This window comes from Lampetra fluviatilis, chromosome 10 (assembly GCF_964198595.1).
Source record: "Lampetra fluviatilis chromosome 10, kcLamFluv1.1, whole genome shotgun sequence".
Taxonomy (NCBI): Eukaryota; Metazoa; Chordata; class Hyperoartia; order Petromyzontiformes; family Petromyzontidae; genus Lampetra; species Lampetra fluviatilis.
The window spans coordinates 10177049-10248055 of NC_136284.1; the positions used below are offsets into that span (position 1 = coordinate 10177049).

General features: G+C 48.1%; 4 protein-coding genes across 5 annotated transcripts in view; 1 reads left to right on the forward strand and 3 right to left on the reverse strand.

Annotated features, from left to right (window-relative positions):
• Positions 1-6980, reverse strand: part of LOC144934557 (cyclin-dependent kinase 5 activator 1-like) — a 7768-nt gene extending 788 nt beyond the window's left edge. The window contains exons 1-2 of the mRNA XM_078860480.1: positions 6139-6980; positions 1-306 (exon numbers count right to left, since the gene is read on the reverse strand). The exon at positions 1-306 is cut by the window's left edge and continues 788 nt beyond it. Coding sequence (XP_078716606.1) covers positions 1-306; positions 6139-6441 — 609 coding nt within the window. The 5' untranslated portion in view covers positions 6442-6980. The remainder of the gene's footprint in view (positions 307-6138) is intronic.
• A 5341-nt stretch (positions 6981-12321) lies between these two features.
• PSMD11 (proteasome 26S subunit, non-ATPase 11) lies at positions 12322-23612 on the reverse strand. The gene is made up of 14 exons (XM_078860481.1): positions 23501-23612; positions 21395-21496; positions 20512-20636; positions 19861-19932; positions 19495-19552; positions 18892-19086; positions 17947-18091; positions 17461-17521; positions 17279-17341; positions 16231-16356; positions 15539-15574; positions 15140-15191; positions 14736-14879; positions 12322-13740 (listed from the first exon to the last, which is right to left on the reverse strand). Exons 1-13 carry the CDS (start codon positions 23586-23588, stop codon positions 14737-14739), a joined length of 1266 nt encoding a protein of 421 aa, XP_078716607.1. The 5' UTR covers positions 23589-23612; the 3' UTR covers positions 12322-13740; position 14736.
• A 1873-nt stretch (positions 23613-25485) lies between these two features.
• On the forward strand, positions 25486-29585 carry C10H1orf35 (chromosome 10 C1orf35 homolog). Of its 2 annotated transcripts, XM_078860483.1 has the most exons (9): positions 25486-25589; positions 25734-25891; positions 27700-27853; positions 28098-28143; positions 28263-28345; positions 28434-28497; positions 28591-28646; positions 28748-28873; positions 29064-29585. In XM_078860483.1, the coding sequence occupies exons 2-9, from the start codon at positions 25798-25800 to the stop codon at positions 29476-29478; spliced, it is 1038 nt and encodes a 345-aa protein (XP_078716609.1). In that variant the 5' UTR covers positions 25486-25589; positions 25734-25797; the 3' UTR covers positions 29479-29585. The 2 variants fall into 2 exon arrangements, with proteins under 2 accessions (XP_078716609.1, XP_078716608.1); XM_078860482.1 differs by having other exon boundaries at positions 25486-25891.
• An 83-nt stretch (positions 29586-29668) lies between these two features.
• Positions 29669-34558, reverse strand: LOC144934560 (ADP-ribosylation factor 1-like). Its single transcript, XM_078860484.1, has 5 exons — positions 34339-34558; positions 32237-32403; positions 31748-31858; positions 31436-31560; positions 29669-30848 (listed from the first exon to the last, which is right to left on the reverse strand). Exons 2-5 carry the CDS (start codon positions 32379-32381, stop codon positions 30687-30689), a joined length of 543 nt encoding a protein of 180 aa, XP_078716610.1. The 5' UTR covers positions 32382-32403; positions 34339-34558; the 3' UTR covers positions 29669-30686.
• Between the last annotated feature and the right edge of the window lie 36449 nt (positions 34559-71007).

Here is a 71007-nt window from a genome sequence, read left to right on the forward strand (position 1 = left end):
GTTGACGGGCGTCACGAACGCCTGGTCCTGCCAGCCCTGCAGCAGCAGGGACCGGTCGACGGCGCGCAGCCACAGGCCCGGCTCCGACGGGGACAGGTGGCGCAGGCGGGAGCAGCGGCGGCACAGGAACTCGCCCAGGCACTTGAGCAGCTCCGAGGTGGAGGCCTGAACGACGACGCGGCGCGGCGGGCTCCGCAGCAGCGAGGTGCCCGACCCCGGCTTCTTGGACGACACCTGCTGCAGCTGTTGCTGCTGCTGCTGCTGGTACGAGGGAGGTGGGGCCGCCTTCCCGCCACCCGGTAACACCTGTGTGTGTGTGTGAGTGTGAGCGCGTGCACACACACGCACGCCACCACCACCACGACGACAAGCGGGTCAGAGAGAAGTACGAAGTGCAGGGGGCAGATGTGCAGTCACGACGTGCTTGGGGGGTGTTATTGACCCTGCAGGCGAGAAGTTTTCAATGCAACCTCTCCTCCTTCCAACCCTGCCAAATTCCCCCCCCCCCCCCCCACTTTGTATACCGGCACCTGTGCCCCTGGGGCAGTTGGCACCGTCTGCCCAGACAATCGCTGCCCCGGTGGGCAGAGTTTGGCGAGCGGTGGAACGGCGGTGCGATGAATCCCGCGCAATTATATTCAACTCCCGAACGTGGCCAACACGAGTGGCGCGTAAGCATCTGAACAGATCCCGGCCCACCTTCGTCACAAACACGGACTGACCAATGTGTTGGAGTATGGTTACACACCCCCCCTCCCCTCCCCCGCCGCTCCACCGCGCCATGACCTGCACGGCGTGGGGATGCCTTCATCCAGCAGTAGAATCACAATACACCGCGAATGTTGCTGGAGATGGAATTGCCTAGAGGTGGCGTGAGATGAAGCAGAGGGAGTAGTCGTGAAGATCACGTGACTCCCCCGACGCCGCCGCCGCCCCCGTAATTTGGCTGATGAATAAAGATTCGACGAATCATCACGATTCAGGCTCGCGATTCAATTGAAGAACCGATTGAACCATTTGTGTTGCGGCGAATGTAGCGGCCTCTGGCGGCTGCAGGGGGCCAAACTAATCATTTTAATCTTGATTTGAAGCTTTCGTGACTGCATGAATCCATACTCTTTGGTACTTTCGGTAAAGCCACATAGGTAGAAAAATAAAAAAAATCATATTTCACGACGTTTTGATCGCAACGCAATCATTTTAACCTACACCGTCTACTACTCGAAACCCCTCGATTCGTCCACACGCGCGATTCGATTGATGTGTTGCGAATCTCGAACAAAGAGAGATATTTTGCGCGGTCGGTGCTTCGTGGTAACGTGAGGTTCTGTGTCTGTGTGGCTTCAAGGAACGGGCGATCGGATTCGACTCGAACACGAGTCGACTTGGATTCGCGTCAAAGTGGTGGAGAGGCGTTCTGCCTCCCCTTTCACAGCCCCTTGTTGGCTCGTGGGGGAAATTCCACATTCCTCTGACGGAGTGAGTCCATGTATTGACGAGAGCTGGTGAAAAATTGCGTATTGGCTCAATTGGGCTTAACCGAAATAAACTGACTGACGTCCTACAAATTAGTCCTCGTTTTGTTTATCGACCTTAGCAGGGAGGGGGTGATATGCGGAGTCGATTTGAAACTTGGGATTTGAACGAGGGTGGGAAACCCACCAATTGCAATGATAACGGTGGCGGTCATTTATGCGTGCGTCTGAATGATTGTGGTAACTGAGCGATGATGTGAGTGAAACCAGTCAACATGCGCACCATGATGTTTGGGGTTCTAAAGTCGCTATTTTGGTCCTCGGATGTTTTCTACTTAACATTGATATTGTTCCAAATGTTAAGATTTCTAGCCCTTACAGCACGTTACGATGTACACCCAACGACTCATGTGTTGGATAATGGTATTGCAACGCAGACCAGCACCTACACATAATCCTCAGCCATGCTCAATCCACCGCTGGATGAAAGCCTCCCTAACGAATGCATCGTCGTTTCTCACGTTCGTGCCATGCCACGAATCCACGCCGTTCGTGATTGATTTAATCACATTAGGATAATGGAATATTCATATTATAATTGGGTTTGTTTCCGTTCCACACCACGAGACGTTCCCGGCGCATACACACAGCTCGAGTCAGCCTGCGTCCCTGGCATGGCACTGTCGATAGGCTGGTTTCACCATGCAGCACGACTTTTGTCCCTGGGTAGTCAGTGTTCTTTTCTAATTGCTGATGCCTCAGAAGTAGACAACATGGATATTATTCCCCACAAACTTTGCTTTTGTGACCAGGACTTTACGTGAAGGAATGACACAAATGCACACCACGTTTTCTCATTGAAAATAGGTCAATTTCAAAATGTCACTGTCCTGGTCACAAAAGCAAAGTTTGTAGAGAATAATAGCCATTTTCTGTACTTTTGAGGCATAAGCAATTAGAAAAGAACACTTCCTACTCATATTTTTTTTTATTACACAGTGTTCTGAGCGATAACGACCCGGTCGCATCGACATAACCACAGATCGAGTGTGCATTCGCAAGTTAAGCCCTGACAATCCGACGCGTCACGTGCATTTCGTATAATGAATACTCGTGAAAAAATACAACCATTTACCAAGCCCCCGGCTGGTCGATGTCTCCCCCATAGTGGCGTTGGTCATTCAGGGTTGTTTGACCATACTTCACCACGCTGGTCAGTGCGGGGTTGGTGAACGGGCAAGGCTCCCAGAAGCACCGATTTCAGACTCGCCGCTGATGCTAAACCCGTGCTTGCGGGCAAAATCGAACTCGGGTCGCACTATTAATAGCGCAGTGCGGTAACCGTTGCACCTCCGCTCCACCACGACCACGCATTCCGTGCACTCGTGCGTACTGATACGAGTAACTGTACATATATGTACACGGATAAGACGATCTCGGCGCTATGCGCTATGCCGGTCAGCGCAATCTGCAGGGAATCTATCAGTCGATAGGAATTGTTCGCCCGTCTCGTGGTGGCAGTTAGCGCCCGTTGACTCGCGGTATTGATCGGGCGGAATTTTCCGCCACTCGTCGAGCCAGATTAAGGCACAATGGCGAGACGCAGTCGGGGGGCGGAGTGGTGGTGGGGGGGTGATGAGAATGGAGGGAGACACGGTATTGGGTAGGCTCGTGGTTCTGCATTGGATTCTCTCAGTGGTTCCATGTTTTGACAAAACAGTGGTTGTGTATTGGATGGGTCATTGGGCCTGTGTCGCGTCACACGAGAGATCTAGATTCATCCAACGGTTATGCATCGTGTGAATTAAGCATTCTGTTACTGATACATTTTTCTGTGTATGATGAATGCATTATTCTGCATTTTATGTATCAAGGCTCTCCATTGGATGAACCAGTTGTTCTGTATTGAATGGGTCGAGACTCTATAATGTAAGGGTCCTGTATTAGATCATCCAATGGTTCTACATTGGTTAGGTCGCTGTCGCTGGTATTGACCTAAGCTGTAACCCGAATTCCCTATCATCAACTATAATCGACAATTGTAAAATATTTTTTTAAATAAAAACTCTCCGCGACTGTGGTCATCCAGAACAGACCGTACAGCATATAACGACGCAATCTCCCGGTCCACAAATACGAAGGAGACGTCGCAGCGATTCACTCCGCTGCTCCTGACTCGGCTATGCAGCTCGACCACCTGAATGTGAAAATGTAGTTGCTGCTCTGCATCGACATCAGCCATACGAAAGAAGATCGACAATTTCCTACTAATCATTTTTTAAAACCACGAATTACCAAGCGTACACATCCACAGCAACGGCAGACAGAGCGAGCTTGAGCGATAGCAGGCGACGCGACTTTGCACCGCGTAAGATTGTGTCGTGACCGGCGGTGAGACTGAATCGCGCGTGATACGGCACGAATACACATCCTATAGCCTGGCTGCTGAATGTGCAGTCGGTATGAGGAGAGGGAGAGCGAGAGCAGTGACGCAGTGGGATAATCACCAAATCTGGCCACCTGAGTTCGATTCCCGGCCACGGCTTATATCAGAAGCGAGTAATATCTGAACCGAATCTGGCTCCAACCCACCACTTCTCTTCACCGACAACCCACACTGCCCAGCATGGTGAAGTATGTTCAAACGAACCCCACGACCGACGCAGCGTGGGGAGACCTTCACCCAACAAAGGATTGACAAAGGGTGGTATCGTGCATTATTAATGTTAACCGCGTATCGCTCGGAGCTCTCTTTAAAAGGGGGGGAAGGGGGTTGTTCAGGTGGTAAGTGGGGGGGGGGGCAATGCATTGGCTCGCATTTATTGGAATTGAAACTGTAAACTTATTTAAATTTAAATTCTAGATTTGAAGCTTTCGTGACTGCAAGGATTCATACTCTTAGTTTTTTCGGTAAAGTCACGTAGGTAAAAATTTAAATTCAAATTAATAAAAATAAAATAATAAAATTCACAATAAATATTTTATTTTTATTATTTTTAATTTCATTTTTTACTTACGTGACTTTACCGAAAAAACGAAGAGTATAATTGAAATTTTACCAGGTAAGGCCCACTGAGCTGTGTAGCTCTTTTTTCAGAAGCGACCTGGCCTCAAATCATAGCTGGACGAAGGGGCTCATCGTGTGGACATTTACAGCAACCAAAAACTCTAAAAGGCGTGATGTTGATTCGAAACGGGGAGGGAAAAACCGGAGAACCTGGAAAAAAATCCACCCGACCTCCCGTAGAACAGGCGAGGTAGTTAACATTTCGCCACCGCGGAGCCCAATATACATGCCGTGCGGGTAGAGCCCTAATCTGTGCTTAAATACTTAAATCCATGATCTGTCTCTAGTACAGATCTGCATCATACAGACGACGATCGTGACTGGGCAATGCAAATTCGAATTCTCTAGGACTAGAGAGCTGAGCGACTGTGGTGAATTCTGATGGTGTTCTAGAAGGGCTACAAACCCGAATGACTGGTGTAAATTGTGATGATGCTGTAGAAGGGCGAGAGAGCCGACATTGAGCACAGGTAATAATGTCAAGCCTGTGCCTCTACTGCAACTAGAAACATGCACCCGAAAGTCCACATTTTAGATTTATAGGCCTCCCAAGAATTAGGACCTCGGAAATGTATTGATTTCTCTTAACCTGATCTGGACCTTTCTTAAATAGACTCAAGCTTAAAATAAATAAATACACATCGGTCTTGACAATGGTTTGCGAGTAAAACAATGACACATTCACGAATGGTGGTGCGAGGGGTGGTGATTGCGGTCGGGGTGGAGGTCGAGTGGTTTGATGGAACGTGGTTGTTGCGTGGTTCTTGCGGAGTATTGGATTTGTGGTTGAGGGGTTTGGCGGGGGGTATTGGATGATTTGTGGGGTGGTTTTGGGGGGGCTTGATTTGGGGGTGGGGAGCGGTGGGGCAATGGCGAGCCCGCTGCGCTACAAACCTATCGACCCGAGCTCGATTCCCACTCACGAACGATATCAGTAGTGGGTATTTGAACCGGTACTGTGCCTCCCCTAGGTCAACTCAGCCTCAAATTAGTACCTGATGCGGTGCGTAAAGATCGCTACGAGAGAGACAAAGGGGGGAGGGGATAAATGTGGCAAGTCGTGGTGCTGGCCACGCACCCCCTCGTGTGCTGTGCCAGGCTTCATAGGTACTCGCGAACAGAACTTGCGCCAAAAAGTATGTTAGGACTGTCCTGGAGATCGTTGTCTTTTAGTGGTTTAGTGGTTGAGGATTCCAGGTGTTGGGTGGGTGGGTGGTAGCAGGTTGAGTGGTTGAGAATGTCAGTTGATGGGTGGGTGGGTGTTAGCAGCTTGAGTGGTTGAGGATGTCAGTTGTTGGGTGGGTGGGTGGGAGCAGGTTGAGTGGTTGAGGATGTCAGTTGTTGGGTGGGTGGGTGGTAGCAGCTTGAGTGGTTGAGGATGTCAGTTGGTGGGTGGGTGTTAGCAGCTTGAGTGGTTGAGGATGTCAGTTGTTGGGTGGGTGGGTGGGAGCAGGTTGAGTGGTTGAGGATGTCAGTTGATGGGTGGAAGCAGCCTGAGTGGTTAAGGATGTCAGTTGTTGGGTGGGTGGGTGGTAGCAGCTTGAGTGGCTGAGGGCTGTCCAGTTGTTTCGAGTAACCCATCTGCGTGCGTCTCACCGGTGCGGGAGGCTGGCAGTAGGCGCTGAGGTTGGCGCACGAGAGCGACTTGCGGAGGACGCCGCCGCAGTTCCCCTGCGCCAGGGCAGGGCTCGCCTTCTTCGCGCTCTTCTTGCGCGTGGAGGCGGCCACGAGGCGCTTCCACGTGAGCGCAGAGATGAGCATCGAGTGGCGCTTGAGGCCCTTCTCCTTGGCGTTCTTGCTGTTCTGCACCGCCGTGTAGCGCGCTAGCGACGCGGGGCCATCGTCCGCCACGGAGCGGACCTTGCGCGAGGACGGGGACAGGGACAGGACGGTGCCCATGGCTCCGGCCGGCTCACGTGGGCAGCAGAAGTGCTGCCCGGGCGTCGTCGGATGAAGAGTGGGGCGCAGCGCGGAGGCGAAACGAATTAATGAATAATATAAGTGATAATTTGTGCGATTGTTACCAAAAATAAAAGCATGGATTTGAATGAAATACAGTCCGCACGGACGCGCGCTCTGAATGCTGCGAACGACGAACTGTCAAGCGGGTGAGACGGGAGCGTGAAACGAATGTCTCGCGGAGAGCAGGGGTCTCGCAGCGCGATGTGGGGTGAGTCTGAAAGGCATGGAGAGGGGGGTGGGGGTGTGGAGGGAGACGGACGGTACGAAGAGGCGACGTGGCGATACCGTTAAGAGCGAGGCAGAGACGTCGAGAGCGAGAGATCGGACCGCGCGAGACGGAGGTGGCGTGCGGCATGCGCCGTGCGTGAGTGGCGCGCGCGGCGCGGCACCGCTCACAAGGGATGCGCGCCTTCCCACTCCCTCTCTCCGTGGCCCTCGCTCGCACTCTCTCCCCTCTCTGAGCCGTCTCCCCCGTCTCCCGCTGCAACTCTCGGCCCTTCCCCCCCACCCCCCCCTTTTCGCCGGCAACGCGATTCTATTGGCGGATTCCCACGTCTCTTCCATCCCTCCCCAACCGGCACCGCCACGCTCCCTCATACCCGCCCACCCATCACGTGTCGCCCGTATTACAATTGATGCGGTTGTTTTCGCGACATCCAGCGACATTTTTTTTTGGGTAGAAATAGAACATTTATTTAATTATTTGTATTTCACGCTTTTCCTCTTTATATTTCTGCCTTCTCTTTTACGTAATCGACCGGGGCAATGTGTGACTCGGATACGTATATGGATGTTAGCTGGAGGTTGGATTGAATTTCTACACTGAAAGAAACGATGTACATTTTTTCAGAAAACGTATGATATTATTTAACCAAATAAATCCATTCATTTCATGTATCTGTAAGCATAAACACATATACACATGGGTATGTGTAGATAATGCATATGACCAATGGATATCGTGTATGCCCCTATGCATTTGTATGCATGCGTCCATACATACAAATGCATAGGGGCATACACAGATGGATAGGTGTGCAGATAATACGTGTGACCTCAAGAAGTAGTAGGCCATGCTTAGAGACCACAGCCGTGGATCACACATATGTTATCTACACATATTCATGCGTGTGCACGCACGCATGCACGAACGCGTACGCCGATAAGCACGTGGGCGCGTGTAGGCAGTGCGTATGACGCTCGTGCGACGCGGCGGTGTTGGCGGCGAGAGGGAGACGCGGGCGAAGTGGAAGGTCCCGGTGGCTGTTGTGTTGCGGCTCGCCCATTGAGGAGGCGAGGCACGTGCGCACAGATAAACAAGTACATAAATAAATAAACAACGGCCCTTTTCAACTTATGGAGATTATAGTGACCTCACCAGCGGTTCGCCTGGCAGAAGGATTCCCATTATTGTAATGCAATTTGGCGCATAGCGAGGGATGGGGGGGTTGAGGGTGGAACGTGCTTGGAATGTGCGGGCTACCAAAGAATGCGCTTTTAAAGAATGATGCTGATTAGCATGATGATGATGATGGTTGTGCTGCTGATGGTATAGTGGACGAGGAGAGTGTGAGTGCGTGGGTAAGTGAGTGTGAGTGAGATGGCCGACACCATTGTGAGTGGGAGAGTGGAGGCATTGCGTCGGTGAATGGGCGTGTGAGTGAGGCCAGTGAGTGAGGATAGTGTGAGTGAGTGAGTCAGGACAGTGACTGAGCGACGAGAGAGCGATTAAGTGTGTGAGCGTGTGTCATTGGTTGAGTGAATGAGGCCAGTGTGTGTGCGGATCGGTGTGTGTGTGTGAGCGAGTGAGTGGAAGGGTGTGTGGGTGAATGAGTGTGTCGGTGATGTCACTGGTTGATGTCAGGAGCTGAATGAGCCAATTGTGCATCTGTCTGTCGTGGTCCAATTTTGAGATCGGGACACTTTGACTTCATGGCAAAGCAGGGATTAATACGTATGGATAATTACATAGAGACATGTGAACATAATGCGGTACAGTTGTGGTGAGCGCACTGCACTACGAATCCGGCGACCCGAGTTCAATTGCCAGCATCGGTAACAAATATCTGAATTGGTCCGAGGGCCTCTCCTAGGTGGTGTTCACCACCCACGACCTCGTGTGCCGTAGCAGCCTTCAAAGGTGCTCGCTAACATCACTTGCCTCAGCAATCTGTTAAAGGGTACATGGAGTGGGGGGGGAGAGGAATCGTTGTATTTGTGTTAATCTTACAGTTTGACTTCCTGTGATGCAAGTTGATGTTAAATTTTTATTTAAAGCTTTCGTGACTGCAGGGATTCATATTCTTGGTTCTTTCGGTAAAGTCAAGAATAAGTTGATGTTAGTTACTGACCTGCCGTCCCGTCATGCAGTTGTGCAGCCTCAAAATAATGCATAAACACATCTAAATCAGTTTTTTTCGCTGAGCCTGGCGACCCTGAGTTCGACTCTTGACCACAGCCTACATCATTGCGGAGTGATGTCTGATGTGATGTTCGACATCTTCACCAAGCCACAATGACAGACCAACGTGACGTATGAAGAAACAGCTCCCTTGTTGACCGAAACGGCACATGAATGCCTTCATCCAGCGGTGGAGTGATAAAAGGCCAATTATTATATTTAATAATGGTTTGAGCTGGCAATTCCACGTTGCTCAAATCAACTTTCTCCAGTTTTAATTTGTTTTCAAGCTCCCACCCACAGCGCGATCTCCAACTACAAGCCGGTCAATCTCTCTGCCCTCTCTCTCTCCACTCTGAATAAGGACCATTGCCAGACACGTCTATTTCAGAACAAATCTATGACCCGTTGTGGAGCACTGTTGGTAAATCATGCATAAACAGACCTCCGTTCTGCGTCTGAGCGTATACAATAATCATCTTCGTTTTAGTCATCGACCTATTATTATAATTGGCTTGCAGACAAAATCGCAGGGAAATTTTAATGACATCGGTGGCAAGTGAGGTTTATTTTCGATGTAACAAGTAGCCCGCGTGTCCTTGGGACGTCACAATCCGTCCTTCCCTCTCTCTCGCCAGCCAGGCAGCGAACAAAACTTTTTTTTTCAAATGTAGTACATGTGCACTCCTACATGTAAACACACACACAGGAAAAATCATACAAATATTTTAAAGGTCACACACGGAAGTCTACTAGAGCGGCAAACTCATATCCTTTGGGTTGACAGCCAGCAGTGAGCGTTTGTGAAGAATATAAAGGACATCCTAGTGGAGAGATGTAAAGTGGTTAGCCGCTGGGCGATGTATGTTGAACTTCTTTCGCGCCGTACGTAGCCAACCGTACTATGAACCCGGCGACCCGAGTTCGATTCACGCTCACGGCCAACATCGGTGACGAATATCTGAGCCTATAGTGGACCTCCCCTATGTCGACTCAGCCTTAAATGAGTGCGACGTCTAAAAATCAGTACTGGCGAGACAAAACGCGACCGGGCGTTGTGCCGGCCACGCAACTCCCGCGTGTGTTGTGCTGGCCTTAATAGGTGCTCACTAACAGCAATTGCCGCAACGGCCTGTTAAAGGCTACGTGGAGGAGGTGGTGGTGGGGGGGATCTTTTGTCTTGTTTCGACTTCCTGACCGCAACGACAGGTCGCGGCGGGGTTCTCCACGAGACAGACGCCGACTTGTCGAACTCACGCCCCCTGCTGCCTCCGCCGAATCGCCCTCGCGCGCTGTTGCACGCGGGCAGGGAGGAGGAGCGGCAACTTCAAAGCGCGTGCGGGCCTCGTGAACAGAGACACTTCTCAATTAGCACAAGCGGCCAGTGTTCCTGCGGGGGCTGGGCACGCGGATGATTCAAAAGGGTGATTGTTTTTTAAATATCACTTCAAAGCATGCACGCAGAGGTTTTGGAAACACACTGGAGTGTCCGTTGCAGCGCACCCACGGGACGGATGGGAAAATCGATTACCAGAGGTGATGCACAGATTCGTGCGGGTGATTTATCGGCATCAGCCATGACCAATGCACTGCTAGATGAAGGCCTCCCCTCGAAGCTGTTCCCTCTCGCATAGTCCTGTGCTGTAATACTCCAAACGAGCACGTTCACACGAACTCGGACGCGTTAAAGATCCCTTGGCCGTCACTCCGGCGTCAATATTCGTGACAATAGGCCATGCAAACGATATTCGAGTGTTACTCTAACGTGGTGCCGCAAACACCAAACGAGACCGATAAAAAATTAACCCGTAAAAACAAAGTTTTTCACTATAAATCCTTTATATGCGTGGCATCGGTTTTATTTTATTATTCATTTCTGTTTTTGAGTAAGTTTCATTTTTATCACATTGGTATTTTAAATTAAATATGCAAAAAAAAATTCCTAAAAAGTGGAAAATTTTGGAAAAAAAATTTCACGAAAATAAATTGTCACGCACAACGAGTCTGTGTGCAAAATGTCAGCTCGATTGGATCACAGGAAGTGTGTTAAAAAACGACCGAAAGATTTGCACGGTCGTAAGCGCGCACGCAAGTGAACGTAATATAAAGGATTTAAATTAAAAAAACAATAGACACAATGAAAGAAAATGCGGATGTGAATCACAAATGATCAAACGATTGAAAGAGGTGGGGAGGTATAGTTGTACACCGGATGAAAGTTGAGGCACTCCCGCTTGAGATTTTTAATTTTTTTTTTTGGGGGGGGGGGGGGGAGGTATCTTCAAATGGATTCCAGCTATCGAAGCAAAAAGCCAACACGAGATTATGGGACACCGTCACGGTAGATATTGGAGGGTGCATGCCGATAGTGCGCGGCAGCTGCGGGATCTGAGCGAGGGTAGAACGCGTTGGCAAAGAGGCGTGGTGGCTGGCATCAACAGCTTTGGCCACGATAACGTCTCAATATTGTCAACTGGGTGAACGCGGGCCGGATTTGCCCTGCGAAGACCATTTGGCTTGGCCCGTTGAGAAGAGAAGTACAAGTCGGTGACATTACGTAAAGTTACCCGCCATCAAACGCGAGTGTCGACCGGAAAAATATGGCTGGTGACCTCTGGACTACCGCAAGGTTATCATCGGCAACGTTAGTTAGAAATTTCCCAACTGCTGCAGGTAGTCTTAATTTGGCACCGAACCTATTGAGGGATGGGTGCGATGTCAGGGTGTATGTACAACCCTGTCAATCCACTGCTGGATGAAGGCCTCCCCATGCTGTCAGTCATGGTGGTTGTTTGACCATACTACAACCACGATGGTCTATGCGGGTTGAAGAGGGGGGCCCAGGACCGGCTAGCTGCCACTCGTCTCAAAACTCAGACCAGGGTCGTGTGCTACCTGAAGCCTCATGGTAAGAGATCACATGCATCGATTCGTGCAAGCCCTGCAATGTATGCATACTATACTTCCACGTACCTCCGATTAGCACGGTTGGTGCGAAACAAGTTCAATATACATGCTCACGGTTTCCTGTTACTTTCACAAATTGAACACGATGTATAAAGGAGCCACAAACGAAACTCCGATGGGACAAAAGCTAAAACCTTTTTCAAATCGCACCCTAAATGTATGCCAATTGAATTCCCAAGGGTGTTGTCTACCGAATTAAGTTTCATAACGTGTGTGCATCTTGGCCAGTGCTTGGTGTGGTTTAGAATGGGCCCTGCCTGATGAAAGGAATTAAATGGGGCCTCCTGCCCAACTTCCGCCCTCTCTGGAAACACAGCAACAGGACCCATCCGGCCCATTGGCCCCGGTACAGCTGCACTGATTGTACTCTCGAAAGCTAACATAGCTCATCTTGACACCGTGAGAATTTAAGACTGCGTCTCACCCAGACGTCAAACACATGTCGACACTCTTGGAAAACGTCGGATTTTATTGAGGAATAGACCAGAGGTTATCCTCTCGGCACGCCCTCCCCAGCCGGCGCGACGAGTCGCTCTGTGCAGACGAGGTCATTGAAGGGGTTAGGGGTGCGGTGGTGGGGGAGGGCGGGTTTTGGACGAGATACGGCTTGGAGGCTTCCCTCGTTATAACCACAGGTCCACCGCGCTTCAAACAATAACGTAAACCAGAAGAAATCGACATGACTGCAGACGCGCATCATTGGCCTTAAAAATAACAGCAGGGCAGGTCTTCCCATGCAATCAAGTGTCCTTTATTTCATCAGGTGAAATCCCGTTGGAGATTTTTCTCGCTTCAAAAATATCAGATAAACCTTGGCAATTTTTTTTTCCTATCAATAATCTTTTAAATTTGGATTCTAAGTCGGGCACACCACGACTTGGATTTGCAAAAACAGATCCTGTGATATCCACATTCACTTTCTGCACAGTTGGTGATTTTTTTCATTTCCCTGCAGAAATATCAGCTGAAAATGCACTGCTGCTTTACTTTTGCTGCGCTACCAATGCTGCATTACTCAGTGCAGCACAACAAAAGCTACCAGACACGTGCCAACCAAGTTGTTATAAAAGCAATGCAAGTTCTGAACGAACTTCAATAGACAGAGCCAACCTACTGAAAAGATGACCGTAATAAAAAAAAATTGGGACTTAACACAAAAAAAATAGTGCACACAGTTGCCAACCAGAAGTAGTGCCACAAGTAACATAGGTACCCAAATGTGCCTTGAATGGCATTCGTTAACACTCGTACTCATGTGCGACAAATCCCACTGCAGCACTTGTGACACTGCTCCTGAAAACATGTGTTTCCTTGCAGCTTTGTCCGTAGATATTTAGCCGTCAATCGCACTATCGTCGGTTGTACAAAAATCAGACAGAGCTTACTTATTGTACTGAAGTATTACGTGGTATTTGAAGTGGACCCCGTACAAACGTGAGCCCCTACTCTTGGATTGTGAAGCCCAGAGCGCCTCCTGAGTGCCTCCCGCAGCACAAACCCACGAACTCCACGGAACACCTTCGTGTGGGGGCCACTCGTGTGTTTCACCTGCGACCGAGGTTTGTGGCCGACGCCTGTGGCGAATCCTTTATAAAACTGTTGCGTGCATAAAACACAAAACCGGGTTGAACGCTCTTTTACAGAGGGGACTAGAGCACTAGTGGTCGCACAAAGTACACTCAGCAACCGCACGTGCAGCGTCCCTCTCTTCAACTCACTCCCACTGGGCAGGGACTGAGGGGTTGGCCTTGGTGTGAGTGGTGAAGGTGGGGGGGGGGGGAGATGGGGGAGAGGAGGGGAAGAAGGTGGAGAAGAATTTGGGGATGTTTGGGGGGCAGGGGGGGAAAGGGGTCGAATAACAGTTGATTCTGTGGGGGAACACAGGTAAAATAGGAAACAATTAGACAAGTAAACTAAACTATCTCGTACAGAATGATTAACATGGGTCTTATTTACTACATACGAGTAATCTCACATTTTGGTCCATTAAGCCAAACTTCTGTAAACAGCATGCTGCAAGAAAACAAATGGTCTGGAAGTCTCACTGGCTGATGGACCAAAATCTTATTTTCTTTTAACACGATGAAAAAGATAATTATTCAGTATATTTTACCCACAATAAACAATGCCAGCACAAACATTTAATAAATGTGAATAGATTGTTGTAAGTGTTATAATATAAAGTGTTTTGTGTGGGCGTTGAGGTGGATCATCGTAAATTCTAAATCCCAAGGGATAATCAGCCACCTGAGAGTAAAGGCCATTATGCAATGGGGCAATCTTGGCTCGAACTTGTCACGAGGAACACATTTACTGTGGGCAGGTACGACAACTTGGTACAGCATTGGCCTATAGTGACAGGTGTTCAGTATAGCCTATGAAAGCAGAGTTTGTCGAAAATAATTACGTGAATATTGGTCTGCAGAGAACAAAACCTTCGTTAGTCATGTTGACCTCTGATTTAAAGTTTATATCCCAGTTGCTCACTTAGGGGGAGCATCCGTTAAATTTGTCCAAATTGGGCATTGACAACTGAGGTGGCCTTGAAAAAACCTGAAAACCAACAAAGCGATTATGTTTCAATAACCCACACCAACTCCATTGGAACACTTAACAACCCACTTTTGGCTTCACGATAAACGTAATAATTAATTACCTAATGTGAACAAAATTCATAATTGGTAGGCAATGAGTATGTGTGGGTAATGCATTTTTACCAGGACACCTCTCAATTTTTACAAAAAAAATACGCAGTAACCGTTCCTAGCAACGTCTGCCACAAACACGCCCGAGTGCATAGAGGCCCCTTCAAAGTAAAACCTTTGCCAGAGCCATCGCCCTGTGTAGTCTGCAGCATACGCACCCTATGTGAGCTTCTTTGCCTTGTTGTATAGCGCATCCACCACCTTGCTCATGCTCTGTATTGTCTCCAGCGCCGACTCGTACGTCTTGTCCACAGGCGGCTCCTCCCACACGATCAGGACGCCCTCGCCCTGGTCAAGGATGCCTGGACATGCGCACGCATGCGTGGATGTTAATGAGAAGCTCCAAGACACACATCCGCTCCGTATGTGTGCTGAACTTCTTTCACACCGTACGTAGCCAACCATGCTAATCGGAGGTGCAGGAAAATTCAAGCATATGCATCAGTGGGAAGAACGGAACTGCAATGGTAGTGAGAGTTAAGAAGCGTTGTGTACAGGTGCACATTGAGGCGTTGATTGCCTTTGCTCATCACCGAATTTGCATTGTGCTGAAATAACCTACCGTAGAACTTCTTGTCCAAAATCATTTGTGAAAGCTTCTTTTCCACCAAGTTCTAAAAATAATGCAATAACTGTTAAGAAACATACGAGATGAAATAAAAACATTCCCTAAAATTTTAATGAGGTAAACAAGCACAAATCACCCCTCCCTTCACAATCCAGTCAATTGTTATGATTTTGCATCAGGACAGATTCAAGAATGAATGAAAATGTTAACATTGTGAATGCAGGACCTATATAGTGACTGTAGGGATTATACAAACCAATCACAAAGAGGAATTATAAATTATTTGTCTTCCAAGACCATTATGATGCATGTATAATGCATGATAATAACGGATGAATATATGCACAATTTACTTAATCCTGCGATTTAATAAAAACACAAGTAGGTACTTACTTTCTTTAGCTTGATGAGTGTTGCCACATGGTCAATCTAAAAGTAAACATATAGCAACGTGTTAAAGCTGAAGAAATGGATGGCAATTGAGACTTATATGGATTTTTTTTATTTTAATAAAAGTGCCGCATGAAGTTTAAAGACTTTTTCAGGAGGCTCCTACATTGGAATGTTTGACTAATTCCATTTTAAGCAGCGTTTTTCATATGTCCTGGAAAAAGTCCATGCATTGCACAGAATACGACTCAAAAGCTCCTCAACTGTATGTATTGAGAACTTTTGGAACACCGTACGTAGCCAACCGTGCTAATCGGAGGTGCGGGGGAAGGACAACAAACTTCCTGGCCACCTCGCCACCCAAGCCTACAACACCTTGTATTCTCAAATAACCAGAATCAACCCTGTAAATATCAAAGATCCAACGACATTGGGCACATTTAGGTTGTCACAATGAGAACATGAGCAGAGAGAGATGGTAGCGGGAGGACGGCGCAGGATGGTTATTAATTTGTTTTACTGCCATCTATTGGCTACTTTGCAGCCCAGCAGGTCTGGGAGTTTTGCACATCTCTACAGGAGCCACCAAGCTAAGCTCCTGAAACACGATCACAGGTATATGATATCATTACCACCACGCTCGGCTCTCAGACTTCCTTTGTTACAGTAGCGGGAGAAAATCTGAGAGCTCGTACCTGTACCCTCGAGAAGGGTTCAATGACGCGGATGAGGTTCTTCTCAAGGAGGTTCTGATAGAGCTTCTCCAGATGCGTCGCGATGATGGGGTCGTTCTGCAACTCCTCCTTGTACTCGCACAGTGCCTGGACAGAATGCGGCAAAGGAAACCCGCATCACTGCCCGCCTGACCATACCTCCACCAAGGAGGTATAAGCGAGTATTTCGACTGATGTGCAGGTGCTGAGTGGTTTTTCGCACTGCAGGAGCATGAAGGAGGGTGAAGGCATGGCGAAGCCTTCATCCATAAGCGAACTGGTCGATGATGATGAGCTTAAGTCAAGCAATGTGACATCTCATGTAGCAACACTGGCTTTGCAACAACAGTGGGATCAAGCAGAAGGAAGCATGGCAAGGTACAATAATAATACATGCATATCCCATTGTTAATCAACTGCTGGATGAAGGCCTCCGCAAGCCATGTCGGTCAACGGCTGCCCGGCTGGCATGAGGCTCTTCATCTCAGGGTCGTAGGTTCCAGCCCCACGCTGGACACACAGCTTTTACCCTGCCTGCTCGTCTAGTCATTAGGATTTGGTGCTCTCAGTAGTAAGGTATGGTGGCATCAATAGAATCAACATCGTGGATTGGCCTCGACTGCCTTTAGGTAACGGATACATTAATTCACAAGAGACTTGCATACAGGTATTTAAAATACGACAGAACTCTTTATACTAATACCCCAGTTTGCATTTTGGGGCTTTCCAAAATAGGTTCGATTTTTTATTCAAGAGAAATTAGAATTTAAAGCTACGGTCATGTGACCAATTGTAAAACTTGAGTCATGTCACTGTGATTTTACTCTTCATCATCACCATCAGCGATGATCTATCCACTGCAGGTTGAAGGTCACATTGAAGCCTCAAAACTGTGCTGGAACACCTGGGACATACAGCCTGTGTAGGTTTTGAAATAGATAAGAGCTGTTGTTTTGTGGATTGTATATTTTTATAAGCAAATATCAAGAACACGTGCAAGGAAATGAATGACACCTAGTGGGGATCTCACCTTGTTGAAATCTGACAGGGAGCGGTCTTTGCTTGCTTGCGCTATACTTTTCATGGCGTCTGTCTGCAAAACAGCAAACAGAGAAGACACGTGTCAGCAAGAGGCTATAGCTACATTAAAATTGTCTTTTTTTGCCAACGGTCAGTATTTGGGGCTGTTAAACGGCTCAAAATAAGTCTCACCTTCCTGCCGGCGTAGCGGAGGGCAAGCTTTCCACTCACTATGTTCTGAACATCTTCAGGCCTGTGACACATTCAAGAAAGGCAGCAATTATCCAATATCAAATCACCCCGAATGTGCAAAAACTCAAATATCAGAAGCCGAGTAGGATTGAACATGGTTAATAATACAGTAGGATTGTGAACCGCTTTAGGAATACAAAGTGCTGAAGGCTTTATGAACCCCTCAAACATTTTGGGCTTTCATCCCACAAAACAGAATCCCATTAATGAAATTGCCAAAACATTTCAATACAGTACCCTCCTGAAAGTTATTCTGGTTAAAATTTTGTTTTTAATGTTTGCATTTCTACTGCAAATGCCTTCTCTAAATGGCCAAGCTGCACAGTCACATTCCTAGACCTGATCACTGCAATCAGCATGGAAACCCCCTAAATCTGCAAGGGCGCACGTCAAAAAAATATCCAGCGGATGGGTGGAAATACTTACGTGTTGAGCATGATCTTGCACAGCAGCATGTATTTGAGGGCAGTGATGGCCCTTGGGCTGTCGATGGAGTCGTATCCCTCGAAGGCTTCGTAGAAGTAGGAGTAAGCCGTCTTCCAATCCTTCTCCTCAGCCGCATGGATTATTCCTTAGGGTACAAAAATTACAATGCTGACAATCTGCTCATGTAAAGTGATCGGTGCCCACGTGTCAATTACTCTCACCTCAGACTAGCGCGGTTGGCCACGTGCAAAATAAGTTAAACATACATACACTCAATGCAGAATTGTGAATACGCACCATCCATTCTGATCCAGGAACAGATCATACGGCTATGGCAGAGTTATGAAGGACTAACACAAGCTTGCATTATTAAAACAAAAATAGCATTATAACGCATAATATCCAGAGGTGTAATGATGCATCAATTCATTAATATCGATTATTATCCTCATAATACTTGCATTGAATTGTGTTAATTATTTATATATGTACTCTATGCAAGTCGTTTACATGTCCCCTCCTGCCACCAGAGGTAATGCAATGCACCAAACATGAGTCAGAATTCATCGATTTGTGGGCCTACTAATCTCAACTCCACATGACATACACCATCCTTATGCTGACTCTTTTAGCCAATAGCATTGCAGTTTGGGAATTGACAATATGCTCATTTATCCAGGAAAGTCTTACCGAGCCTTAAGACTCTTTTTCAGGATAGTCCTGTCAAGTTTTTTCAGAAGGGGTGATGTCACTTTGTCCAATCCCAACTGAGTAATTTTCAGGTAACTTTTCAGCATTTGGGAATTTTGCCAACACCAGTTACAGATTCTTCTTACCGAGGCACAGGGTATTGCCACTGCGCCACCCTGCTGCCAAAATATACAAATTAACTTGCACAATTCTCACACTAATGGCATGGCCACAGCACGGCATGCACACACACACCTGACTGCATGTCAAGAGCCGCCTGCATCTTGGGGGGGCAGTAGATGCCGTTGGCCGTGGTGCGTGCGGACGTGAGGGCGGCACGCGCCCGCGGGAGATTGCTGAGTGCGTGGTAGGTCTTGCTCTCCATGAGTTGCACCTCCACCAGCAGCGCCTTGTCATCCAACTTCTTCAGCTCCCGCAGCAGCTGGGAGCCTGCAGCAGTAGCAGCAGGGGGAGAAGCAGCACAATCAACAGAAGTACATGTAGTGGAATAAACAGCAGAAGCAGCAGAAGCAAAATCAGCAGATGGAACAGAATCAGGAACAGGATTAATATCAGAAAGAATAGCGGGAGCAACATCAGAAAAAGCACCAAGACAAAATATATTAGAAGTACAGTATTGCCAATTAGCAAAACAGCAGCTGGAGCAACAGAAATTGGCAAAGGGATGGTGTTAAACAGCAAGAGCATATGGAAGACACTGAAAGCGTAATGGGGGAAACACTGAGGACCACCAATGAAAATAAGAATGAACACAGGAAAACTATTGGGGAGAATGAGGTTGATAAGTTGAATCAAAGTACGATGAGGTGAAAGCAAGAGGCAGGCTTGACAACTCACCGAGCTGCAGGGCTTCTGGGTACCGCTTGGTGTCAAAATAAAGCGCCACGAGCCGAGCCTGTGGTGACACGCCACAATCAGAGTGAAACATGAGTGCTCCAGTGAAGCCTACAATTACATCAACTTCAGCGTGACAACACGTTGTTCCTTCCCCTCTGCTGGAGCACTCATGTACCCTTGGAAAGGGCCTTTGCCCGATTACAAATTGTATTATCTTTTCTTAGCTTTAATAAAAAAACATTTAGTCTTTGTTCACCTTACGTTCCAATTATTAATACACGTTTGAGCAAAAGTCTGCTTAATGCCAACATCGCTCCCATGCAGTGAATACAACACATTTGTCATGACAATATTTTATTTCTATACCTCAAGTGCCTGCCTCAGAAATGTCCTCTTCTCTGCTTTGGCCCATTCAATGCACTCCAAGCACAGGTCAACCTAGGAAGCAGACAAACTCGGCATTACCGATACATCGCAAATGTGCAACAAATACACAATCCAAGGTCATCGCATGGTAAATCACATGAAACGTATTATTGGACAAGGGAATTCAATAAATCACGAATAGAACTTAAATAATACTATAACCTAAGTCAGTATGATTTAAGAAAAACAATTGTTGTGAATGGGGTATAACTCGCATAAGAGTTTTTACCATATTAAACGTTTATATATTTTTTGTGATACAGCTGCCATCTTGCAGAACAGCGGAGGAAATTTTTCACCACACGAGAACAAGGGTCATTCCCCATCTACTACTCGATATATACCAAAATAGCTCCGATATAAGTTACACAATTATTGTCTCTTTACTTATAAAGGACGTGGTACAACGAAAGAAAATGGATAGTAGTTGTGACTGGAGTAAATACAAAATGAAAATATGAGCAGCGGACCCCATTGAATAACCTGACTTTGGGCTTAGCATTATTTAAGATGCATTCCGAGCTTTGTCACTCTTGGGGGTGAACAGGAGACGGCAAGCGTGTGGTTACATGGGAAGAGAGTGTGACGCACCTCCTGTCCCGTGGCCGCCTCCATGTCCAGGAACATGTCGAGCAGCGAGCGCACCAGGCGCGCCGCCTTCGCCTTGCTCACAGAGTTCAGGAACGGCCGCACAAACTTGAGAAGCCCTCCCAGCTCTGAGGCACAGGACGTGCAAGGACAGAGCGGAGCGTGAAATCAGCGGAGGAGTTCCATACATTTCAGTTCAGTACATGTTCTAATCACAACCACACTGCTACGTCTACTTTAAGAATGCAAAACCTATTCTTGTACATCTCCATTGTAGAAGCGGCTTCTTGTATCAATGGGATGTTATTTGGCTTCCAATTAAAATTTTAGAACACAAACATTGTCACTATTTGTGTTACTAGATTTCCTGTGGCTATAACAAACTGGGCACCAGAATTCAGCATTTTAACATCAATGTTGAACTCCTAAAGATAACTTAATCTGTGGGCCCCATGTAATAACAATGAATCATAAGAATCCTAAAAGTGCCTTTGACCATGTGTTTATGAACTGTGTATATGTGGTAACTGCTCAAATGCGCACTAAAGTACACGTTTAGGATATATATTTTAATCAATAGACATGAAGGTGTAATCACATCTCCCTGATGTTGCGACATGAGCTGTGACGTAACAATATTTTGTGCGGCAAGACTTTCCAATAAATGCAACTTATAAAAGTACGAATTGGCATATGGGCGATGTCATCAGCACTCAAAGACTTTTGCAGAGATAAGACTTGTTCAATGCCAATGTAACAGCAAATGTCCTGCACATGCATATTAGTAAGAGTGTGCATAGCAATAAAAGGCAAAAAAACGAGTTATGCATGATTAGACGTAAGTTGTTAGGAGTAGAATAGTGTGGTTGGAGAGGGTTATTTATACCGGCGGCCTGGCCAGTCTTGGCCAAAAGCCCCCCCAGCTCCAGGATGCTCTGCTCCTTCACCCGAATGGCTTCTTCATCCTCGTCTTCCACATCTCGTTTGACTGCAGAGATGACGTTAATCAAACGTTACTTCAAGTCGCACTTTATTTTAGAAAATAAATATCCTATATTTTTGCACAGGAATTGGTAAAATTTCGATTTTGCAAAAGAATGTGCACGAGTTCACATCCAGAAGAGCATCAAGATGACCATCAACATATTTTCAATAACAATAAAATATACCTTCTCCAAAATACAATATTATTTTCATATCAACATGGGGATATGGAGCTGCGTTGAGGATGACTGGTAAAATTTGGCTACAGCAAAATAGCGTCCTCTAGATTTCAAAGTCAGAACAACATTCAGTTGAACACTTAAAAATCATTAAAATGAAAAAAAAATAACGCATATACAGACAATATTATAATACAAATATACGCTTTACAATTACATTGCAACACAATTAAAGAAACGAACACACATTTTCCATAAAAAATAAACACATTACAGTATTTGCAATGACCATAACAGCAAAATCACCGACTTTAGTAATAAATAAACGCTTCATAAAAATAACACTAATAACGCTCATCATAAATTAACCATGGAGAGACTTTTTTAAAGTTCATTCCTAATTAACTGCCAGCTCTTTTATCTTGGGTTCTCATTCATTCACTGCGTCTCTCAATGTCCCATTCGTCGTTCCAAAACAGCCGTGCACCAACCATCAAAATTGTAGCTGAAAAGGACTACGCTTTGAAAACTGTGTTATTGCTAAAGTTGTTTTAATCATCATTACACTCACCTAAAATAACAGTCACATGCGTGAACCAGCCTACGAACACCTTTTTTTCACCACAGCATCAAACATTGTTTTGTGAATCTCAGCCCATTCCGAATCTGTATGGATGAAAAATAGATGCGATAATCCACATGCTTATGTGTAATGTCTTCGTAATGCTATACCACCCGTCTGGTATACAAGGTAAAAACTGTAATGGAATTCGTGCAAACGAGGCTGGTGAGAGGACAACAAGCATGACTCATTGAAGTTAAAAGGCCGGCATTGTGGGTACATTTTTTGGCATCCGTTTCCTTTCCAATTGGCATTGTACACCTGTGAGCTTGTCTAAATTACAAGTCGGTTCAGAAAGGCAAACGTGTGCAGTCAAAGTAATAATATAGTGTCTCTCTGAACCAGTTTAATTTTACTTAAGATCATAGTCCTCACCTACAATTCTAATGGGTTGTTGGCACGGCTGCTGTGGAACAGGAACGGCGGGTGGGTGAAACCGGAGTTTATGACGATGATAGTAAAACGTGTCCGAATGAGAAGACGAGATTTATAAGAGTTGCCGCCACAAAGAAGCATAACAGGGAGAATATTAACACTTAAACAAGGCTACCGCATTAAACACTAACAGCACGGATACCACTCATGCCAGTATTACTGATACAGTAATATTAACATTAATATTAAAAACTCCCAAATAACTGACACAACCAATAAATTAAACATTACTAATAACAGCCATTATACTATATTGACAATAGAACTACCAACTACAAAGCAACAATACTTATCAATGAAAAGAACATTCCCAAATATAGGTTTTACAACACTATTAATTATGAATCATGTTTAAAACAATAACCCTACCAACCACACCACTAATTATAACACTATTCACGCGGACACTTCTCTACTAACACTTACCCACTGAAACAATTCCACCAACAGAAGCCATTTACACCTAGGGCACGAACACCTCCAGACACAGCTGCGCTACTACTGCTAACACAACAACCACTATTACTAGCGTGTATAAATGCTAACAATCGCTACAAATGACTGCGAGAAACCCCGTGAAGTCGACCACAACACTCCTCTTGAGGCGCATGTGCCGCGCGGCCTGGCTTCTAGGCGAGGCGTGACTCAGCCGAATTGAACACCGGCCCCGCGCCGCGCGCCTTGGTCTCCCTCGTCCCCGTTTCGTGTGGCCGTCTCTCCTTTTTATGGTCCCTTCCTGTCCCCGTCACCGCTCCGTCACACCCGCGCTCACCGAGCTGGTGGAGGATGTCTATGGAGGTTTTCTGATCGCAGTGCAGGAGCGACTGCGCGCGATTCAACTCCACCGCGGCGGCCGCCATCTTCAAACTCGCGTCAGTAAGCCCCGCCCCTCTCCAACTGACCCCGCCCCCTCCCCGCGACCCCAGCCCCGCCCCTCTCCAACTGACCCCGCCCCCTCCCCGCGACCCCAGCCCCGCCCCTCTCCAACTGACTCCGCCCACCTCCCCGCGACCCCAGCCCCGCCCCTCTCCAACTGACTCCGCCCCCGACGACCCCAGCCCCGCCCCTCTCCAACTGACCCCGCCCCCTCCCCGCGACCCCAGCCCCGCCCCTCTCCAACTGAGGGTGGGGAGGGGCTGAGTGGGGAGGGTGGGGAGGGTGGGGCTGGGTGGGGCTGGAATGTGTTTAAGTAATACGTACATCTTACAATTTCTCATAGAGGAAACACATGCTAATTAACTGATTACTAATCGATCATATAATTACAATACCCCCTCCTCCGCCTATGATGTCTGCACCTGCTGCTCTATTTAAGACTGGAAGCAGGTGGATTGATTGCTTCACTATTCTGGCAAATCACCCGATGATGCTGGATGGAAGGAGGGGGTATTGTAATTATATGATAGATTAGTAATCAGTTAATTGGCATGCGTTTCCTCTATTAGGAATTGTACTTGCAAGATGTATTACTTAATAACACGCTTCCGGGCCACACTAAGCCTGTAGCTGGTCAGAGTAGTTCAAACTATTTGTATTTCTCTTAATGTTGTGGATTTACTCTCCAACACACCGGTGGGCTGAGGTAGGAAACTAATTGGCGCGTTGTCTACGTGACAAACCTTACTGGCTGTGTCGGGTGGTGGAGAGTTACGACACAGTTATACTGGTAGGAACCTCCTGGTTACATCAGCCCACAGGGGATTATTGTGTCCGTCCGTCGTGAATCCAAAAATGGGAGGGGTGGGGCTGGGTGGAGAGGGGAGGAAGGGTGGGGAGGGGCTGGGTGTGGAGGGGAGGGTGGAAAGGGGAGGGTGGGGAGGGTGGGGAGGGTGGGGCTGAGTGGGGAGGGTGGGGGGTGGGGAGGGGCTGGGTGGGGAGGGTGGGGCTTGGTGGGGAGTGGAAGGGTTGGGGCTGGGTGGGGAGGGGCTGGTCACCCCGTGGTGCCCTTATAAAACTCAACGTTGAGTTTTTTAAAACCCCCCACCCTCCCCACCCAGCTCCACCTCTTCCACCCCCACCCAGTCCCACCCTCCCAAACCCTCCCCACCCTCCCTCCCCTCCCCAACCCCCCTCCCCACCCAGCCCCTCCCCACCCTCCCTCCCCTCTCCACCCAGCCCGACCCCTCCCATTTTTGGAATCACGACGGACGGACGGACACAATAATCCCCTGTGGGCTGATGGAACCAGGTGGTTCCTACCAGTAAAACAGCAAAACTCGAGACTCGACGCGCAATGCTTATGGACCGTATCTGTTCTGAGGCAGCTACTAACGGATGTTTTAATCGTTTGTTAAACTGGCCACCGACACGTCATCGTTATGTTTAAACTGTAAAGTAATATATTTACGTGGTTAATTGCTATTTACAATTATTAGTTTTTTATACTCTTAGGTTTTTTCGGTAAAGTCACGTAGGTAAAAATAAATGATACAAATTATAGAAATAATAATAGAAATTACATTATTAATATTCTTTTATTGCTATTATGTTTCTATTATTTTTAATAAAAATAATAGAAACATAATAGATTTTTTTAAATTATAATTTTATTTACATTATTATTTCTATTATTTTTATTATTTATTTTTACCTACGTGACTTTACCGAAAAAACCTACGAGTATGAATCCTTGCAGTCACGAAAGCTTCAAATCTAGAATTTATAGTTTTGTCCACGCCCACGATCTGACGACTGACCCGGCATTAAACGATCTGCCTACCCATTGGTTCTTCGTAAATCACGTGGTTAGCGCAGCAGACCAATGGGGACGCGAGAGGGCATCTTGTAGCGCGACCTTTGCCCTCTGTACAGAAGGACGGGGTCGTCACCCGAAACGTCGGCTGTTCTATTTCCGTATCATTGTACGTCCAAGGCAGTGGTTGTGTTGATATTTATATGTATACAATCGTGTACATCACTGCTGGTGTAAGGACATAACAGTGTTTGCAGTGGCCTTGAAGCCGCCGCCTTTGCTGTTGTTGTTCGGTGGTGGTGGTGGTGCCAAGGGCCGAGGCCGCCGGTGTCTCAGCGCCGCTTCGTTGCTGTCGACGATTCGTCGCCAGGAGCGAGATGCACCACCCGACACGGGCAGGCGTGCGGGGCGGCCAGGACCAGTTCAACTGGGACGACGTGAAGACGGACAAGTACAGGGAGAACTACCTGGGTGAGACGCGGTGGCGGCCTGGCCTGGCCACAGCCTGAAGCAGGCCGCGCTCTTTATGCACTTTTCGTCAGAGCCACGCGGCCCACTCGGAGTGAATCATTCCGGCGGCTTTGGAATAGATTGTAGACCGGCTCGGGCATCAGTGTCTCATCAGCAGAGTCGGGGTTTGCTTGGCCAGTGCCGGTGAACTGTCAGATCGTTACATATACAAGCGCTCGCTGATAGATGCGAGTTTATTTGCTACACGGATTATCCTGTTGCCCGGATATTTCACAAGGGAGAAACGAGCACAGCAACAAAGACCAAACATCAATATTTTACATTGCTCCCAGAATGTCGTGCCGCTAATTGATATGGGTTTTAGTTCCACGCAAAACGATGTAATACATAACACGAAATAAGCAGCGTCGTTGTGGGGAAAGTAACCAAATAAGCTAATGAAACGACATTTGAAAAACGTGGTTTGCTTATTTTATCTTCTTGGTTCTTTCGGTAAAGTAACGTAGACAGGAAATAATAAAAATAAAACATAAAATAAAATTCTCACGACGTTTCGGCCACAACGCAAGCTGACGCTGTCATTCCGACAGCCCTGTTCTTCACCTGAGGACGGCTGCTTGCGTTGTGGCCGAAACGTCGTGAGAATTTTATTTTATGTTTTATTTTTTCTTATTTCCCTTCTACGTGACTTTACCGAAAGAACCAAGAAGATGAATCCCTGCAGTCACGAAAGCTTTCAATCGAAATTTGCTTATTTTACTTATACCGTACAGGCATTCTTAACAACAACGCTAATGGTAATTCTATGTTGTTGATACAGCACTCATAAAAAAGCGCTCAATAATAAAATTGTGTTAACTAAAATAGGCTACGCATCGTTCCCATATTTGCCGCGTCACGTAAAACTATAAAAGCCTAGTAGTTAAGCATTGGTTTAGCAAAGCTGATTGCTGATGAGATACTGAAGGTCGAAACCGGTCCAGCGTTTCCTTTGTGTTAAACCAATGCTGCTGACAAACGTCACGATAGCAGGTGGAAAGATACTTTTTACGTGGAGACGCATGGGAAGTCGTATTTTCTGGAGCTATGGCATCGGTAAAACTCTCCATGGAGCTCACATACCATACGGATTGTGCTTTTTTTGCACGGCCCGAAACGTTTTAACACTAGTTTGTTTGCATTTAAATGTGTTCAAAATTGCCGTCACCGTCTTCAGGACCCTCCAAGGAGTTTCCCGTTTGTCCTCCGGTCAACTATATTCCACGACCCTTCAATTGTCCTCCGCTCCAGCAACCAAGGCCGTCTGTCCAAACTCAAAACCCTCAATCAACATTCGCTGAAGTAGTGGATGCTCCTCTGTTGTCAGCCCCATTGTGTGATATTCCCATTACCTGACCATCTTCCCTGCACACCCTTCCCCTGTTCAAGTTCAGGCTCAATACCTTTTTTGTCTGTTAAGTGTCATAATCTGGAGTCTTAACTGCCTCTGGCCTGTAACTTTTTGCCTCTCCGTTTAAAGAAATCCTCAACACTCCACTCTTCGTTAAACTCTAGGATGTGCATGTTTCACACATTTTGCAGTCTTGAGGAAGTCATCCAAGTAGCATTGTAATACTTTAAAAAGTGGCCCTTCATGCACCATTAGTTAAATAGCAACATTGATGTTTAATAAAGTGGACTTTCAACTCCAAATTAGTGGGTTTTTAGCCTTAGGTTACTTTTACTGTACCTTTGATTGGGACCTTTGTAGCACGTTACTACACCAATACAAATAATCATTTGGTTACTGTGATGTCGCGTTGGTGCAGGAAATTCACTGATGGCACCCGTGGGCCGTTGGCAGAAGGGCAAGGACCTATCATGGTTCGCAAAGGATAAAGATGGGACCAATCGGGCACTATCTCGGCAAGAAGAGCTGGCGGCTGTGAAGCAAGCTGAAGAGGAGGCACTTATGACTGCACTGTGAGACAAACCGCCCAGTGGCATTATATTAAGTCACGCAAAGTGTTTAACTTAGAGTGCAGTTTAAGTTGGGAACCATAACAAGTTCAGAACTGTATAGTCTTATTGAAAACATGAGCTGGGTTTGCCAATAATTTTTTAAGCAAATGGTGAACAGTTTGAGCACATGCCATCATTTACTGTGCAGATATGGTTCCTGATAAAAGCTACGACTTGACATTCTCATGTTTTGAAAACGTTCCAGAGGATACAAGAATGTGAAGAAACAGCCCACTGGACTGACACGTGAGGTGAGTGTGACGATTAGGTTTTTAACATGTACATGCATCCTAAAATAGGCATACGACTAGGCAAAAGAGTACATTTATACATGCTCATAATTTCAGTGTTCAATGTATTATCTTGTCAGGAATTTGCGGACATCTGCAAGCGAGGGACATTGGAAAGGGATGAAAAGGACATCGAGCGAGTTTCTGGTTTCGGCTCTTCACGGTGAGGATTATCTTGATAACAGAATTTAAGAATAATTGGTGCATTTTAAGATTATTTTTAATGTGGCTTTGTCCTTATGTTTTTGCAGCCCTTCCCATATGCTGTCAAAGGAAGACAAAGAGGCTCAAAAGCAAGGATTGGCTGTCTTCACGGTGGGACTTATTGCTTGTATTTTGGGTTTGTCAGATTGAGCTTTCAAGGATAATTGGCCAACACACTCCATTAATCTTTTTATAATTTTGCAGCATCATCAGGCTGATAAGAAAGTGACTACTGAGAACACAGACAAAGAACAAAAGAGGTACCATAAAAACACCATCTGAAGATGTTTACGTTAATTATGAAATTGCAGATTGTAAAATTAACAAGTTATATTTAAATGCAAATTGTTTTCAATTGCAGGAATAAGAAAAAGAAATCTAAGAAAGAAAAACGTAAGAAAGAAAAGAAAAAAAAGCACTCCAAAAATACAAATATCAGTGGCTGCTCGTCCTCTGACTCAGAAGATGGAAAACGGTTCTCCAGCACGTAAGTCTTGCCCAGATTTTCACATCGATATTTTCACAGATTTTTTGGTAAGCACAGGCCCAAAGTGTCAGGTTGGTCACCTGCAGTATTGTGACTGAACACTATGGATTAGAAGATAGCATTGGTGGTAGTGACATTGGTGTTAATGGCATTTCTGAAACCATTACAGTAACTTTATATTTGTCCGCAGTAAACAGAGGCAATCTCCACGTCCATCGGAACTGGACACAAAGTCAAGATACGATGGCAGAAAGGAGCACGAGAGAATCCCTGGGCCTCGGCACAGGAGCAACTCGGATTGCTCCATGGAGAGAGATGGGCCTGGTGGCAGCCACAAGCGCCCACGCCGCACATCGCCACCGCCGAGGCAGCAGAGAGGCGTTTCCATCAGAGACCAACACACATCAAGGCACAGACACGACTCTGACAGCTCGCAGGAGGGCAGGGAGAGGAGGGATTGCAGGCGCACCCGAGACTCATCACCACACAAGTCCAGACATGGACGCCCCTCCCACAGCCCTGGGGGCCCCAGCTTGCATGGCAGACGCTCACCCCCATCCACACGCCCATCACAGCAACGTCGACGCAGACACGACTCGGACTGAATATTCAAAAATCTGCTGTCCACTGAATACTGCAGATTTTTGTTCACTGCTTTGTATTTTTATGTAATGAATGAAAACGTGTGATGTCTGTCAATAAACCAGTTACTTTATAATGGTGTTGATTTGAGTTTAAACATATTTACATGCTCATCATTTAACTGTTTACAGCACTGTCAAACACCAACATGTATTTTTGTCCTTTACTTTATTACAATAGTTTTGATTTCTCCATCATATAAAACAAAGACCCAACTACCACAAAAACACATAGCAAAGCAATCAACGTCTGAATGTTTCCAACTACTAATATAACCTAGTCTATTTAAAAGGGCCTGACCATCTTTACAGGATATATAAATTCAACAACTTGCAATTTACTGCAATAACTCAAGGAATGGTAATGGTAACAAAACCCAAAGACAAAAAAATTCATCCCATACATTTGCACATAATGCAATGGATGTGAAACAACAACTTGCATTTGCTTCCAAACAACATATAACCCAGATGGCCTGCACTACGTTGGGGGAGGCCTTAATTTACCAGTGGATTGAAACACTTGACAAAAGCAGCGCATTTGGAAATCAATGCCATTCTAGATGAAGTTTTAAATGCAAACTTGCCCTTCACAGGTTTTGCAGTCAGGCAAATAAATGTGTGATCTTGAATGTTTGGAATATAATTGTTTTAAAGCCAGGTTTATGCACGACAAATGGCTGTGGTTATATCCACTGCACTTGCTCTCATCTCATTGTCAATTGAAGCCAAACTTGAGCCCACCCCAGCACACCGACCTGATAACCTGCTCAACAGTAGTTTGCACTTCAGCCCTATGTTTTTTGTATTGAAAAAGGCATAAATAAATATGGAAATCAAAAACACACCTTACAGCTTTACCTGCAATCACAACCCCCCCCCAGTGTTTCTATGATCCTCCATGAGCATCTGGATTCACAATGCAGCCAAATTGAGTAAGCATAGATTGGAAGGTTAAAAGCAACATTTGCAGTAACTTCTGTTTTTTATGCACCTAATTGTAAGGAACACCTCTGCTCCGCACCACCACCATTACACACACAAGCAAAAGTTCCATGCCTCGCTGGGATTGGGAATTGGGGAGTTTAAGGTGGATGGGGTGAGAGGACAGTGAAGGAGGGATGGGGTGGCTCTCATGACTGACGCTGGTTGCCAGGCAACAGCTGCGTGCATCACTTCCGGTTCTTGAGCTGGTTGGACAGCCAGTCAAGGCCCTCGTAGAGGCCATCACCACTGGTGGCGCACGTCGCCTGGATGTACCAGTTCCTGTGGCGCAGCGAGTGCAGGCCCAGCTTGTCTGTGATCTCGGCTGCATTCATCGCGTTGGGCAGATCCTGTCGAGGGAGGAAATGAGCGTTTATGTGGATGCTTATGACCAGGGCTTGATTTTCCATGGAATATTTTCTGGGTTACTGGTAGGCATGTTGTGACTCGGGAGCCACAGCCATAGTGGAACGTATACACGGGATGTGTACTGGGCATATTATTTCTGGGTCACCGACGCAGACCGATTGAGCTGAAATTAATAGCTGCCAATTACCACATCACCCAGCATACATCTCATCCCCATTATATTTTGAAAACTAAGTAAATTTGAGCCTGGATAGTGCTTGGATAGGTGACCATGCATTAAAACAGCTGTTGTACGCTGTTGCGAGGATACATTGTTAGCAGAGGGGAGTGCAGTAAGGAATAATTAACGATGCTACAACATCTATGTTCCCCGTCTTCACCAACCCTCACTGACCAGCATGTGCAGTAGTCAAATAACCCAGATGGCCTGCACTGCATAGGGAAGGCCCTCATTTACCAGTGAATGGACAAGATTCCAACTTTCCACAAAAATAAGCGTTTCAGTGAGGGAGCACATGTTAGCGACTGGCAGCAAAACTATATGACACAAAATAAATATTCAAGTTACCTGTTTGTTCGCGAACACCAGTAAAACAGCATCTCGGAGTTCATCTTCAGCAAGCATTCTCATCAGCTCCTCCCTTGCCTCGTTCACACGTTCCCGATCATTACTGTCCACCACAAATATCAGCCCTGCAGAAACAGTTGTTTACGTCAACCTCTCAGCACTGCGACATGAAACCACTTTGCTTTATCTCAAGTAAATGGACACTCGACTTACGAATAGCATCTCAAACTCAGCCAATTATTCTTTCAGTGGCAACATCACTGACAACTTTAATGTTTATGTATCCTTCAAAAAAATGCAATAAACACATACCTTGCGTGTTCTGGAAGTAGTGGCGCCAAAGTGGACGAATTTTGTCTTGACCACCCACGTCCCACACCGTGAAGCTGATGTTTTTGTATTCCACAGTCTCCACGTTAAACCCTAAACACAGAAAACTGCTCATTAGATGGGTGGAGCATGTACTGTATAGCTCGGCACCTGTCATAGTCACCTGGCACCAACCACAAATCGACAATGGGATCAGCACTATAGTTGAACGTTTATGGCGGGTGTCAACAATGAGCTGGTTATTCATCTGTGGCGAGGGCAACCTGTGGATTGCCCATTGTTAGCCACTCCTACAAAGGTACATAGCCAGAATTAAAACTTTGATGAAGTATTGCTGCAATGACCCCCAAACCACCATATTCTCTCTACAATATAATATTTCACTCATCTGCCTCTAGCCCTGAACACTGCCTAGCAGGAACCATGCCAAGACAATAAAAACAATGATAAATTAACTTCGTGGTGTGGTACCTATAGTGGGGATGGTCGTGACGATTTCTCCCAACTTAAGCTTGTACAGGATTGTAGTCTTTCCAGCTGCATCAAGTCCCACCATCAAGATGCGCATTTCCTTCTTGCCCAGCAAGTCTTTAAACACACTAAAAAGGCTCCCCATGGCTGCAGAGATGAAGGCACAACTGTAAAATTCCAAACAAAAAACAGTGTTATCTCCATGGCCTGTTGCGTCACAGAAAATACAATTACAGTACAATTGATGTTTTATAACTGACATTAATAGCAATGTACAGGGTAAATGTTCACTTGAGATATATAAGTGGCTCATTTCATAAAACTTAATTCCACTGAGTTTGCAATTTAAAGACAACGAAAAAACGTAAACTTTTATACGACCAGTCACACATGTGCCCACTTTACAATGTGCATGTATATCCTGTCCTTGTATACAGTTGGAAGATTTCTGAATACGTATCTGTTTTTATATAACTACTGATGACAAAATAACTGCATTGGCAGTGGTACACAGGTACGAATAAAACTCGTCATATTCATTAAAAGCTGTCTTATGCCAGAACTGACGCTTTAGGCAACGTCCCTTCACACAGGGAACCGAGATGTGCTACAGCTGAGTTATAAAGTTCTTTACACTGTGCCTTAATAAAAAGTTCAACTTGAAGTAGACAAATGAAGTTAAAAACGGTCAAAAACGGTTCATATCAACTTAGCATTTTCGGTTTTATTCAGGGAACCAGTGTAAATGTTGATTTACAAATTATACAATATTCATATTTCAAGAATCTGGTCTGCAGCGTAACTCTCCGAAACGTCGGCCTATTTGATATTGCTCTGTTAGCAGGCGGTAATAATGATGAATCGGAAGATTTTTGCTTTATTTACTTTAATTAAACCATCCAGTACTGTACAGCACAGTACGCGTTTGGTGACATTTACTTCCTGGATTGGGAGATTCCACGTCGCAGTCAAACTCAAGTTAGTCGACGAGGCAAAATATAAACGGAACTTGATTTAAGAAAAAAGGGGCAAACAGATTACACAGCTTTATGATGCCAATATAAGTAAAACATGTAAGAACCAGTGGCTATACAAAATATGGGGAAAAAACAGTTGCCACATTAAGTGGTTCCGGCAAATGAGACAGGGTATATCCACTGTATAGTATTAATAATGTAGCCCTTTGCCAATACACTGCTGAATTAAGAGCTTCTCAAACCGCGTCTTTCATAGAGATTGTTTGGCCAAAAGTCACCACACTGGTGAGTGTCGGATGGTGAAGAGGGCCTGGGGCTCAGGACTGCAGTTCAAATATCACCCGGCACTGATGTTAGCCATGCCGATTCATAAACGCAGTGCGCTAACCACACTGTTGCACCCAACTCTGAACTACGGATTAAATAGCCAATGTCATCAACTAACCACGGATATCGTTTTTAATCAGAGCAGCCCAAATCAATCAGATTACAAGTTATTGTTGTCCTTCCACGGCAGCGTCGAATTAGCACGGTTGGCTACGTACGGTGCTAAAGAAGTTCAACATACATACAGTTTACTCAGGATGACTCAGAACATTACCACTCATCCTCCCGAGGTCGCTGAAAACAATTAGTTGCCACTATGGAGATTGTTGCCTGTCATGGGAATGTTTAATTTCCACCACGGTCTCCGCGATACCAGCGGAAATGAGCGCCGCCTCCAACACTAACAACCCTGATACTAACCACGTAATTACTATGTTTAATCAGAGTAAAACTACTAGTGAGGGGGGGGGGGGGGTGATCCCTAGCCCACTGAACTATGAACACGTCGAGCTGCGTTCGACTCCCACCACCCACGACCAACACGAGTAGCGAGTGACATCTGAACCGGCCCTTGAACCCCCCCCCCTCCTCTAGCCGCCCTCTTCACACATCCGCACTGGTGAAGTATGGTCAACAACCCCCATTACCGACATGGCCTGGGGTGGGCGACTTCCCCCAGCAGTTGACTGGCAAGCAGCCGCACATTATTAATGTGATTATAATTATCATTCCCATTGCAGTCGTCTCGCAACGAGACTGCCGCACTAGGCCGGAGGCTTCGCCCCCCCCCTTCCTTACCGACTTCCAATGACAACGAGTCGCACCAGACCGAGTGTCGCGCTGACTGGAGCGCGGCGGGTTATTCTCGAAGCGCCCGTAATTCGCTCGCCGACAGCGCAGGGAGGAGGAGGAGGATGAGAAGAAGTCGAGAGGAAAAAAAACTTCACCGCTCGCCGTCAAATACGTCGCGTTTAAAGGCCGGCTCCTCCACGTCGCCGCGCCGCGCATGCGCATTGGCGGGGGGCGGCGCGGGCGATTGCGCAATGCGCTCGCGTCACCGCGGCCACGCCAAGCCCCGCCCCATCCCGCCCGTCGCGAGCGTCCCATTGGTGGGATCGGTCGGACGTCATCACGAGCCCCCGTCCACGCCACCGCCCCCACGGGCCTCTCTTCCCCCCCTCCCCCCCCCAACAACCCGCCCCGCGCGCTGCTGGAGACGAACGCGTGGCGGGAGTGACGTCACGTGCCCCGGGGGCCTAGTTCCCGCCCCTACTCGCAAGCGCGCGCTCTGATTGGTTCACTCTCCGCGTCGCCGCCTCCAGCTCGTCGCACGCGCGCGCGCGCGCTCTGATTGGTCGTTGTAACGTCACACGCCACGCGGGCCGCGCTCGCGCGTGCTGGTTGCGCGTCGGCGAGAAACGCGTGGAGGTGGTGACGTCACCAGCCACCGCCTCGCACTTTCGCCTCGCGCGCGCATGCGCAGTCGGGTTGTGAGGGAGCTGGCGGGCGGGGTTTGACCCCCCCCCCGCTCACGGCCGACACCCGTGGGGGCCATCCACCTCGTGCGCACGCATGGAGGGGGGAGGGGGGTTAACACAAATGCGTAGCATGCGTATGGGGGGGGGGGCTCTACTGACAATGTGTGTACGCATAGGAAACGGTGGGGGGGGGGGGTCAAGCCTCGATAATAATTTGTCTATATTGGGCTTCAAATGAGTTTGATAGTCCGGCGGTGGACTACCTGTTTGCTTAAACACCTTAATATATTGATTAATCTTTGATCGTTTCTGCGTGGATTAAGTATCGGCCGTTCTATAGGATTCGCGGGGGGTGGGGTCAAGCGTACGTACCCAGGTAGGGGGGGGGGTCAAAAGTCCGCGTGCGTAGAGGGAGGGGAGGAGGAGGAGGGGTCAAGCTTTGACAGATTTTTGCGTACCTACTCAATGGATGGCCCCTTGACGATTATCCCAACCGGCCCCTGGGCCTCCCGCAGGTCGACTCAGCCTCAAATGAGTACCTGCTGCGGTGTTGTAGTAAAACATCGCAGCGGTGGGAGACAAAGGCGGTCGGGAGTGGAGTTGGCCACCCCCAAACCCCCCTCGCGGTGCATTTGGCATCCGCAAAGCGATTTCAGCCCCCACACTCCGAGTGGCTCGTGCAGCCAGCTATGGCTGCAGGGTTTTGGTGGTGCATGTTGTTTATGCCGTTTATTGTGAAGGTTCCGTCACAGTTCCTATGATCACTGTTTCATTGGTTTCATGGCTTTATTTTGGTGATTTCGAGAGGTGTATTGGTTTGGCCGTGTTTGTTTGTTGTGGTGCAGAGTTGGACTGATGGCCTTGGTCTGGGTTGTCTTGTGGTTATTGTTGGTTGTTTGGCTTGCATCCCACTGGGATTTTTGCACACAGCGTTGGTGTTCTAAAATTAAGATTGGTGTGCGGTGTTTTTTTCTGCAGTGTTTTGCTGTATTTTCTTGGATTTTCTGTTTGCACTCAGTTACATATTCACTTTAAGATGTTTTTTGTACATGTTTTTTGTTTGTTGCGGTTGCACCCGATTCAAGAGCCGAATGGCTCACAGGGCTATACCTAATACATGAACTTGAAGGCGGCGGGGTTGGGATTGCATAATCGCGGTACAATCGCCACGTGGGGACCGCCAGCGTGGTCCGCACTGTCGCCCCGAGGCACGCGGTGCGATCGACCCAACAAGGCCGTGGGTGCCGCTGGGATGGTGAGATAAATACTTTTATTCTTCATTCGGAGAGACGTCTACGAGAGAGACGGTGATCTATTTCATCGATTACGCTCACGCTCGTCAAGATGGCAATCCTCTGCTGGATGAAGGCTTGCTTACCCATAGAGAGTCGGTGATAGTGGTTTGACCAGACTTTACGGTGGGCAGTGCAGGTTGGTGAAGTGGTTCAGATATTGCTTCGCCCTTCATATCTGTGGACGGGAATCAAACCGATGGACGGTTTCCGGCACAAGATGCCAACTACTGCGCCCACTGCTCCATGGAATATTTTAAATGAACATACATTGACAGCCCGTCCTTTTAAACGCTTCTGTACTAAAGCACTAAAACGTTCATTAAGAACCTGCACATTTCAGGGCAATGCATATCTCAATGGTTTTTCATGCTGTAATTCACTGGGCGAATAGCAGGCTCATTACCCTTGTTAACATGGATCTTTGGGCCAATGTTGGTACAATGGTTTCAAACAAATGCCAACGTTGGCCCAAAGTGTAATCTTTACTGGGTAATACGTTAACGTCCCCCTAATTAAAGGTCTATTAAATAAAGACGTCAACAAAACGGCTCACGTCTTCTTTCGCATGCCGGGAAAAGCTTATAATGGGATTGGCGATCCACTGAGTCGTCCACTGAGTCGTTTCCTGAGATCCTAAGTGGACAAATGAAGCGCCTTAGGCAACAGATCTCGGTGGGCAGGTTGATGCGATGCGCTCCATGGTCTGGGACTCATGGCCACAAATCGCGCTTTGGGGTCACATCCCTCGACTTTCACTCGTGAAGCAGAGGGTCGCTTCATCGCGGATCCGGTTGGGTGATGTTCACTGCCTTCGAGTGAGGTCGAGGCCAGGGACCTCTGCCGTTGGGTCAGTGATAACGTGTAGGTTCTATACGTGGCATGCGTCCTAGGATTCTGTACATCTGGATAATGGGCTGTGCCAGCTGCATGGATATTGGCTGCTGTTTCCTCGCATCTTGTAAACTACACGGTGCACGCCTAAGCTGTGCATGCCGGGCTGCTCGACGTACGTTTGAAGCTTGGTTTAAAACAAGAAACACTTTTAAAGTGACGCCACTCCAGTGATTGACAAGTCTGACCATGATTTTAAAGCAACGTTTCGGGCAATATGCCTTCCTAGTTGCACATAAAGAAGGGCAATGACCCGAAACAATCGTGTATATTTTTCCTCCCATTCACGGCCAGTGTCACCACTTTTTATTATTATTTTAAAGTCTAGTTTTTTAGCGAACACTTTATACCAGCGTACACGTGAGACCGCCCGGAGCACACAGTCTAGGCGTGGACAGTACATCGGTTGTACATGTAACAATAGTGATTTAGTTCTGTAGTCATGTTCAAACGAGAAGTCACGTGATTTTCAGTGTCATTTTAACATTTTATTTTTTGTCAACGTGAACAATGGATATTATGCTATATAATGCGTTGTACATTTATAATTAATTCAGTGCACCGATACAGTCCTTTATATAAATCGCCAGAAAAACGTATTTAGAATGTCAGCATATTTACACAATCGCAGTAGCCAGCGCATTGCACTCTTAACCTTTACCAACCCGCACTGACCAGTGTGGTGAAGTATGGTCAAACAACCCCCATGACCGACAGGGCATGGGATGCCTTCGTCCAACAGTGGTTTGGCTCGAACAAACGCTTTATAGCGCCTGGAGATTTTTTTTTAAGCGGCTATATAAGTTGCCATGATTTTTTTTATATGATTTGTAATACCGAATCTCCTAGTGTTTCTTTTAAATCATAAATCGACTGTTGTCCCCTCTTTACCCGCTGGATTGTATCGTTCAGTTGTGTTGGAAGCATTTGCCCTGGTGTAACGATGGATACAATATTCGTAAATAATCATTTTTCCAAGCATGTGAGTTTAAATAATCGATTTAAATGTATTAATCTATATATCATATTCTTGGTTCTTTCGGTAAAGTCACGTAGAAGGAAAAAATATTATATTTTTTATTTTATTATTTCTCTTCTACGTGACTTTACCGAAAGAACCAAGAATATGAATCCCTGCAGTCACGAAAGCTTTGAATCGAAATCTATAGATCGTGATATTCCTACAAACCACCCTTCCTGAACGTATCCCAACACATGTACGTGTCCACTCAATTACACTGCATTTACAATTATGTTCACAATTTTCGGGGAGCGGTGATTAGCATGCTGCACTATAAACTCGACAACCTCGGCTCGACTCCAAGCTACAGCGAACGACAGTGCTGAGTGATTATATGAACCATTGGAGCCCCACCACCCCCCCCCCCCTTAACCAACCCACGCTAACAACGCGGTGAAATATGGCCAAACAACCACAATGACCGACGTGGCGTGCGCTCATCCAGCAGTGGATTGACAAATGAGTGACATTTAACCACCGTGAACCACGGTCTATCCACTGCTAAACGAAGACCTCCGGGATCACGTCCAAAAATATCCTTATCGTACCCAGAACCACAACCGTACTGGCTGAGCAACGCTTCTCCGTAGCTGCACCAGCCAAATGGAACTCTCTCCCACTGCACATTCGCTGCATCTAAGCATCTTACACCTTCTAGAAGCAGCTCTGACCTCTCAGCTGTTCAGTCTGGCTTATGTTGGTCTTTGAGCTTTGGCTCAGCTCCTCTGAGTTCTCGATCGAACAACGCGCCCAATTTCGTGAAATATGCACGCGCTATAAACTGTGTTCATGAATATTAAACACACTACATTATTGTTATTATTATGTCATGCCAAACACTCTTTAATTGTATTGGCCAAACATCCCCGTGCAGTCCCTTCCTGGAACAAAAAGAGTATGGACCATCAGGCTTTCCTGGTTGAACAAAGCTAGGTGGAACCGTCACAGCACGATAGCTGTATCAAGTGAGAGAAATTCCAAGAACACAGTATTTGTATATATACTGGTTGAGGGTGGAAGGAGCCAAGGTAGGCCCTGAATATTATTTTTGTGAGGTTCGGTGCGGCTGGAACACGCTGTTAGGAACGCTGTTAGGAATGGGCCTTTATTAATTTTAATTTTTTACCTACGTGACTTTACCGAAAACACCTAAGAATATGAATCCTTGCAGTCACGAAAGCTTCAAATCGAGAATAAACAAAGCTAGTGTTAATTAATTGAGCTGTTAAATGCAACCAGACCCCACTGGTCTTACAGCTATCCTGGAGATTTCCTCACTGCGCTTTGCACTGCCGACCCAGCTTCCTCCGCTTGCCGCTGCGCAGGGGCTTGGTTTTGGCAAACTTCTTCTCAATCTCTGCCCTGCATCCGTGGGCATCTGTCTTCGCGCCCGCTGCCTCGTCCCCACTCACCGACCCTGAACAGTCCGAAGAGAAGGAGCTGTCCTGGTCCTCCTGGCTCCATGTAGAAGAATCCTCAGGAGGAGCTGCGCACGGGACCTCCGCAGAGGATGGCTCTAGCTGCAGAGGCTCGTCGGGCTGACCTTGGTGGACATCTCCTGGCATCACCTTGCGCTTAGGAGGAGGATGAGGAGGAAGAGGAGGTGGCTCACTTTTAGCTGGTCTAGCATTGGCATATTGAGGCTCATTATTTGTCATTGCTGTTGCTGCTGCTTCTTCTACTGCTACTTCCGTTTCTAATGCTGCTTCTGCTGACTCTGAGTACACATCAGCAGCTGCTGAAGAAGTTTCATGGCTGCTGGCTTCTTCTCCCGACCTTGCCACGACGATGACGGTATCTGTCGAGCAGTCGGAACTGCTGCATGAAGCGACACAGTCTTCTTGCGGCGAGCTGGACCGTGCAGACTCTGACTGCTCCTCGAATTTTGAACCTGAGGACACTCCTCCTTCTGCTCTTATACCTCCTGCTTCGCTATTCCCCCCTCCTCCATCATCATTCGTCTCAGCTGAGACGACGTGCAGCTCATGGTCATGCGTGGAGGAGATCTGCTCCACAGCAGCCGAGGTGTCCTCACAAGTTTGGATCAAGTCTGCATGCTCACTCGTGGGAGGATTTCCACTCACGCCATTACTTTTCTCGAGGTGTTTTCCGCAGATGTCAGAGTCTGGAACATCGAATCTTGGGGCCGCACCCGCTGACGTTTCTCCAGCTGGCGCGTTGTCCTCTCGAGATTGCGTCACCTCATTCACTCCGACCTCTGCAACTCCTTGACCCTCACCCTCGCCAGCTTTGGCGTGGCTGCTTTGAGAGCTGGTTGAGGCTCCAGCCAACATCTCTCTCCTGAGCACATTGAGAGTCTCCTCTGAGATGGAGATCCCCAGGATGCGTGATGTCCGCTCTGAAAGTGACTCTTTCAGAGAGCTCCTCTCAACCCGAAGTTCACTCAGGCTTGGACACTTCTCCAGCTCATTCTTCTCTTTCACCTTCATCTCTTTATCCTCCTTTACTCTTCCCTGGATCTCCCCAACCACTGCTTGCCACGGCAAGCCATTTGGAGGTTGACACACGGAGCTGATGGACATGCCTGGACGTCGTGCTGTATCTTGAAGTATTTCAACGTGATCTCTAGCTGTGTGATTTACGATTGGCATTCGGAACTCTGTGGAATCAGAATAAGGCACGGGCTGCTGGTGACGTTCCACGCAACCGCCGGAATTTTCCGCCGGCAAGTCGTACACGTAATCCTTCGAAGAAACATATGTGGCTGTGATTGCCTTATCACTGGCATCGATTATTGCAATATCGGGGTATGAGCTTGGCTGCGCAAACTCACGTCGGCTGCTGTGGTTCACTCTTTCAAAGGTGTCCGTCCATCGTGCGGGTGAATTTCCACCCCAGGGTGTAGATGCTTCGATTGGTGTTCGTCTGGCTGACTCTGACTGTTGCTGCTGCCGCTGCTGCTGTGCCAGAGGATGGGTGAAGCCCCCACGTCCTGGCTGGCGCAAAAAATCCTCCTGCTGCTGTCTCATGCCGGTGTCGTCGAGCTCACTGATTGCTTCTAGGTGGTGCCATTCTGTTGGTCTTAGCAAGTGCCTTCCGAACCCGTCCTCGTGTCGTGTGGAGCTGGGCCCAAACTCTGCTTGGGGTTTCTGCATGGCGACATTTGACCTGTACTCGCCGACCATTGCTGCATTTGTATTCTCCTCGCCGAGGCCGGGTAAGTAGTGGTCCCGATCGTGCATTGTCCTGGAAAGTCCTTCTCTCGCCGAGTCACGTATCTCTCCTGTACGCCGCCAGTTACCTCCCTGATGATGCCCGTAAACTTCAGCGGGTGAATGGTCATTGTCGTGGAAACCTTCTTGTCGCGAGTGATTGCCTCCATAGCGTTCATTTGAAATTGCACTGCTGCTTTCAGAGTACAAACCACCACTATGTTCGCGGGCCGAGTGGACATTAACGTGCGTAAAATCATGAGAGGATAACGCTTCTCGCGGGCGGTAATCATGTCCCGACCTGTCTTCTCTGCTGCAATGAATCTTCCTCCCATCGCTCTCGGACCAAGACCGTGCAGACCGCTTCTCCTGGTGGGACTCCTCTATCGGCGCCATTTCGTGGACTGCTCGGCCCGTGTCACTCATCGTCTTCTGTCCTCCTCCTCTGGCTCGCAGCGTCCTCTGCAGCTCACACACCAGAGGATACGAGGTGCTCCCCGAGCGCGAGTCGAACTCCGCAGCGTTGTCGTCGAGGAGGGCCTTGATGAGGGGCGCGTCATCGCTCCGCTTGCCGTCGTGGAGAGACGTCGCGACGTTTGCCCGAGAAATCAAACAGAAAATCGCCTCGCCGCTGCGGCTGCTGCGGTGGACAATGGCCCGGGCAGGGCAAACGCCGGGGGGTGCACCGCATGGCTGATACTCCTCCACTTGCCCATGGTGTTGCTCGGGGGTCTGCTGCGAGTTGGGATAAATGGGAGGAATCTTGTAATGAGGGAGGCGGTTGGATTCAGCGCGGGCGGAGCGGGACTCGAGAGTTGTTTCTTGTAGCTCGCGTCCCTCGCGGAGTTCGTGCGACGTGGAGCTTGCAGGTTCATTGTCCGAACGGATCTGACCCCTGTTCTTCAGCTGCTGGAACGTTTCGTACGATGGGGGTTTCGTGTCCCTGATCGCCTCCAGGTCGTGCGGCGGATGCAGTTGTCCTTTCGCTTCTGCACGTCTCCCATCACCGTACACTTGGGTTGAATCGTAGGCAGGACCGTAGGCCTCTGTCCAGCGTGGCTGATGGTAGTTGGTCGGTTCTGTCGCTGCGTGTCTGCTGCTCTTCTCCCTGTTGTTCGCTCCTCGTGCACTCACCCGAGCGGTCTGATCACCAGTTGCGTTGTACAGATCTTCAGGCGCAAGGCCCCGGGTGTAGGAGCTGTAATACAGATCTTCGCCCGGGTAAACGACATCCATCTGTCTGGGTGACGTGGCTTCGACTGTTGTATACTTGTGCGGGTATTCCTGAATCGGCTCCACCCGATGTTTTACCTCCGCCTTCCACCTTTCAGTCCCGCGATCCTCCACATACCTCCTACCTTCAGACCTACTTCTGCCACCGTCGCCACGCGCTTTACACGTTTCCTTTTCTCTCCTACGGACTTTCTCACTGTCGTGTCTCCTGCCTTCTCGCTGATCGGCCGCGACGCTCTTGGAGATCTCGCGCACGTCAGCGCCTCTTGTCTGCCTGCCGCCGGGCTCCTTTGATCTCCTGTGCGGTTTCGCCGACCTCGTGTCCAGCACGAGTTGCTCCATCACGCGACCCTCGTTCCACCCCGGATCAAAGCCCAAGTTCCTGTGGCCACCGTGACCTGTGACCGACCTCGGCTGGTGACCGTCCCCCCGAGAGGAGACGGAGGCGTGAGTTTCTCTCCGCTTCTCCGTTGCCCGCGGTCGAGTGGCGAAGCCCTGTTGTTCAGATCTCCTGTGGGTGGCGGCTGCAGGCAGCGTCTGGTAGTACGAGCCGTCGTGTCCGTGCTTGCTGGCCATCGTGAACCGACCTTTCTCCTCGTCCGGGATCGGTAGGTCGTCCCGCGGGTGGCGTCGCCTGTTGGTCATTTTATTGTTTCCCCCGCGGTGACTTCGCGTTTGCCTGCGTTTGAAGGCGGTGAGTGTTTGTCAGCGAAAATGTGTTCAACATGGGCACAGACACGCGCGCAAAATGCGTATCAGGCTTGCCGTAAATTAATTTAAACATCTTATTCGTGGTCTGTTATCCCACACACACACCACAAAGATATACACCACCGAATTCTACACAGGCGTCAACACGCACACGCGACAAATAATACACCTCACAAAGACCAACCACATTTAGTCCGGTGGACTATTGGGACAAGCGTTGATAGTGAGCACACATCAAAGCTGGCACGGCATACGAGAGGGCGGTTTTGCCAGCAGAGCGCCTGACCGTCCTTGTGTCCCCAGTGCTGACGTTTACTCACCCTACCATGCACTCATTTAAGGACGAGTTCACCCAAGGGCGAGCTCTGCACAAGCTCGAATGCCACTTGCCACTGATGTTGGCCATGGTCGGGTATTAAACTCAGGCGCCGTCGTGTAGTGATTCGCGCTTTGCGCTACGAACCCGGCGACCAGAGTTCGATTCACGCTCACGGCCAACACCAGTGATAAACATCTGGACCGGTCCTGGGGCTCCCCTAGGTGGACTCAGCCTCAAATGAGTACCTGGTGCAGTGTATAAAACATCGCCACTAGGGAGACAAAGGCGGCCGGACGTGATGCTGGCCACCCACTGGCCCATGTGTTTTCATAGGTGCTCGCTTACAGCACTTGCCCCAAATATTTGTTCAGGCTATACGCGGAATCTTTGTCTTTGTGTGGGCTCTCGTGGCAAAGAGAACACTTCATTTTAAACGATCATCTCTCCTGTCAATGTTGGCTACATCCCAGCTCTAATAAATAAACACATCAGCTCTACTTGGATGGGAGAAACAATCTCGTCGCAGAGTGTGTGGGAAACTTCATCGTCGATTTTGTAATAAAAAATAGGCCGCTTGATTTATTTTATGGAGAAGCCATCAAAACAAATCTTATCCGCAGCCTTTATTTTAATACATGTGACGCGCTCCTCTGTAAGAATTGTTTTCATTATGGATTCTTTATCTCATGACATGACCTCCGACAGCACCAGAAGAATGAACTGGATTGGAAAGACACCGAGCAAAAAATTTCATTTAAAAAACCCAACAGCTGTCAATTGAACATATGGAAACGTGCTTGCACCACCGCCAAGCCAAACGGGCGTGCGGGATGAACCCGTGCTGACCTGAACACACGACTGACTCTGCCAGCCATGATGTGTGATGATAATGTGACGGCGATGTGATCATCATAATGTGCGCCACCAAAGTTTACGGGCGCAGGCATTTTCCTTTAATCTTGCGCAAATCCCCCAACGCGGCTCGCGTCTGAACCCGCCTGTCAGTTTGGTTTCATCGCGCCTCTGAGTGAGCCACAATGGGACCCCTCACTCGCTATAACCCACTCACGGTAGCCCACGCCGCGTCACCACTCGCTAATTCACACCCGCGATCCATTCAGTGGCCTCGCCGCCACGGGAGATCAGCCGGGGCGCGCCGTGGCGAGTGGCGTTTGACGGTGAACAAGAATGGATCTCGTCTGAGCGAGCGAGCGAGCGACCAGGTCGCATTCTGTTGTCGCGCGCGGCGGTGGTTATGCACGCATATGATTCGGAGCTTTTGAGCAAAGGGTTTGTGGATCAAGCGCAGATTTGGAAAACTTCCATCTTTGTGCGTTAGAGGCAAACGTTTCCAAATCGTGCATAGATTTGTAAAATTGCTTTGCAGGCAGAGGTCGGTGGATCACGTATATATCTGTGACACCCCCAAGTTCACGCTTCTTCACATTATATGTCATTAAGAAGTGTTCATATACCTAAGAATGTTGGATAGGATGCAAAGTTTGATTCATGGCCTGTCGATTAAATCTATCTGTGCGGAAAGTTGAGTGTTATCTCCCCTCGTATGGGTGGTGGATTTTCTCAGGCTATTGCGGTTTCATCTCACATGAAGCCATCATTATTAAATTGACGCCCCCCGAAAAAGCCCAATTGTAGCAGGATCCTCCTGAAAATAAACCTCGAGACTCAGTGAGGCTTCGCATTATTAATATTATTGTTGCCACTTTCTCTGAATCATAACATTCCAAAAACACGTGGGGGGGGGGCACGCAAGTTAATTAAATCAACTCCCACGTCATTCTCTTCCCGTTCCTCGCTTGGTGTTTTCAATAACGCTCCTCAAGACTTCGTAGATATATCATACGCTGGATTGTGAAAATATACGCGTTTAACTTTGTTTTTTCTTTCTCAATTCATGGTCTGTGGATTGAATAAAAAAACACACGGTATGAATGAACAAACACAGTCATGTGCAATGTGATATCTAGAAAACGCATCCACGCTGTATAACACGGCGAGCACTGTTTAGAGATTAACTCTATTTTATTATTTTCGGTAAAGTCACGTAGATAAAAAATGAAATTAAAATTAATAAAACATAAAATAATGAAAATCACGACGTTTCGGAGGCAACACAAGTCTCCGTCATCAGGTGGGACCGTCACAGCCAGATTTGCTGCATCACTCCGAAACGTGATTTTCATTATTTTATTTTGTATTAATTTTAATTTAATTTTTTACCTACGTGACTTTACCGAAAGAACTAAGAGTATGAATCCTTGCAGTCACGAAAGCGTCAAATCTAGAATCTATTTTATTAGTTCTGAGTCCCCTTTTCACTGCAACCCATTTGATGACCGCGCTAAAATATTACCCCTCTCGTAAGCAGTTGCCGAGTTATGCCAAAACTGTATTTTGGCAATAGCATACATTAACTTAAAGGGTGTTTATAAATAAATCACGGACTGATTACGACCTTTATAAAATACTACTATAGCGTGCGCCATCATAAATAATCGATTAAAAGATCCCCCCGTATAGCCTTCCAGAGGCGGTTGATGAGACAAGTACTGTTAGCGATCACCGCTTGCCTGGCGTGGTTGTGTGTGTGTGTGCCACCCTTAATAACAGCGCGTGCGTATGCAACGTAACGGTGTTTTGAATGTATTAGCTACACGGGCAATGTCTACTTCATGTATCTGTCTCTCCACACAAACAAAAAAATAAAACTATTACTTACACAACCCATCGGCCCGACAGCCTTCCAGGAGCAAATACTTTCAACAGCATTGATTCAATTCTGGACAATACAATTCTGGATCGGTTTTGACATCAGCAGATTGAGGCTGACTTGAATCAATGCGAGATACCTTCCAGATGCTAAAGGCAATGGACCCTATCTCTAGGATATGGGCAATATCGTTCTCGACAAAAATTAGAGAGTTATACGTCACTCAAAATAATCATTCGCGTCGTTGTGGAGAATATACGTAACAAAGTCATCGCGAAGGCATTGGTGCATCCACCCCCCACGGACTCGCTCACCGACTCACCCAACTCACGCGCGCGTCCCCTCGGCTCACTCGGTCGCCCTCCGACTGCTGAGGGCAACCCACGGGCAGTTTTATCCGAACCGAAGCGCTGATGCACGCACTTCTAGCTCTGGGTGTCGCTCTTCTATTATTATTATTAATTATTTTTTTTACAAAAAACGAACGACACCCGCAGCAGCAGCTGTAGCAGCAGCAGCGAGCACCGTTGAGGAAGGCACCGCTGCGACGTTTTTCATGAACACTTTCGAGCAACTTCGAATAAGGTGTCACTTCCAGAAACGTTATTCCATTAGATAGCCGACGAAACAAACCAGTGGACATTTGCCCCACGTTATGTGTGTGTACGTCTGTGATTCTGTTTATGTGACTGGCGCACTGCGCTACAATTTAGGATCTGATGATTATATTTTTGTGCATGACAATATGATAATGATGGAATATCGGGACGCTCTATATATGATGAAATGATTACCTGCAGACAGCGTTGGTAGACGGTCACATGCCACGCACCACGAGCACGCACGGACGCTGCTTTTTAAACGCAGCGTTGTTATTGCTGCAGGGGACATTCATTAGACGTGACGAGGTGGTTGGGGAGGGTGAGGAGGTTGAGCGCGTCATGAACACTGCCGGTTCAATAGGATTCAGGGGCAATTTTAATGAGTGATGATGCCCAAACACGCCTGTCGCTTGCTCGAAGTCACTTCGCCTCCTTCACGGTTCCCTCCCACGCCGACGCAGCGAGCTCCCAGCGAGTTGGCGAGCGCACATCGCGGCCTGGGGCACACGATAGACGGGGCACATGCGCGGGCCCCTGTCGAGGTAGAGAGAGAAAGACAAGATGACCAACGCAGGCGCGGAGAGAGAGACACAACGGAGACCATCACAGAGACGGAGGCAGACGCAGAGACATTGAGACCAGGAGACAGAGCGAGAGACACAAATTGACATAAAACAGAGACACGCAGGGGAACGTGGACACGCAGATACATGAGACGAGAAGACACGAAGATAAAGATCCCCCATATAGCCTTGAACAGACTTGGGGCAAGTGCTGTTCTACATTAAAGCCGAGGACACACGGGGATTAAGGAGACACACACAGACGCTAAGGAGACACGGGGACAGCCACAGAGACACCGTTAGGCAGAGACACACACGCACAGATATCGTGACACGTACGAAGCGAGACGTACCGAGAGACATGGAGACAGACGCAGACACGGAGGGAAACAAACGCGGAGACGGAGACGACGAGACACGATCGTAGAATTCGACGGATCTGCCGCACATTGCGTTGGTGGAAGCAGACTTGCAAAATGCCACTTTCCTATGACAAAACTGTTAACGTCTCTCACCGTGGCACTCAATTGTAGCGAAAGTGACCTCCCTCTGAAAATGAGTGAAGAACACTGCTCCACCCCATTGAGACCTTTGGGTGGGCAGGTGCCCATTGTTTAAACTGCCGAGCAACGAGATCGAACCGGTGACCACATCTTGATCGCAAGCTCTGTATGCTCTTAATTCTAGATTTGAAGCTTTCGTGACTGCAGGGATTCATCTTCTTGGTTCTTTCGGCGTTGTGGCCGAAACGTCGTGAGAATTATTTTATTATGTTTTATTTGTATTATTTTATTATTTCCCTTTTACGTGACTTTACCGAAAGAACCAAGAAGATATAGCAGTTCAGTTGCTAGAAATATATGCAGTATAAGCATGCCTCCTTGCTCACTATTTTATCTAAAACAATTGGGTTTGGTTGAAGTGTATGTTATGCGGTCAGCAAAACGCTTGGCGTTTACGATGATTTACATTTGTGTGGGTGGTGGATGTGCAGTCGTCTGTGTGGGTGGATATGGGACCGTCAATCCACTACTGCACGAAGGTTACCCTCACGCCGTGACACTCAAAGGTAGTTTGACCATACTTCTCCCCGTTGGTAAGTGAGGGTTGCTGCTGCTTCTGTATTATGGCTTTGTTGTCCTTCCACACCTCCGACTAGCACGGTTGGCTACGTACGGTGCGAAAGAAGTTCAACATACATACACAACTGTCACTCAGGATCCCGGAATCATTCTCTGCGATATTGGCGTTTTTTGTTTCCTTCTTGCTGTGCTGTCGCATCACGGAAGCTGGTTAAACGGGACCATCGGTGCACAGTAACAAAGCGGTGTTGTTATTCAATTAAAATAAACACTTCATTTTAACAAAAACTCAACACGTGTGTTAATAACACTGCTTTAAAGGAACATATAAACCATATATAATAGGCGATGTTTCGGGCAGTGCTTTGAAGATCTATCGCTCGAAAAGTCGCCTATTAAAGAAATATTTTTTAAGAGCCTTTTTGTTGTTGTATTTGTGCGTGTGCACCACTACCAACGCAAATTCTGTATCACCGAATAATTAGTTTTATTTAAAACGAGCACTGCCCGCGCACTTAAGCGGGATATACGGCCGGGTTGGAGGGCGGGGTGGGGGAGAGGCACGTGATGTCGGCACGCGCCAACACGATGCTCGTGACGTCTTAAGGCGTGCGTGCGCGGTGACGTCACCACCGCATGAGCCAGCAAAAGCCAAAACTTTATTTTTTATAGGACTGGATACGATTGAATACTTGTACAAGGCTGTGGGTGCTGTTGTATGGGCCCAAGTGCTGGGGCACAAGACAGAGGGGGGACCAAGCTATGGCAGTCACAGAGATGAGGATGTTGCGGTGGATGTTGGGTTTAACAAGGAAGGGACAGGGGGTGAGAAATGAAGAAGTGAGAGGAAGATTCAAGGTGGTAGAAATCAGAGAAGATGAGAGAGAAAGGGCTGGTGTGGTGCGGTCATGCGGAGAGACAACAGGAAAATGATGTGGGTCAGATGGTGCAAGTGATGCAAGTGGAATGAAAGAGATCAAGAGGAAGGCAGCAGAAGAGGTGGAGGGAGTGATGTGGTGCGATGGGACACGGTGGCCCGAGGAGCGGAAAGAGAGATGGCGCAGGACAGGGCAGCGTGGAGAAGGTTGGCAAGGACAGCGGACCCCCCCTCCCCCGTGAGCAGGACAAACGCGTGGAAGAAGAAGATACATGAAGAATACTTGTTGATCGTCATCGCTGAGCAATCAGAACGCTCCGCGGTGTCGGTTTGTCATCACGAGCAGGTCACGATTGGCCGGATTTTGAATGTCGAGCCAATCGCTACACCAATCAGCGTGAAGGGCTCGGGCACGTGGGCCGAGTGGCAATAAGGACACTTGTGTGAGTCAAGTGATCAATGCAACGTTTTGATTTGCGCAATGTCTTAAGTGGAGGAGGGAAAAAAAGAATAATTCGGTGGTTGTTGATATGAAGTGTGCTGATCGCGCAGCTGCTCACGTGGAGTGAGAAACTAATATGTTCAACTTGGCAGTCACTTGTGTTAAGTGGGAAATTATAATTGATTGATTCGACGCATTCCGAATACGCCCTCGTGGACTCTTCAGCTTGTCGTGCCCTCGTCTGGAAATCTTGTGTGAGTGCCGCTATTGTTGAAGGGCCATAGCGATGACCCATCTGTAACATGGCAGGTCTGTTCTCCTGTCGTCGTCAAAGTACATGGGAAGCTCCTGCAGAGCGGTTACTTTCAGTCGATCACGCTGACTTTAGCCACCTCGAATCGGCGTTGGGATTGGCCTCAGTCCATTATGACATAGTGACCGGCCCGGTGATGTGATGAGATGTTAACTACCTCTCCTGGTATACAGGAGGTCGTGTGTTCGACACCGACCCTGATGCCTGCTGCTGTGTTTGGAATTTGCATGTCTCTTTCTTCCTGTGGTCGCATGAGTTTTTCTCCGGGTCTTCCGGTTTTCCCCTTCACATTTAGAATCAACGTGCGTTTCGAGCAGGGGTGGGGAACCTTTTTTCTGCCAAGGGACATTTGGATATTTATAACATCATTCGCGGGCCATACTAAATTATCAACTTAAAAATTAGCCTGTTATATTTGGTCAAACATTTGATTAACTCACTCCTAATGTGATGGCTGGAACTGCTTCTCTTTGGTGAGGCATGTGATGTTAGCTGGTATTGATGATGTTGCTACTCGCAAACTGCTTTTCCAGGTTTGCTCCTAGATTTATTGAATTTCGAGTCCCGCCTGCGGTTGCCTTGGCAGGGTCAGACCAAATTATTTTGCTGGCCATACACGGCCTGCGGGCCGGACGTTGCCCACCGCTGGTTTAGAGTAGTTGGCTGCAATACATTTCCACGTGATAAGCCACTTTGTTGAGCTATTATTTGTGTCCAGGTCGCTTCTGAAAAAGAGCTATATAGCTCAATGGGCCTTACCTGGTAAAATAAAATAAAAAATTGTTTCGTTTGTGTTTTACTCTACACTGTTGTCAAAGAACCTTCATAACCCACTCGGCGTGCGGTGGTTCTCATCCAGCAATAAATTGACGAGGGCTGTACATTCGCACGAAGTGTTTGTGTTTGCTATAACCACTTGGAAATACAAATTGGGTTTTCGACACCAAGGAAAAAAAGTAAAACCAAACGTCAAAGCTTGCATAAGATACAATTTATTATTAATCAACCTTGTCTACAAAGGAGACATTTCAAATGTTCACCACATTGTCATGAAAACAATCATTTCCAAGCCATGAACTATAAGTACACGTGTATATTATTATATTGTGGACAGTCGGACGTGATTTGTACAGGCGTGACTTCATTTGCTGCAATACATCCTAATTCAATTTCAATGAGGCATGTATAACAGACGCCCTCAGTCATTGCGCACACATGTTAACTCGGATCCAGTAAAAGTTACATTGACACCAGCTGCAGCCTCGCTACTCTTTCGTATGACTCAATGCCAGTAAGATGGATGTCGTGTTAGGTCTCGGCAGTGGTGAATATATGGTTGGGTGAGGTGGGGGGAGGGGGGTCTTAGGGGGACCATTCACTCAAATAAACAAGTGTCCCCCGCTCTGCCACGTGCCAGATGCTGCCAACTATTCAGAGGCAGCTTCTTGTGGTGGCTGGAAAGGCGCTCAAGTTCAACATACATCTGTACACTTTTTTATTTTATCAGGTAAGGCCCACTGAGCTGTATAGCTTTTTTTAAGAAGCGCCCTGGTCATCGCAAACGATAGCCCAACGCAGTGGCTTATCATCACGTGGAAATGTATTAGCAGCCAAATATTCCATTAACGTGACACACTTTCCATTGCTTATTTCGGCCAGATGCCATAAGCAGTTGCACAGACGACATCCCACGATCTAAGGTGTGCTCTTACAATCTCATTCCACTCATAGAGTTTTACATTGAGGACATGGCTATAAATGCCCCCCCCCCACTCCTATATTAGTTGGTGCCTACCCTTATCGCGCCCTATTTACTGTGTCCTAGAATCTCCACTCGATGTAAGGTTCAAATTGTTTACTGGCAGCAGTTACACAACAAAAGTTACGTTTGGCGCAGTGTCAGTAGAATCTCCTTACTGAAGCCATCTTTGTAACAATTCGCAAGAATCATAAACAAACGAAAATAAGAGAACTAATAAGTACTACGCGACCAATCATGCCGCCTCTTTGTCGAGTCGATTTGCTTGTTGGTTTTTTAGGCACACGTTTCCGAAAAACACGGACGCAGATCACTGCCGGACCTCAAAACGCTTGCAGCACCTGGAGGAATGAATTCCATCGTGTACACACCGTGCCATACACCTCGTAATGGTGCAAATTATTTACCCAAGAAAGCCTCACCGAGTCACCCGCATCTTCTTTGGAGTCCTGCATTGTGCCACCCATGACATTGTGATACCTACAGCATTGTGATACCTACATCATTGTGATACCTACAGCATTGTGATGCCTGTAACATTCAATGACATGCTGGGAGGTGGCCAGGTGGTACAGAGTTCAGGGCAACCCGGCTGCCTACTCTGAGATCCTGGGTTTGAATCCGGATTTCAGCTCGCCGGGGAAGTTCTCAAATGTGATGAGATAACGATCGCAGCACGGTCACCAGTAACTGCCAAAATCCCAGCAGTGGACTGACAAAGTAGCTTCTCGATATCCCTTTCCAAAGGACCATTCTCTGATACGGGGCGATGGACTGTTTTACGAGCGTTCCAATTGGACCCCCTTCATCTCACGCCATGATACCGATAGAACGGTTCACTCGCTCAAAATCAAATTTGCGCCGCTGCCTTCCTAAACATTCCCTGACATTGAATTCCTTACATTCATTTTTGCAATCAAATCATTCCACGCAGGCGCAGCTTGTCCACCACGCGCTGAGATCCGGAAGGTTTGTAACAAAATGCGCATCTGCGTGTTCTCCATGCTTTTCGGGAGGAGGTGTGTGTGGGGTGTGGGGGGTTTTACAGCAACGCGATCGAGTGCACTGGGCTTTCGGGCCCGCACTGCGAGGACATGCAGGCGCAGCGCGTCACCGCCTCGTACGCGTGCAGCACCCGCGAGCCGTCGGGACACAGCAGCGTGGCCGTCAGCGTCACCGTCTCGAGGGCCGAGCAGCAGCTGCACTCCTTCTGGTAGGCGTTGGACGCCGCGCTGTACACGGACTGCGACGAGCACTGCCCGTCACACTGGGTCATGTTCACGGGAGTCTCCGACACGCAGCCGTTCGCTTCCAGGAACTGCGGTGCCGAGCTGACGCTGCAGCCGACCGCTTCTGCAGGGTGCACAAAGGGGTGACGGGGTCGGGGTGAGGTCAGGGTTGGGTCGGGGGAGAAACGGGCTTTTGCAAAGGCAAGCCGTTGCGTGGTTTGCGCGTAACCGCTTAAGTGCATGTGTGCGGGGCTTTGTGAAGACGGTGCCTGCCCATGACCGTTTCATGTGTTGCTCGTTAATGATGTTAGCCATGGCTCAGAATCAAAGTCAGGTTTTGCTGGTCTCATGGTACATTGCATCAACCACCGCTCCACACTTGCTAATGTGCGCTTCAGGTTCAATGACTGACGGCTGCCATCACTTACTGTAGTCGCAGTACTTGCAGCAGCCGTCAGCGGTCGTCTTCACTGCATTCTGCACACGACAACAGCACGACACGAGACGGATGAGAAGACGGGTTTCAAGTAACGAGTAACGCTTCACATCCAACATCATATCCCAACGTTATCTTCCTCGTCTGGCACGAAGGAGGTCGTGAGTTCGATCGCGACCCTGACAATGCCTGCATATTTGGAGTTCGCGTGTTCTCTCTCTCTCCCGTGATCGCGTGGATTTTACTCCGGTTTCTCCAGTTTTACCTTCCGCATTTAGCATCATGCAATTAGATGACTGTATTTGGCTGCTGTTAATGATACATTCCCACGTGTGTTGATTATATAAGTCACTTCGGTGAGCTATCACGTGTTGCCAGGTCACCTCTGAAAAAAGCAAATAGCTCAGTGGGATTTTCCTGATTTTAAAAAAGGAAATAGTAACTAGTATGAAGCTGATGTGAATAGCCATGCTATAATCGTTCCTGCCACCTGAAAAATGTGTTCAGGCATAATATCAGCATATTCAGACTGGTGACTGGAGCAGGATGCTGCCACTATTCGCTACGTTCTATTTGTATATTTAATGTATGCACACTTGAACAGAGCTTGAGAGGTATTTCGGGGGAATCTCATGGGGTCGCGCCACTTAAATATATTTCCCCTTGACATGTAGAGTTTTACAAGAACACAACGATCATTTCACATCGCGTACGGTTACATTATCCCCGGGATCACGCATGCAGAGTTTGCTCGGAGATTGTTCAAAGGTGTGTAGAGTATTTTCCTTTAAAGACACAAGGACAAACAGATATACAGCCAGACAAACAGACATCGAGGAAAATACATGAACATGGACAGACGGTCCAATGGACAGATGGACAAATAGACAGATGGAGAGTCTGAAAGTCCAACATGGAAAGACACAAAGACAAGCTGAAAGACGGATGACTGAACAGACAGACAAATGGACAAAAGGGGAGACCGATTCAGAGACAGAAAGGCAAACAAACGGACAGTTTGACACAAAAAGACATTGACAAAGATCCCCCCTATAGCCTTAACAGACTGTTGGGACAAGTGCTGTTAGTGAGCACCTATGAAGTCCGGCACAGCATACGAGGGGGGGGGGGTGGGTGGCCAGCACCACGCCCGACCATCTTTGTCTCCCCAGTGGCGATGTTAAGTACACACCGCACTAGGTACTCACTTGAGGTTGAGTCGACCTAGGGGAGGCCCAGGACCGGTTCAGATAACCGAATCGAACTCGAGTTCATAGCACAGCACGCTAACCTCTACACTGCCGCTCCCCAATGTTTGACACACACACACAGAGAGAGAGAGAGACAAGCAGATGGACAAAGAGACGCACAGGCAGATGAGCACTCACCAGTGGGCAGCCTGGGTCCACTTCGGGGCACTGTGTGGCCGTGCAGAACTCGTAGACACTCACGCCGTCACAGCGACACTCACACACGACGCACACGTCCTGGTTGGGCGACCACTTCTCTCCGACCTGCAAACCACCCGAGGGATCACGGAGCGATGCAAGGACGAAGCACACACACACAAACACACACACACACAAACACACACAAACACACACAAACACACACACACACACGCGTGTGTTATACAGAGTCCAAAAATTGTGTTCGTTAAGCGGTGGATATAGTGTACGGCTAGATGTGTTAATTTTGGACGGAATGGGCCACCCTCGTAAGAGATGCAATGAATTGTCGTGATTAGGGGTCGTGATTTGTGGAATAATCGAAATGTGTTTTGGTCACATTGTGGTGAATGGTAGCCGTCCAGTGCTGGATAATGAGAAGAATGGGAATGCGTATCGCTGAATGAATGAAGGGCAAGATCGGACAGGATGGAGGGAACCTGAGCCAGGAACTTGCTGTCATGATGGAAAACTCGAGAAGAAGGCAGTTTGGTACAATTGTTGTTACTGTGATTGAGTAAAATAGAATTCAATGCGTGCACCCACCTGATAGGTCAGTCCAGCGCTCACGCAAGCTGGGGCTGTAACGAGCACAGGGAGTAAATGTTAGCGTGGTTGGGTCAGTGAAAAACACAACGTGTGGTCTTCTTAAGGGTATCATAATAATAACTCGCAAGAACCCCCATTACCAACCCCTTCCACTGCTCAAGAATCGATTCCATTTCGTCTCATTTTTACCATTGACTTTGCATTATTTCACATATTACTCTTTCTCGTTTGTACAATTTTGTTCACCGCATTAGTATAATTGTGCCATGGGCAAATCGTCATTCTATATATATTTTATCGAAAAACAGATTATTGCAAAAGTGATTCGATGCACATATCAGGATCCTGAAGACTTGCTGCTAATCTTCGTGCCGCTGCACCCTAAGCTCCATGTAATGTTGTAGGCGGGTTGAGAATTGCAGTGGCTGAACTTATCAGTCGAGTTCGTGGGCCGTGTGGCATCGCTATCGAGTGTACAGGCGGTGCAATTGCATCGGGACCCGTGGGCTGGATGGGCCCAGGCATCAGGCTATAATACACCACGGTAGCGAGATGTTAACTACCTCGCCTAGTATAGAGAAGGCCCTGGGTTTGATCCCGACCCTGACGCCTGTTGTATATTTGCAGTTTGCATGTTCTCCCCGTGGTCACGTGGATTTCTCTCCGGGTCGCCCGGGTTTTCCCTCCACATTCAGAAACATGCGTTTAAAGTATTTGGCCGACATAAATGTCCACGTGATAAGCCACTCCGTTGAGCTATCTTTACGTGCCGACAGGTCACTTCTGACAAAATATAAAAAAAATATTAAATAGTTTAGTTTATAAATAGGGGGGGTGGGATAATGCATTGCGCCAGGGGGCCCCCACGTCAACCACGCTCCGCCACGGCTGCCGGGTGAATGCGGGTGAAGGACGCTGCTCTTACACTCGCACTTGTAGACAGCGCAGCACTCCGTGTCGTTGTTGACGCGCACGCGACGCTGGTTCAGCGCGCACACGGCGGGCAGGGGGCACTTGTTGGGATTGCAGCCTGCGGATGCGAGCGCGCACCAACAAAAAGAACAACAGATAGCCACCGCAAAGCGTCAACGGCTTGGTGGGGCAACACAGCAGAAACGAGTGAACTCACGCTGAGCCGAGCTTCGCACGGTACGAGCAGGCATTGCAATCGCTGCATTGCGTGCAAGGCTTACCGGACTGTTTGGGAGGCTTTTTTGAGGTACACGGCGAGCTGCTATAGCTGCTCCATCCATAGCCATGTCCACTCAATCAAAGTCCATACAGCGAAAGGCGGTGCTCTTTTTGACGCTGTTTCTATCTACTGCTAATCGACCCTGCCAAATGCTTTACCAACCCATCCCACTACTAAGATAGGCATGGCCTTGTTGCGCATTCGGCCAGAAAATGTCAAACCGGGTCAAAATCACTCGTTTTTTTTTATCTCTCATTCTTCAGAACACACCAGGGCAGCCTCAAAGAAAGCGGAACTGCCCCAGTCAAACCCTAAGATAAGTGGTAGCATTATTACGCGTCTGTGCGTGCGTCTGTGTGTGCGTGTGTGTCTTCTCAGTCAGTCGACCCGTGGCACCTGGGTCTGCCCCGTGACCTCCTGCCAGCGGGCGTTCGACACTTCACGTGGCCTCAAGGTGCACATGGCCTGGCACAAGCGTCGTGGTAACGTCACCGCCACTAAGTGGCGAATGGAAGTTGTTGTTGTTGCGTGTGTGTGTGTGCGCGTGTCCATGTGTCACTCACGGCAGGCGAATTCCTCGCAGCAGGCGCCAGGGTTGGTCACGACGAGGTCTTCGTAGTCGTTGCACGCGGGTCTCACCTCAGAGCAGGAGCTCTTGTTACACACTGCACAGTCAGCAAGTGAGTGCCGTGTTAGACGAATGCAAACATGCCCCGGCATAGCCTGAACAGACTGGAGAGTCACGTGCCGTTTAGCGAACACCTATGAAGGCCGGCATGGCACACGACCTGGTGGGTGGCCACAGCACCACTCCCGACCGCCTTTGTCTCTCCAGTGGCGATGTTTTACACACCGCATCAGGTACTCATTTGAGACTGAGTCGACCTAGGGGAGGCCCCAGACGAGTTCAGATAATGGTCACTGGTGTTAGCCATGAGCGGGAATCGAACTCGGGTCGTCGGGTTTGTAGTGCAGCGCGCTAACCGCTGCACTGCTGCTCAGAGACCCATGGAGTTATCTTGTCTCTACCAACTTCACTCTGAACTCAATTCTTGATTAATGAAGTGACCGACTCCTGAATGCTCGATGTATGCATATTTTATTCATATGATCAATTGTTGTGATTTAGCATTGCAAATCAATTCAATAACTACATTGTGATGAATGGAGCGATCCCAGTATGGTTCACATTAACTCATTACATACCACATATATTAATCGCTTAACCGCTGGTCATTGCGGGGTAGTGAAAGAGAGACCCAAAACTGGTTAAGATTTCACTCGACACTGATAACAGCCATGGCCGGGAATAAAATCAAAGTGATATATTCATAGCGCAATGTGCAAACCCATGCACCACCACTCCGTGGAGAGAATCATTCAGGGCCAATTATATATTTGCCTGCTGCATCGTCTGAAGTGAGGGCCAATGCTCTCAATGTGAAATCTAGTATCCATTATTTAAGTACTATACTTTTTTTTAACAAGGAGATGAAAATAAAAGCCCATTGAGACCTCTTTTGCGACGATGACCCGAGTTGCATCGAGTCGATTGTAATGAAACAAAATGTAACGAACAAAAAACCCCGCTATTTTGCATTTCCATGAAATAAAGTTCGCGACAAAAGATGTGGCCGTACCGCACTCGTAGACGGGGCAGCATGCCCCCACGTTGACCTGCACGAGCATCTCGTTGGGCCCACAGCAGGGCCTGCTGGTGTCGGCGCAGACAACGATCGAGCAAGAGAGGCCGGCCTCCGTGCAGGTGCACTGCTGGCACGCGTCATACGGGAGCGCGAACACCTCGCCCAGCTGCGTGACACGGCATTCAGACGGGAGACGGCACAGCGGAGTCACGAGCAACTCGGGTTGTTTACGTCACTTATTGTGAAAATTCGGTTAGTTCCTATGATCACCGTTTCATTGCTTTTATGGCTTTATTTTGGTGATTTTCGAAAAGTTTTTTTGGTTTGGCCATGTTTGTTTGTTGTAGTACACAGTTAGACTGATGGCCTTAATCTAAGTTGTCTTGTGGTTGTTGTTGTTGTTGTTTGACTTGCATCCCACTGGGATTTTTGCACACAGTGTTGGTGTACGGTGCTTTTTCTGCAATATTTTGCTGTCTTTTCTTGGATTTTCTGTTTGCACATAGTCACTATAAGACGTTTTCTTGTTCATGTTTTTGTTTTCTGTTTGTTGCGGTTGCACCCGATTCAAGAGCCGAATGGCTCACAGGACTATACCTAATAAATTAACTTGAACTTGAACCGGGGGGGGGGGGGGGCAGGAGCAGCCATTCGTTAATTCGTTGGTCCGCATGAACGCGCGCACATGTACAGCCCCTTTGAGTCTATTCACCTTTGGATCAGGGCCTACCCACGGCCGGGCGGGTCGTTGCGGTTCGTCGACCATATTTCGCCACGCTGGCCGATGTGTGCTGGTGAAGGCGGTTGGCATAGACGTCGGAGCGTAGTACAGTACAACAATTGATTTTTGCTGCACTGCCCACTGGTGATAACGTTGCCCCGGATTGTAATTGGATGTTTAACAAAAATAGATTCCACCATTGTGACTATTAAATTGAAATAATTGTATCACAAAATTATAATTTTAAAATAATTAGATGGCGCTTTAATTATGACACCTGGCTTGCTGGTTGGATTCTAGCAATGTTTGGCATCGCAATGAATTTCACTCGTTGCGTGATGGTTTCTGCTCACTGTGATTGGCCTCCTCTATCCACATCGAGCACTCAGACAAGAGAAGGGCATGGTCTTTACCAATGTGATGAATGCGTCATGGTGAACAAACGAAAAAACCACGTGTCGAGCAGCTCACCCTGTATTCATTTCCACGCTGGTCCCTGCATGCGTACGGCATAGGCACGCACACTGGGCAGCATTCGCCCTCTGGAACCACCGGGTGCTCACCCTAATGTGAACAGAAGACGCGGACAGACAACCAGACAGTCAGTTAGAGAGACAGGTAGACAGACAGACAAGCAAGAAGAAAAACATATTCAGACAGGCAGACAGACAATGCAGACAGGCAAGCAGAGCAATGTATGTACATTTAGAGTATTTGAGTGCTATGAATTCCCAAGTAATAAGCCACTTCTTTGGGCAATCTTTTGTGACCAGGTCGCATCTGAAAAAGAGCTATGTAGCTCAGTGGACTGACCTGCGAAAATAAAAAAATATGTTTATAGTAAAAAAAATAGTTCATGTATGTTGAACTTCCTTTGCACCGTATGTAGTCAACTGTGCTAATCGGAGGTGCGGGGAAGAACACCAAATGAATACACACAAAACAGGTAGGCAGACAGGTAGGTAGGCAGCCAGGCAGACCGAGATACAGACAATGCCATCACTGAATTGCTGTCGTAGTTTCTGACAGCAGAAGCGAGTTGAGCTGTGTGAGCCGCCGCGCACGAACCTCAGCACAGGAGCAGATGCTGCACTGCTCATCCACGCACTGCGTCTGCCCAGCCACGCACATGCACGTGGTGCAGCCAGAATTCTCCTTCCAGATGTAACCGCTCTGCATTCGGGAAACACGAAACAGAACAGAACAACGATGTCATTGCGTTTGAGTAGTGCCTGATTAGGCGAAGGCCTCGTGAAATGGGATTGAACGACATTGCACACCCGTCCTATTTCTTTTTTACCTCTCCAGTGCGAATGTCAACACAGTGAACAAGGTACAGTATTCGTTGAAGGCAAAGCCAGCCTACAGAAGGTCCAGGACAGGCTGACATTCCACTTGTCACTGATGTCGGGTTTCGATAGGGTCAATATCGAGTGACGTAATGTCTACTAGAGGCTTAGCTCAATAATCCATCAGTACTTATATTCTTACTGAAGCCCTAATTTGCTGGCCATGTGTTTTGTGTACTACTTTTTATATTATACTGTAATATTACAGTATAATTAAAGGGAATGTAGTCAGACTTCAACTTAATACGATCTGTGGATTGAATCATTGCCTTGATCAATCAAGGCACAGCTGTTGAAAGTGAAACAGCATCATCACAGTCCCTCTAAATGTATTTGATCAAACGTCCCAATGCAGGACCCTCCTTAAATACGAGTATTGCGACTTATTGAGGCTTTCCTGTGTAAATGTCATTATACTCATTATTCCTCTTTCTGAATTTACTAAATAAGGAATTAATGCATGCTTATATATACAGAGCATAAGAACACATTGTTAACTCCACTATGGACCAAATTAAAACCTTTACTAAACTGCGAAAACACATCACCATGGTTACCCAACAAATGTTCACGGAGAATTCAAGAAATTTCTCAAGAATTCGGACGTAAATTTACCAAACATTCGCCCGTGCATGAACGTTATGGATGCCACCACCTCTGCGGTGCGAAACACCCCAGCACATACGGCAATAATAATATCTCGTAATATCAGAAGAAGGAGAAAAAAACTCCTACACGCTCGCATTGTGCATTATTACATCGCTGACCAAAAGCGGGACATCTACTATCCCGGAAAAGGTTTACAGATACCGTTACGTCAAGAAGAGGAAGAAATAAAAAAAACCGGAACAAGGTGAGACAGATTTAAAGCTTTCGTGACTGCAGGGATTCATCTTCTTGGTTCTTTCGGTAAAGTTACGTAGAAGGGAAATAATAAAATAATATGTAATAATGTTTTATTTTTATTATTTTATTATTTCCCTTCCACGTGACTTTACCGAAAGAACCAAGAACAAGGTGAGACAGGCCGAGTGAAGGCGCCGTTGGTCACCTTGCGAGCGATGCCTCTGACGAAGCAGGGGCAGTCTGCCGGGTCCACGCACTTGAGGCCATCGCACACGGTGCCAGCGGGGCACGGCGCGGGACAGTGGGACGTGTCGCAGAGTCCCGGGCACGCTCCGGGCAGCGCTGCGCCGCCATGCACGGGGAAACATAGCATTGCGTCGATCACAATTGTAGGGCAATTTTTTCAATCGACTTTTACGTAAAGGCCTCACTCAGCACACTGTTGCAGTTCGGGCGTCTGCATTAACCACAATATGTGTGGTCAGAATGCAAACAAAAAACATTCTCTGATAATGTATGCATTGTCTTTGAAACGGATTGGTCCACACCAGAGACAGCTTTCTTTTGAGCCTCGTCTCAAACGGTGTTAGACCAGAGGACGCCAAAAGGCGTTTTGTTGCCAGATAAAAGGGGAAAAACCTATTCTCATGTTTTGTTACTGGCAAAGGAGGTCCCATGATGAAGCTGTAAATACTTTGATTCGCATGTTGTCCTGATTATTACTGGATCGAGGGTTTACGTCAACAAATCACAATGCATAATAACTGATCCTAACACAAGTGCTCATGACACATGCACCGTGAGCATAAGTGTTACACCTAACTGTTGAATCGACAATGTGTGAGCTGCTTAAGTAGTTAGTATGCATTTCCAACGAATACAAGTCGTATAGCTTCGGTAAGGAGGATGGTCAATTTGTGGGTGAACTCACCCACTGCCTCGGGCTTCAGCTTGGAGACGATGGACGCCACGAGTTTGGGAGACTTCTGTTCGGCGGGGCTGCACGTGGTCGTGCAGGGAGCATCCGGCAATTGATTCACCACCGCCTTCACGGAGGAGACATCGACGGGGCTACATGGAGCAGAACTGCTTGACGATGAGCACACAGCGGGCGTTGTTTGCGCCGGCGAAGACGAGGGACCACTCTCGCTGACGGAGCCGGACGTCGGACCAGTCGTAGCCACGGGGCCTGACCCTGCTGAGCACGGAGCCGCGGCGTCTGTTGAAATTTTGGTGACCGGCGGTGGCGTTAAGGTCGTCTTGGTGAAAGGCGTCGTGGTGCTGCAGGCAGAGCTGGCTTGTCCGGATGTGGTCGGACCGCATGGCGCGGAGGACCCGCTCGAAGAAGGTGTCGTCTCGCTCACAACAGCAGCGCTCGACGGAGTTGTGCAGGCTGCGTCCGCCGTGTCTTTGTTCGCCGGCGGGAGCGTTGTCTTGGTCAGCGGCGACGTTGTCTCCAGAGGGCTGCAAGCTACGGTCGTGATTGAAACTTCCTTCGTGGTCGGCAGCGGTGTCGGTGAAGATGTCGTTGCGCTGCACGCCCTGGACGAATCGCTCGGCGGGACTGCGTCTGGGGCGAAGGCAACTTTGGTGGGCGCCGTCGATTCGGCGACGCTGCAAGTTGGCGTGACCGAGCCAGGCGGCAGGGTTGAACCACTGGGACTTGTCGAACCACATGGAGGTGCTGTTTCGACAGATGGGCTGACCTTTGTGCTTGGCGGTGGTGTGAGAGGTGTAGTGACAGATGCCGTCACACCTGTGTCTGGTGAGGTCGCTGGAAGACTGCATGTTACAATGCCAGTAATTGGGTTCACTTTTGTCGTTGGTGGTGGTGTAACCGGTGATGTCGTACTGCATGGAATGTTGGAACCACATGGGGTTGTTACAACGGGAGGGATTTCCTTAGTGACTGGAGGTGGTGTCAGAGTGGTCTTGGTGATAGGTGTTGTGGTGCTGCACAGAGATGAATATGCCCCAGCTGAAGTTGGACCATATGGACCCGTTGAGCCACTTTGAGGGAGAATCTCGCTTCCACATGGCACTGTGGTAGAGATGACGTTTGTGCCTTGTGGTATTATATTTGATCCTGAGCCCGGTGATGACTCTGTAACACTGCAAGTTACAACGCCGTCAACTGGAACAATGTTTACGGTTGGTGGTGGCAAGGGTGGTGATGTAGAACCGCATGGGATTGCAGAGCTAAACGATGGCGTTTCTCCTGAAATGACAGTGCCTTTGGTAGTTGGCGGTGGGGTAGATGTTGAAACGCCACAAGGTGTCGAGTTCGGCCCAACCACTGTGGAACTGCATGGACTTACACTTGTTTCAGCTGGAGGGACGACAGCTTTGATTGCGGATGGCACCACTGTTGTCTTGCTAACGGCTGTTGACGATTCACAGGGGACACCAGAGGCAGGAGTTGTAGAGGCACATGGAGGGATTGTTACAATGACGCCCGTTGCGATGTCAACTTTCGTTGTCGGTGGTTCCGTTTTCGTGATGGGCACCGTGGTGCTGCTCACCGTTGTGACGGACACAGGTGTTGTCGGACTGCAAGGGCCCGAGGATCCACCTGGCGCAGGTGTGGACACAACATCAATGATTGACGGTGATGTCAGGATGTCTTGTCCCGGTGTTGTGGGGCCACACGCAGAGATTACTTCACCCCCACTTATCGGCGCTGTGCTGGATGCAATGTTAGCGCTCGGTGCTGTCGTGAGCGTCGTCTGGGTAAACGGCGTTTCAGCATTGCAAGTCGTGACGTCTATCCCCGATGTAGCAATAGGACTGAATGAACTCACAGACCCACACGGAGCGGTGGTTGGCTCAGGGCCAGGGACAACTTTGGTGGTCGGTATTGTTGACAGAGTTGTTTTGGTGATCGGGGTTGATGAGCTGGAACTACTATCTGGTCCCGGAGTCGTGGAAACACATGCATAGGTTGTTGATTGAATTGAACCTGTTGATTCTGGAATGATGTTTTTGGTGGTCGGTTGTGGTGTCAGAGTTGTCTTAGATGATGGGACTGTAGTGCTGCACAAAGAGACATCAGATCCAGACGTTGGCGATTGGCTGCATGGGCCTGTAGACCCACTTGCAGGAGCTGTTGTTATTGGCACACTCGTTACCTCTGTAATGGGCACTTGCTTTGTGCTTGGTGGAGGAGTTAGAGTTGTCTTGGTGGAAGGTGGTGGCGTTGAGCAAGGTGTTAATCCTGATCCAGGTGAAGTTCCGGGGCTGCAGGTAACACTATCGGTAACTGGGATTACTTTCGTTGTCGGTGCAGGGGTCTGTTCAGAAACTGGAGAACTGCATGGACTGCTCGAACCACATGGTGGAACTGTTGTCTCTATGGGAATGATTTTGGTTGTAGGTGAAGGTGTTGGAGCTATGGAACTGCTGCAGGGAGCTCCTGGTTGACCTGTAGAAGAACCACCACATGGAGGAGGTGTTTCTGGAGGTGGAGGGTTCTTACTGCTTGGTGGTGGTGTCACGGTTGTAACAACAGAAGGAGTTGTGTCTGGGACAACGTTTGTTGTGGGGCTGCATGGGACAGTAGATCCAGATGATGGAGGTGTTGTTTGAGGTGCACACGTTTCTGTGATAGGAACGTTTTTCGTTGTTGGTGGTGGCGTCAGCGTTGTCTTGGTGAAAGGTGTTGTGACTGACCCAGGTGTTGTCTCTGGAATGCTACACGTCACAATTTCACTCACTGTAATTTGTTTTGTGGTGGGTGATGGTGTAGGTCCAGATGCAGAACTGCAAGGAACGGTTGATCCAGATGGAGCTGGTACTTCTGAGATGACAGCAACAGACTTAGTGGAAGATGGAGGTGTTAATGTGGTCTTCGTGAAGGATGTGTTGTCACCACATGGAGTTGTTTCTTGTGCAGGTGTGGATGACGAACCTGCAGTGGTTTGACATGAAGGAGCAGTTGTTTGTGGTATTCCCGTTGCTTCTGTAACAACAATTGCTTTTGTGGTTGGTGGTGGTGTGAGGGTTCCGCAGGGAATTGCATTAGACTGTGATGTTGGTTGACTGCTTGGAACAGTAGATCCGCAGGAAGGAGCTGTCGTTTCTGACGCTTTGGTGACAGGGGGTGGTGTCAGTGTAGTCTTTGTGAAAGGCGTTTCAGTATTGCATTGGGGGGAATCGGATGCAGGCGGTGGTGCTGTGCTATACGGTCCAGAAGATCCACACGGGGGAGGTGTGGTCTGTGGTAAACCTGTGATTTCCGTGATAGGGATTTCTTTAGTGGTTGGTGCTATGGTTGATGCTGAGCAAGGTGTGTCTATTCCTGGAGTCGATTCCGAAATACTGCAAGTTGGCAGACTGGTGCTAATTGCTTTTGTGGTTGGTGCAGGAGTCTGTTCAGAAGCTGTAGGACTGCATGGGCTGCTTGAACCAGATGATGGAACCGTTGTCCCTACGGGAGTGATTTTGGTTGTAGGTGGAGGTGTAGAAGCTGCTGTACTACATGGAGTTCCTGGTTGTGATGATGTAGAGCCACATGGTGGAGGTGTTACCTCGGATATGGTTGTTTGTGAAGGAATTACTTTCGTGGTTGGTGGTGGTGTCACGGTTGAAACAACGCCAGGAGTTGTGTCTGGGACAACGTTTGTTGTTGGACTGCATGGGACAGTAGATCCGGATGATGGTGGTGTTGTTTGAGGCGCGCACGTTTCTGTGACAGGAACGTTTTTCGTCGTTGGTGGTGGCGTCAGAGTTGTCTTGGTGAATGGAGTTGTGACTGGCCCGGGTGTTGTTTCTGGAATGCTACACGTGACAATAACAGTTGTTTGGACCTGTTTTGTTGTGAGAACAGGGGTGATCTCAGAGGAGGGACTGCAGGGAACAGTCGAAGTTGGTATTTCTGTGACTGGGACGGATTTAGTAGTCGGTGGTGGTGTCAGCGTGGTCTTTGTAAAAGGTGTAGTTGAGTCAGGGCCCCCAGTTGTCGTTAAACTGCAAGGAACTGTTGAACCACAAGGTGGAGGTGTTGATGGTGGTATACTTGTTATTTCTGTTAAAGTGACTGCCTTTGTAGTCGGGGGAGGTGTAAGGGTGCTACAAGGTCCGGTGCTCGATCCGGGCGTCGTTGAAGGACTGCATGTCACTGTTGAGCCAGGTGGAGCAGTCGTGGTTGGGGGCGGTGCTGTAGTCGTGTCAACTTTGGTCGAAGGTGGCGGTGTAAGTTTGGTTGTTGTGAAAGGAGTTTCTGGATTGCACTGGGTTGTGCCAGTCACGGGTGCAGATGTTGGACTACAAGGTACTGAAGATCCACTTGGAGGAGCCGTTGTGGGTGGTGAGCTTGTTATACCCGTGGTAATTATGACCTTCGTTGGTGGTGGTGGAGTCAGAGTTGGTTTCGTTGGAGGTGATGGTGTTGTGCATGGAGCTGTTGTATCTGATACTGGAGGTGTCACCGGACTGCTGCAAATTGGAATACCAGTGGTTGAGACCAGCTTGGTTGTTGGTGTAACTGCAGATGTGGAACTGCATGAAGGAGAAGAACTGCATGGAGGTGGTTCAACGGTAGTTGGGATTACTTTAGTGGTTGGTGATGTGGCAGGTGTTGTGCCAGAACAAGGTGTCGTGTCAGGTCCGGATTGTGTTGTTGGGCTGCATGGAGCTGTAGGGCCACTTCCAGGTGTTGTTGATACAGGCGAACAAGTTGTCACAACAGGAGGGATTTCTTTAGTGACCGGAGGTGGAGTCAGTGTTGTCTTTGTGAATGGTGTTGTGGGGCTGGATGGTGGAGGTGTTGAACCACATGGACCTGTAGATCCACATGATGGAATTGTTGTTTCGCACACGGGCGGTAGGGCTGTTTCAGTGATGACCTTTGTGGTTGGTACTGGCGTCGGTGCCGTTGAGATTGATTGTGTCGAACAGGCGGGCGTCAAGTCCTTTATGAGTGGCGTAACCTCTGGATTGCTGCACGTGACTACGCTTGGACTAGAAGGTATTTTTGTAGTTGGTGGTGGAGCCTGCGAACTGCACGGAATCGTAGAGCCAGATGGTGGAACGGTTTCACTCACGAGACTAATTTTAGTGGCTGGCTCCGTCGTCAGCGTTGTCTTCGTGACCGCTGTTGTGGAACTGCACGAACCGTCTGGTCCGGGTGTGGTCAAGCCACATGATGGGGTTGTTATCGGTGCAAGAGACAGCTCCGTGACAGCGGATACTTTTGTACTTGGCGAAGTCGTCTTTGTGAAAGGTGTTGTTTCTGCTCCTGGTGAAGTTCCCGGGACATTGCAGGAAACCGCACTGGTGCCCTCAGTCACCTTTGTGGTTGGGGCGGGGGTCTGTTCAGAAGCTGTGGGACTGCATGGGCTGCTGGCACCACAAGGTGGAACCGTTGTATCAATGGGAGTGATTTTGGTTGTTGGGGGAGGTGTTGGGGCTTGTGAAGTACTACATGAAACACCTGGTTGAGTTGGGGTAGGACTGCACGGAATTGGTGTTACACTTGTTTCAGGCACATTCTTAGTGCTAGGTGGTGGTGTCAAAGTTGTCTTGGTAGCAGGTGTCGTAACAACGCAAGGAGTTGTATCTGGAACAACGTTTGTTGTGGGGCTGCATGGGACAGTTGATCCAGATGATGGTGGTGTTGTTTGAGGTGCACACGTTTCTGTGATAGGAACGTTTTTCGTTGTTGGCGGTGGTGTCAGCGTTGTCTTGGTGAATGGTGTTGTGACTGAACCAGGTGTTGTCTCTGGAATGCTACACGTCACAATTTCGGTCACTGGAATTTGTTTTGTGGTGGGTGATGGCGTAGGTCCAGATACAGGACTGCAAGGAACAGTTGATCCAGATGGTGCTGGTGTTTCTGATATTATGGACTTAGTGGTAGGTGGTGGCGTTAGCGTTGTCTTGGTAAATGATGTGTCACCACCGCAAGGCGTTGTGTCTTGTCCAGGTGTTGATATGGAACTGCAAGGTCCTGTGGATCCACCTGGAGGAGGCGTTGTCTCTTGTATGCTTGTTACAGCTTTGGTTGTTGTTGGTGGCGTTGTACCAGGTCCAGATGTTGTTGGACTACAGGGTATCGTAGATCCAGGTGAAGGAACTGGTGATCCAGGTGCACATGTTATGTCAGTAGGAGGGATGACTTTTGTAGATGGAGGTGGGGTGACTTTGGTCGTTGTGAAAGGGGTTTCCGTATTGCATGGAGTTGAGCCTGGCACAGGCGTTGGTGTTGGACTGCAAGGCCCTGAAGGCCCACATGGTGGAGGTGTTGTTGGTAAGGAGCTTGTAACACCAGTGGTAGCTTTACTGTCTGGTGGTGGAGTCAGAGTTGACTTCGTGGGAGGTGGTGAGGTGAATCCAGTTGTTGTGTCTGATACAGGAGGTGGTACGGGTGTGCTGCAGATTGGTACAGCCGTAGTAGAATCTAACTTTGTAGTTGGTGTAATGGAGGATGTTGGACTGCACGAAATGGTCGAGCCAGATGGAGTTGGTACAACGGTGGTCGGAATCTCTTTTGTGACAGGCGGCGGCGTGAGGGTGCTCTTCGTTATTGGCGTTGTACACGCCGTTGTTGTATCTGACACTGGAGGTGTTGCAGGAGTGCTGCAAATTGGAACGCCAGTAGTTGAGACTAATTTAGTGGTTGGCTCGGCTGGAGATGCAGTACTGCATGAAATGGTAGAACCGCATGGAGGTATGATTGTCGTGGTAAATATGACCGAAGTAATTGGTGTCGTGACAGGTCCTGCTGTTCCGCAAGGTGTCGTATCGGGTCCAGATGGTGTTGTTGGACTGCACGGAGGTGTGGCGCCACTCCCAGGCGTTGTAGATTCAGGTGGAGAGGTTGTTACAACAGGAGGAATTTCTTTAGTGACTGGAGGTGGTGTCAGTGTTGACTTGGACACAGGCGTTGAGGTGCTGATTGTAGTTATGCTTGTACCAGGTGGAGGTGTTGAACCGCATGGACCTGTAGATCCACATGGTGGGGGTGTCGTTTCACTCCCACTTGGCGGTGCCGTTTCAGTGATGATCTTTGTGGTTGGAATTGGGGTTGCATTTGTTGATATTGAAGGAGTAGAACAGGCAGGTGTCAAGCCTTTGATTAGTGGCGTAACATCTGGATTGCTGCAAGGCACAACTGTTGAAGGTGGAGATATCTTTGTAGTAGGAGGTGGAGTAAGTGGACTGCATGGGCTTGTAGAGCCAGATGGTGCTGGTGATTCACTGACCGTGCTAATTTTAGACACTGGAGCAGTTGTCAGGGTTGTCTTGGTAACGGGCGTTGTAGAACTGCATGGAACCTCTGGTGCAGGTGTAACGGAACCGCATGGTGTAACACCAGGTGCACATGTTTCTGCAGATGGGACAACCTTTGTGCTTGGTGGATGAGAAAGAGTTGTCACGGTGGAAAGTGGTGGCGTTGAACAAGGTATTGGTCCTGATCCAGGTGAAGTCCCTGGGCTGCAGGTAACACCATCAGGAACTGGGATTACTTTCGTTGTCGGTGCAGGGGTCTGTTCAGAGACTGGAGGACTACATGGACTGCTCGAAGCACATGGTGGAACTGTTGTCTCTATGGGAACGATTTTGGTTGTAGGTGAAGGTGTTGGAGCTGTAGAACTACTGCAGGGAGCTCCTGGTTGACCTGTAGAAGAGACACCACATGGAGGAGGTGTTTCTGGAGGTGGAGGGTTCTTACTGCTTGGTGGTGGTGTCACGGTTGTAACAACGCAAGGAGTTGTGTCTGGGATAACGTTTGTTGTTGGACTGCATGGGACAGTAGATCCGGATGATGGTGGTGTTGGTTGAGGTGCACACGTTTCTGTGATAGGAACATTTTTAGTTGTTGGTGGTGGCGTCAGAGTTGTCTTGGTGAAAGGTGTTGTGATAGACCCAGGTGTTGTATCTGGAATGCTACACGTCACAATTTCGGTGACTGGAATTTGTTTTGTGGTGGGTGATGGCGTCGGTCCAGATGCAGAACTGCAAGGAACAGTTGATCCAGATGGTGCTGGTGTTTCTGATATTATGGACTTGGTGGTAGGTGGTGGCGTTAGTGTAGTCTTAGTCAGTGACGTGTCACTGCTGCAAGGAGTTGTGTCAGATCCACATGTCGGTCCTGTATTACACGAAACCAATGGTGACACTGTTGTCTGTGGTGAATCTGTAATTTTGCTGATAACTCCCTTCGTGGTTGGTGGTGCAGTCAAAGTTGTGTCAGGCACTGATCCTGTTGATGGACTGCATGGAACTGTAGATCCAGAAGGTGGAACTGTTCCTGATGGACTTGTCACTGATTTGGTGGTCGGTGAAGGTGACAGAGTCGCGTCAGAACCTGGTGGAGTTAGTTGACTACATGGACTGGTGGCTCCACTGGGAGGAAGTGTTGTTTGTTTTCCAATCGGTGGTTGGCCAGTCAAGATTGATTTAGTAGTTGGTGGTGGAGCAAGAGTTGACTGAGCAACAGGGACATTGGTGCCACAAACACTTGAGTCTGGTCCACATATTACTTGCTGACTGGATGAACTTATAGACTGACTAGAAACAATGGAAGTGCTTGATTCACTTACTACATTATTGGAGATAATA

Excerpts from the sequence above, each read along its gene's own strand:
- PSMD11 (XM_078860481.1), bottom strand. The coding sequence starts at position 23,588 with ATGGCGGCCGCCGCGGTGGAGTTGAATCGCGCGCAGTCGCTCCTGCAC. Across the intron at positions 16,357-17,278 it reads CCCTGTCAGATTTCAACAAG|GCACTGTGCGAGTACAAGGA; the intron begins GTGAGATCCCCA and ends CATTCTGTCCAG. Across the intron at positions 15,192-15,538 it reads CACTCATCAAGCTAAAGAAA|AACTTGGTGGAAAAGAAGCT; the intron begins GTAAGTACCTAC and ends CATTATTTTTAG.
- LOC144934560 (XM_078860484.1), bottom strand. The coding sequence starts at position 32,381 with ATGGGGAGCCTTTTTAGTGTGTTTAAAGACTTGCTGGGCAAGAAGGAA. Across the intron at positions 31,859-32,236 it reads CACGACCATCCCCACTATAG|GGTTTAACGTGGAGACTGTG; the intron begins GTACCACACCAC and ends TTCTGTGTTTAG. Across the intron at positions 30,849-31,435 it reads TGGTGTTCGCGAACAAACAG|GATCTGCCCAACGCGATGAA; the intron begins GTAACTTGAATA and ends CTCCCTCGACAG.
- C10H1orf35 (XM_078860482.1), top strand. The coding sequence starts at position 25,798 with ATGCACCACCCGACACGGGCAGGCGTGCGGGGCGGCCAGGACCAGTTC. Across the intron at positions 28,144-28,262 it reads CCACTGGACTGACACGTGAG|GAATTTGCGGACATCTGCAA; the intron begins GTGAGTGTGACG and ends TTATCTTGTCAG. Across the intron at positions 28,498-28,590 it reads AAGGATTGGCTGTCTTCACG|CATCATCAGGCTGATAAGAA; the intron begins GTGGGACTTATT and ends ATAATTTTGCAG.